At 43.4% G+C, this 72,089-nt stretch overlaps 3 long non-coding RNA genes across 5 annotated transcripts; all 3 read right to left on the bottom strand.

Annotated features, from left to right (window-relative positions):
• Positions 1-3,870: 3,870 nt before the first annotated feature.
• On the bottom strand, positions 3,871-4,864 carry LOC121078067. Its single transcript, XR_005824450.1, has 2 exons — positions 4,653-4,864; positions 3,871-4,064 (listed from the first exon to the last, which is right to left on the bottom strand). It is a non-coding gene; the product is annotated as an uncharacterized LOC121078067 (long non-coding RNA).
• A 14,873-nt stretch (positions 4,865-19,737) lies between these two features.
• Positions 19,738-21,596, bottom strand: LOC121077931. The gene is made up of 3 exons (XR_005824373.1): positions 21,398-21,596; positions 20,172-20,261; positions 19,738-20,082 (listed from the first exon to the last, which is right to left on the bottom strand). It is a non-coding gene; the product is annotated as an uncharacterized LOC121077931 (long non-coding RNA).
• Positions 21,597-28,296: 6,700 nt separating this feature from the next.
• Positions 28,297-57,702, bottom strand: LOC121077929. 3 transcript variants are annotated; one of them, XR_005824372.1, is made up of 8 exons: positions 51,717-51,903; positions 47,284-50,111; positions 46,438-46,636; positions 43,048-44,277; positions 41,458-41,596; positions 39,798-39,980; positions 36,490-37,051; positions 28,297-32,068 (listed from the first exon to the last, which is right to left on the bottom strand). It is a non-coding gene; the product is annotated as an uncharacterized LOC121077929 (long non-coding RNA). The 3 variants fall into 3 exon arrangements; XR_005824371.1 differs by lacking the exon at positions 51,717-51,903 and adding an exon at positions 57,548-57,702 and having other exon boundaries at positions 41,458-44,277; XR_005824370.1 differs by having other exon boundaries at positions 41,458-44,277.
• Positions 57,703-72,089: the final 14,387 nt, after the last annotated feature.

Raw genomic sequence — 72,089 nt, 5'->3', positions numbered from 1 at the left:
TTGATCTTAACTTGAAAAATGCTAACAGATATTTTTGGAACCAAATTGACAGTTGCAATAAGACCTATCTTTTTCTTTAGATGAGAAAAGCGTTTATCACTTTTTCCCCTTTTGTGAGAATGGCAGCATTTGTGTACTAACATCTTTCTGGTACTTTGTCATGCACTCACCAGTGAGACTATCTGGGAGTATTCAGGAGGCAGCAAACAAACACAAAGGGAAGCATATGGTGCTCTGTTCAGAGAAGCGATGCCAGTCTCATCACTGCCGAGATCTCAGAAAATGCATCTCAGATGCAAATTGGTTTCACAAAACCAGGGGAAAAGAGAGTCATATTTCTAAGAAAATAAAGTGAAAAAATATATTAACTGCGAAGAAACCAAGCATCACCAGCAGGATTGGTCATCAGCTGTTTTTCTTCTTCCTGACAAATATCCCTTATTTTTTTCCACCCCAAATTCTGAAAACCAAGAAGGCACTCAAAGGGACCAATTTAAAATTGGAAATCCCATAAGGTGGAAATTTAGTAGATTTCAGAGCAGTTATTGGGAGGTCTGCTAGGAAGTAAACACTGGTTTTGGCTCCCCTCAACCAACTGCTTCTTCCCCTCCAGGGGCCAGCAAGCAGTGAATGAGGCATTTGGACTTCGGAGAAGCTTTTTGCGGTCCTTATGGCAGTTTTGCTTGGCAGTTGTACGCAGAAGCCTGGCAGCATCCTTGGTGAGGTGCAGGGCAGCCACTGGCCGGTGCAGAGACCCAGCGGGCGCAGGCTCCAAGGGCTCTGCACCAGCCTGACCCACCGCACCCAGCCCCGCTCGCAGCCCCCTGCCCGGGGCAGCACCAGCAGCGACCACAGCAGCACAGCTAACACCCGCTTCAGCCCAAAGGCACAGCACCAAATGAATGCCATTCCAACAGTACCCAGAAGTACAGCAAGCATTTTAGATTTGGGTAAATGAACAAATTGACGTTCACTGAACTGCTAGCGGTTATCCATAAGAATGGTGTTTGAGCGGCACTTCTTCAGCTATTTAGCCGCTCTGTATGTGCCAAAAAAAGTTATTGAGTAACCAACTTCTGTGCTGTGATGCATTTTGATGCAGATGCTTTACAGGCTCCTGGCAGCCGCAACAGTTTTCTGCTTTTCTTGCCATTGCCATTTTTCTTAAACTCCGACAGTCATTTGGTTTCATTGCTGTTTGTCTCTAGCACCGTCTCCTGCAATGCTGGAGTTTATGAGCCGTAGTTAATGACAAGCATGTCTTTTGGCTAAGCCTGCTTAGTGTACCCATGAAACCAATCGCCATTTTTCCACAGAGCAGAAATTAGTCTGTCCTAAGCCTTGCCCCCAGTCAAGTATCAGCACATAGCAGAAACACTGGCATCTCCATTTGCTTTGCTCTTGCTTCCCCAACATAAGAGGTCAGTAGATTTCTCCTGTGGCCACATTGCTGACTTTTTATTTTTTAATCTAGTTAAAAATAACCAGAACTTTTATTAGCTTTTGGGGTGGATTCATGTAGACACCGGTCTTTATTTTTCCCCCTCAAATGTGGGTTAATTAGATCCCAAATGGAGGAAAGAAAGAACAGGGTGATGGGGCAATAACTCAGTGCAGAAGAAAAGTCAGTTTCAGGATGGTTCTTAACTTTGTGAATGAGCAAAGTGACCTAGACCCTCCATGAGAGCTGGGTATCAAATTCATAATCCAGGACACCTCTTACTTGTCCAGTCCACTGTCATAAAGATGTCCTGAAATGTAAACAAAGTAGGAATGGTAGAATAAGGATTTGCTTATTCTCCCCAGCCATGCAGGGCATCTTTCCCAACCTAAAACTGCACACGGTCATCTTCTCTAAAGCAGAAAGTTGTATAGGATAAACAGAATTACCTCCTGCAGGACCTTCTTCATCACATGGTTTTGTGTTTCGTTTTTTTCTCCTCCTGACCTTGTGTTCTGAGCTTATAGTAATGAATACAAGCAATAACATTTAAATTAATAAGTTAATTTATTTTCTGAGCAGCTGAAGGAAAGGAGGACCACGGGCCAAGCTGCTCACTTGCTCATCCAGAAGGTGTTCAGATGCCTCATGAAGTAGTGCATCATAGCTACCTGAAGAAAATAGGATAAACAAGCAATTGGCTGGAGCACTGGTATTAAAATGGAAGTAAAGATGATGCAATAAGTGCTTAGCCACAAAATTCAGTTTCTACTGCAATGTTTCTAATTGTGATAATGACCTTGGGTACACTATTTTGTAATAGGAGCTGACCAACTGGAAGAATGACCCTTTTTCCATTTGTAATTGCTGTAAAATGCATTCCAGGTTAAACACTATTGCTTCAACAACATATGCAGAGCTACTCAAAGCTGTGTTTGCTCTGTACAAACAGAGCTCAATCCTAATTAATCTATGTACATTCCTAATTTTCTCACTGACAAAGAAATGGAAGGGTAGTGCTCAACATAGCTCAGAAGCACAGGGTGTTTGCCAGTTGGTGCTACTTCCCAGCAATGCTCAAAGTTGCTCAAACAGAACAGCAACACTTGCTGCAGAAGAAAGATTAGCAATATCACAATAGGAAGCAAATCAGGATGAAAACAGAGGAAGACATCAAATGTGAAAACAACATCCATGTCATTATTCTGCAGCATAAAGCATCCCTAGGCAGTACAGTGTACATTCACCATTTGAGTAAATGGATTATCTGAACACATTCCAACACTGCACAGCCTGTGCTCCATTATTCCCATATGGTAAATGGTTAACGACACTCTGGTATCTGGTAAGTCATTTACACAGCCTAACCAGTGCTTTTGATCACTTTATAAATTACTTTCACTTTAATAGAATTCATTATGATGCCTTAACTGTCCTGGAGTTCCACATGGCAACTCACTGCTCTGTCACCCAGTTGTGCTGTTTGAGGATAATTAATGTCCTTGGACAAAGGCAAAATAGAATATAAATGCATAATACTTGTTCTGGTTTTTGGAAGGTGTGAAAAAAGCTCCCAATTTATCTTGTATTTTGCAGCTTTATGCCACCAAAAAAAAGCCATTTTCTTCCCTGTGTTGTTTACTTACTGTGTTACTGACCAAGCCCCCCCCCAAATTTTATTTCAGCATGAATATTAATTCAAGTATCATTTATATTGCGAACAAAATGAGAAAAATATCTCAAGGCTGTTACAACTCCTCGTCTTTCTGGCAGAACCTTCTAGCTCTTAGAATAATCACACTCATTATTCATAAATTAACTGGGGCTTTACAAAATAAACACAAAAGCACAGTCCTTGTATAGAAGGATTTCCAATGGACAGGTTGCTCTATCTTTTCTTCCAGCTGGATGAGTGCCTACAAGACAAAGTGATCAACCGGTGATAAGACAGCACTATCTCTTTTCACTTTCCATATCTTTTCTCAGTTCTTTCTATTGCATTTAGTTTTCTCCATGTCTGGAATCACAGCACATATACTACCATTGCCTACAAGCTAAATCAGTGCCCCAAAATCATCAAGCTTAGTGCAGAAGAAATCAAGTCACATATTCCTTTGTTTGGCTCATCATCAACATCATTAGCAGCTCACACAAATCAGAGTAGCTGAGGTTGGCAACATCTCTGGAGACCATCTAGTCCAACCCTCTGCTCAAGCAGCACGAGCTGCAGCGGGCTGCTCAGGTCCCAGTCCAATTGAATTTTGGAGCATCTCTCTCCAAGGATGGAAACTCCACAGCTTCTCCAGGCAACTCATTCCAGTGTTTGATCCCACTCACAGAAGTATTTTTTTTCCTTATGGTCTGACAGAATAATTGACCTGATTACAACACTCATCCTAAGGCAGCCCAGGATGCTGTTGACTTTTTTCCCCCCAGCAGGAGCACATCGCTGGCTCACGTTCAACTTGGTATCCACCAGGAAGCCCACGTTTTTTCTGCAAAGCTACTTTCCAGACAGTCTCAGTGTGATCTGCAAACTCACTGAGGGTGCACCATTGTCACATCATCCAGCCCAATAATAAAGATGCTAATCCATATTGGCTCAAAGTCAATTTCACAGTCTCTGATGATTACAGAAAAGAAAGCACCGGGCAGTGTGAGCAGGTTAACGATTGGACAGAACAGAACATTAAGTTTAATGAATTCTGAACATTTAACTTGAATGGACAAGACGGTAGCTCTTTTCTGCTGCAAGACTCACACATTCTGCCTGAATATCACTTCAGAGAAATTTTCCATTAACTTAGACAACAATTTTGCAACCTCCAAGATATCAGCAGTTTACCCCTTACCATATATCCTCTGAACCTTGTTCACACATATTTCATGCTAATGGCTGTATCTGACTTGTTCATTCCAACCCCACAAAGTACTTTGTGCTTACATAGCAGGTTTGGAATTCCACACCCAACCTTCCAGAGGCTGACTCTTGAACATCAGTGCTATGAAGAACACAGATAGTTCTTCATATGGATTCACCTTGGCTATCTGCATAAACTTCCCTTATAGGTTGCTGAAAAGCTTCTCATCAGATCTCTGATTTTCTTTGAATGTTTTGGACGTGCGAGCATCACCTAGCATATAGACAAGCTTTCTTCTGCTGTTGCAGCCATACTATCTCATGAAAATACCACCCACATTGCAATCCTACCTGCTCGTCTTCATTTTAGCTTCTTGCTCAGAACTTTCTACAGAGTTGCTCAGACATCTGACATATCCTGGGGAACAAATTCTGTGTGCCATGTCGCTTCAAGCCATTTAAAGTGTAGGTCTTTGCTTAACAGGTTCATTTTGGATGGAAGGGATTAGAGAGTGATCACACTCAGCTCTGCTTGCAGATTGACATGATGATCAGCAGCTGGGAACAGGCAGAGCCCTCACCCCCAGCACAGCTGTAGCCAGACAGGATGGGTGTCCATAGCAGAAATTGCGGTGTTCTCTCTTTGCTGTTTTTATGGCATGTTTCATAACAGATGGATTAGAGACAGCCTTATTTGTGTATAGTTTCTAGCATTTGTATACAAATACAGTTCCTTGTACAAAGAAAACTACTCCCAAAACACTTGTATGAAAAACAAATGTAAAAAAAATGGTACAACTAGCAGAGGACACAAACATGACTGCACTGGCAACCGGATGGGATGCAAAGTACTGCTCTGTGCTGTTTTTGCAGTGCACAGCTGGTTCTGCTTGCTTAGACTGTAAAGAGCCCAGAAAGGTGCAAAACCCTGGTCAGGCTGTGCAGGACCATGGCTGGAGTGTTTCCTCGGCTGCAGGATGCTGAACGCAGCCTGGGGAGGCTGTGTCCTTGTTAGACAATAAAGCTGTGTTGGCCAAACTGTCCATGTGCAATTGCTTGTGTGATCAAAAAGAGGCATAACTCAAGTGAGACTCAAACTTCATGAGCTATTATTAGCACTTTAATTGTCTGTATATTGCAGATTGCAAAAGCCAAATCTTTATAAAGCCAGTATGCCATTAGATACTGTTCGTATTTTCCATCATTATTGGCCATCTAAAAACCACAATGTCAAGATGAGCACTATGATTTCTTCTTCCAGTATCATCAAGAGAGCAGATGAGGTTTGGTTCTTGGCATTAGGTCCCTTTCTTGCCAGGGCACTAAGATTTTGGAAAGCCTAACTTAGCAAGTGGCTACAATTAATGAATCAACCTCAGCAGTAAAGAAATCCCTGCACATCTTGTATGGTAAGATACAGCTGCAAAGGGGCATCGTTTCATTCTGCTGCTTACAGAGTTGTTTGTAACCTTTTTCAGTAAAGCTTAAGAAACAAGTAGGCTAGTACGGGTCATCATTAAGATTTGTCATTAATCATATTTTGGAGGGCCCAGACTCCAGAAGCTGCAGTGTAGGTACTGCACTATAGCTCTGAATTGCTCTTAAGCTTCTCAGAATAAAACAAAGCACTATCTTCTCTCTAGAGTCTGAAGAAATATTGCAGGTGTACAGGAGAGAGAGAAAACTAAAGCCACCTATTCTGTGTCTGTCATCTGCATTAGCGAAGCAGATTTTTTCCTCTGATGCTGGGGACAAAAGCTGATGGTTGATGCAAAGCTCCATGTGCTTGCCCCCAGGTCACTCGCAGACCAGGGAGAGCATGTGGATTCCGAGGGGTGTTGGGACAACAAGGAATGAATTCCTCTGCTCTGTCTCCTTTGCGAGGCTGGTGGCAGCAGGTACTTGTGAGGGAGCCTGAAAGCTGGGTAGCAGCACCGAACACCCATGCTCAGGCTGGGAACCACAAACTCCCTGCTTCCCTAGCTGGGTGTTGAGCCTCAGAATCTGCTGCAAGCTGCTCTGAATTATTTTTACCAGAGTTGTGCTAGTTGATTGCTAGTGTAAAGGACAGCTCTTTTGTTTTACTTTCTTTAATTGGCAACACGAGTGTGCCTAAGAATATCTTCATTGCTTGGAAACAGAGTGACTTTGTGCTTGTCTGTCGTATCCTCCCATCTTAGCTCTCCGTGAGGCATTCCTGGTCCTCGGACAGCGGCTGGAGGCTGGCTGTCTGCTCCTCCTCGGCACCATCAGGTGTGGGGCCATGGGGTCCCCCTCCAGTGCCCCCCAGGGCAGCATCCTCCTGCCTTGGGAGTGAAGCACGCGTTAGGCACTACGGGTAGAAGTGAGGTGAAATAATGTAGCAGAGCATTCAGCTTGCTGCTGTCTGGAACATCAGGTGTTTTTTACCCCTTTGAAACAGAAGAAGCTGCATCTCAAGCTCCAATTGCACCAAGCATCGGAAGAAGGAAGGAAGGGGCTGCAGAGTGGCTGTTGGCATCTGGCCAGTGTGGGCCCATTTTGCAGAGCCATCTTTCAGAATAACAGTTTTGATTTGGCACAGCAATGAAACACCTCTTTTGAAGCCCACAGCAGTCATCCTGACTCACCCATAGTCTTGGGTTGCACACTGACATTTTGTGACTCAAACTTTCCCTGTGAGAGGCAGGGGTTTTCACACACTACTCGAAGTGTTGTACAGCAGTTTCATCTGGCAATGTAGGGGAGAAGAGGCGGATTTCATACACAAGCTTGGAAAAAAAGAAGAAAGGAGGAGGTTGGAGTCAGCTAAAATGTTAACATGACAGTTCTCCTTCTGTTCCCTGTCTGGGGGAGGCCTGGCTGCGGCCTGCAGAGGACAACGCCACGCTCAGACTGGCTCCGCCGCCGCCGCCCCATCACCCAGCCAGAGGGAGCAGCGAGCGGGGGCAGCCGGGGCTCGGCACCTCGACACCCCCGGCCGGGGGCTCCGGGGGGCTCTGCGGGTGCCGGCACCCCTGCTCCCCCATGGCAGATCGCACGGAATCGCTGGCAAACCCATGCACAAGCTCTCTGGGTGGAACACCTGAACCCAGACAGAGCCAAAGCCTGCCATCAACGCTCGGTTCAGAAAGAAATATGTGGCTACTTTCCTATGGGCTGCTAAATCTGGATGTCTTACAAATGTTTTCTTGTCCTGAGGACAGTAATTTCCTCTATCCACTCTGTGTTGTGTGTGGCTCTAATGCCTGGACAAAAGGCTTCCTGGTTTGAAAACGGCATGAGCATTGCCAAGGAAATAGTAAGGCGTTCCAGATAATTATGCTTTAGTAGAGTTTAATCAAAGAAGCCATGGAATGTACTAGCACCAGAGGCATCCTTCAGATGTATTGATTTCCACTACGAAAGCCACATCTGTGTGCTGTAGCATGTTGAGAAACAGAAAGAGGGGATTGTGAATCCTGGCTGGAAGATGGTTGGAATAAGCTTTATAAATCAATGCACAAATATGCTGTTTTATTTCCCAGAAATAAGAACAGAATATCTTTTACTCTTCCACCTCCTAGGGTTGTTTGTTGTGTTGTGTTGTTGTTGTTGTTGTTTTTATTTTTCATTCTTTTTCCTTCAGAAATACCTTTTTTATTTGAAGCACACGTTTCTCTGGTTAGCAGCCAGACATTCTTTATCTGATCAGGAGGTTGAACCATTTTATTCTCTAAAGTTGAAGTACTTCAGCAATCTGTTAATATTTCTCACAGCAGTAGCTCAGAGGGTAACCAGGACTGCTGGTGTAAATTAGTATGTTCTAGATTTCACATTTAATACAAAGCTATAATTCAGGGGGATGACTGTGTAGACCCTACAGCAAATTCCTCTTTTTCTGTCAAACCTTATTTACTCTACAGAATGGAAAATCGTTTGCATTTACGGTGGGTTTGATGGTGTGTTTATATGCATTTAACATATCTGTAACATGATAATCCTAAAACTAGCCCTGTCTGTGGGTAAAAGGGTTGGTTAAAAACACCTCATCCCAAGCCTAATACATTTTACTAATGCCATGTGTGGCCTCTGTAAACAGCTGCTACAATAAATGATGTGCATGCACAGTTTGTTGTGTAAATTCATGGCTTCAGTTCAGCTATGGAGCTACACTTTATATAAAGCTATACTTTAAACAAACACACTGAGCTTCACCACACTCCCTTTGTCTTTCTGCTGCCTCCAAACATGCATTCAAAGCTGCAGTGGAGCAAAAGTTCCCCTCAGTGGAGATCCCCGATTTCCTGGGACATATTTTCACTTCATTAAAATTCTGCGGTTGGCAAGCAGAAACACACTGCCAGAGATGTTGCGGGAGAGCATCACTGGCTCCAGAAACCAGAAAACTTCCAGGAAGATGGACTATCTATATCACGATGATTGTAAGAAGAAGGAATCTTGTGTGCTGAGCATTTTCTGGGGTGCCTCTGGCAGGGCTCCAGCCGCGGAGGGGCAGCCTGGGGTTCGGTTGCCTCCTCCCGATCGCTGCCCCCCCACACACCCCCAGTGGCAGCGGCACACGCCAGGTGTCCCGCATGAATTGGTTTGCTTGGTTCCTCTTGTCAGTAGGCACACAGAGATTAATTAATCATCTTGGATGAAATTCATCTCAGCCAACATCATTTAAATGTAGATGCCTCACTGAAGCTAGTCATTTTGTTCCCTCTATAGGGCATTGCATACGTCATTTACTGAGGTGTGAGATCCGTGCAAGTACACTCATCGTGGCGTTATGGCAACTCCTCACGGCCAGGGGTTTGCCCTGCTGTCCTAGCGGCCGTCACAGCACCCCAAGAGCCAGGACTCGCCGGACCACGTTTGCCTGAAGCCGTTCCTCCATTCGATCCCTGGGACTCTCCAGTTTCCAGTGGGCTGGAAAATCCATTTCTCTTCTCACACTGCACCTACCTGCTCCCCTTGCTTGGGTGACAGGCTGAAATGCTCAGAGCCTGGGCAATTTGAAAATATTTTTTCTTATTTCCATGGCACTTAAAAACACTAACTTGCAATGGGAATACCATTCGTCACCTGTCTTTCCTACTGTATGAAGCTAAATGGAGCTTACAATATCATGGTATTAGAAAGCACTAGGAAAAATACAGATACATCACATTTAATTAACTTCTATTGGAGTTATTAATTAGCCCTGGAGCAGAGCACCTGCCAGACACCTTTGCCCTGGCTGAGGGACCAGAGCCCTGTTGTGTTTGGGCTGGATGGATACAAAAATATCTCTGCTCTGAGGAACTTAGAGCAGAGCCAGCAAAGAAATCTCCACATGACCTGTTTCTCCCTCAAAAGGCTGATTTACTATAATGGAAGCATTTACAAGAACATAGGTGTTTCAACTACATTTTCAACTGGATAAAATTTCTCAGCTGTTGGATGAAAGCACCGACTAAGCCCAGAGAGGCTCTGGGAGGGATGGCGTGGCGTTGCCTGCGCTGCGTCCTGCTGTGCCCCGAGCACAGGCACCACCGCCAAGGGGAGCGCCCTCCCCACCAGCCGTAAACCTGGGGCTGTGTCTGCTCCTTCACCTCTCCCGCATATTTGAAAAGTTGGGTCTTGCACTGCTGAGTAGGGAAAATATTAAAGCTAAAACTCTTCTGCAGGTGTCTAAGCAGTTTCCCATCTATCCAAGTTACCATCTGAACAGACAAATGCGCACTCGGATTTCCACAACCTTGCTTTTCAAAGCATCTCTTTTCGTGTAACTTAGCAGCTTCTGGATGTTGCATGCCCAGCTGTGTTTTCCACTGAATCAGTCTTAGAAACAGACTGATTGTCACCATAGCTGGCTAGCAAATAGGCTGAAAAATCCACTTTCCATAAGGCAAGACAGACCAAAGCCAATGTTTTAGTAAAAGAAACGATTGATATTTAGGTATTTGGCATATTCATTAAGTTACTTGAAAGGTCACCCTTTTAAACATTTGCAAACAAAATGCAGTAGGAAATTTTAGCTACACTCTATATAGCATACCAATGAGAAGAAATTTAAACAATAGTAGTCTTTCATTTAAAAAGAACAAACAGAAAGATTTGTACTTCTCTTAGCTCTAATCCTTACTTCTCCCTCCAGAGCTCTGGCACAATTAGTTATTTCATATTAATCACAGTTTTTGCTGTTCACTTTTTTTCTACGGCAGCTTTCCACAGTCCTGTGTCTGTGTCAGAGGAAATAAAATACAAGCAGCACTAGCTCCTATAGCTTAGCAAGGACAGCACATTGACTGCTGAGGAAGATCAAGAGTTACTTTTCATTTTTCCAGCCTGCACATAGGGAGATCTATTTCTGTAATTGCAGGTGTAAATCTGCCCAGAAGGCTGATCTCTATTTGGCCAAAATAGCTGGAGTCAGTGCAAATCTCCAGCTATTTTTCAACTGTGGATTTTTTGATGCTATAGCTTAGGGGGATGTTTTTCTTATTTTTACATTTGATGGCTTATCAAATGCTAAAGAAATGTGAGATGTATGCAATTGTTTTGTATGTACAATGGGAGAGGCTACAATGAAGTTATATAAAATTGTGAATGGCAGATTAAGGGTGAATAGGGAAAAACTAATCTTTCACATAGAACAAGAACAAGGAACACAAAATTAAATTATCTAGCAGCAGTTTTAAAACAAACAAAAAGAAGTGCACGTAATTGCATTTTGGAAATCATTGCCATGGAATGCATTGAAAAGCACGAAGTGTGAATGCGTTCAGAAAACAAGGGGCAAACTCCTGCCGAAAAGGCTGTCAATGGGTGCTAAATGGAACGGGTGCAGGTGGAAGCCGTGGAAGCTGGGTAAGAGCTGTTACCTTCTCGTTCTCTCCTTTTGCTGTTCCCTAATGACCACGTCAGGACTCAGAAACGGACCTTTGTCCGGACCCTATCCAGCCCTTCTAACACACCACAATCAACAGCCCCATGGCTCTACACCATTCCAGGTCGTTCAGTCTGAAGTTACAGACGAGTTCCTGGAGCCATTTATAATCTCATCTAACGTGCACTTTGGTCTCTGCTGCCTGATTAGAAGGAACAGAGATCAGTTTAAAGGCAAAAGGCAGGTCCAAGCAAACCAGACCACAGTGCACAAGTTAACGAGCAGATCGCGCTTGTGCTGTCCCTGGTGTAGGTAAAACCGCACGGCAGTGCGCTGTGCCTAGAACGCGGCCACGACGATCGGTCACCCAATGCACCCCCGTGCTGCAGGCAGTTATACTGTGTACTTACAAGGCTTCACATTGGCTTAATTCACTGTCAGCAGGAGTCTGTGTGCAACTTGCTTATATTACCGCTCCACTGTGTATTTACGAACACACACCCTACCGAGAGGGTCACCTTTCACTGTCACAGCAAACCATGTCTTTCCCTGGATACCTGCTCATGCTTTTAAATTTTCCCTTAACGTTTATTAACAATAAACAACCTCCTTTTGAGTTTAACTCCTCAGCATTAATATGATTCAATTTTACTTCATTTCAGTTGGAGCTCAAGTACTTTGTCAAATAGAAAAGTTTCAGATCATAAAGGTTTTGATAGCCAGAGCACATTTTTTTATTCCTGAGAAGTGATAGACCAACAGTGAATGTCAAAGGCAATAAAAGCTGTCCAATCTCATAGACTTTAACTTAGACATGTAACCCTACGGACAAGAGTGCGTGTTAGCTCACCGCAGCCTTACCCTCTTCAGTCTTGACGTAAAGACATTCACTTTCAGTCCACATTACCACCAATGGATAGGCACATCTTGAAATTTTTCATCAGAGAGCAAACTGGTGTCTGCAGAAGGCCAGACCTGGGAAATCCTTAGCTACAGCTTTCATTTCATTGTCTTGTCTTGTAAATTAGTTGCACAGTCTCCATTAATGAGATCGAGGCAAGCACACTTCAAGAAAAAGTTAATTTGGCAGTCAGCAGTTAGCTGTGAAATCCTCATGGCACCCTGTATTGGTCAAGGTGCTGCACAACAGTCCAAGAGAATGCCCTGAAGTTATTTTCCAGATATCATCTAGCACCTCGTGGGGCTCTTTAGCACTTTCTTGCTTACACTATGTTTGTGACCCATGTCTCTGCCTCCAAACCAGCCTCCCTGCTGCTCCTGCCAAGCCACAGCCCTGCTCAGTGCTTGGGAGATAACAGGAGAAACGTGTCTGGGCAGCAGCATGTTCCCCACAGTTTGCTGCTCAGCTGTTTCACGGCAGGCCAGATAAGACTTGGGATAGAGGTTGAAGGTATCATCCAGTGTCCTCCCCAGCTCTGCTAAGCCATTTCTCTATCAGAAGGTGATGACACGTCTTCTACACTTCTGAAAGGCACATGGAGATGGGCAGATAAGCAGTGCTACTCCATAAAAATGTCTTAATTATTATTCTTCTCCTGTCCTGAAAATGTCACACAAATGTCACTTTTCAATATAATAGTTACTTCCATCTAGGATTGGATCACCTCTGTTCTTCAAGGTGAATATAATAATGTTGCATCTCCTCGATGCTGAGATTGTACCACTGGCACTCAAAGTAAAAAGATGAGTAAAGAAATCAGGGTTGAGTCCTTTGTCTCTCCTAGATCATGTTTTTTGTTTCATACATTTTACTTCTCTTGAGATAAAGTGATGGGCATATCTCTTGAACGAGCTAGACTGTCTTACATCCCCATTTATGTCTTTCAGAAAGGCTGCTTGGTAAAGGCATCCCGTTCTCACTGGACACTGAACGTTATGCCACTTGAACTCTTATTGATTGTGGTATTTAGAGAATGCTGTACGCTGTCGTCTTCCAATTGATGGTTAATATATGAGATGAGACAATGTTCCCTGTCAAAGCATACTTGGTTATATTGACCTTGTCAGTAGTATTTAAAGCAGAACAACAGATCCAATTTCATTGAGGAGACTCTAAAAGGCATCGCTGTACTCCCCAAAAGCCATAATCTGTCCAGTACTGAACTTTTCCACTGAATTAGTTAAATGCAGTGATCAAAAGCCAATTTTAAACTCAGAAGTATGTTTGAGGCAAGTATTACATCTGTATTATTAAGACAAGTCTTTTCAAATGAGGACAACAAATAAAGACAACTGACCTGCAAAGATACGTTACTCTTTGAAGACCTACACTTGTCCCTGAGACATACCTGACTGAGGGCTTTCTGCTGCTCTAATGCCTGCTAATCCGAACAACCTGCAATGTGACCTGAGCCCCAGGATGCCTGAAGGTGTTTTTAAATGCCTAATTCCTGTTTACTTTCTCCAGTCCTATAAATACACGGGGGACTTGGTCACCTAACACTTCTGTGGCTATAGGTCTGGACTGACTGAAATTACTGGAGACACCGGGCTGTCCACGCCCAGGAGCAGGAAGCGGTTTCTCTGGTGATTAGAGATGATGCTCTACTCACTTTTACTTGTGTCCTGCTTGTATGACCAGTCAGCCAAGGAAGCCACATTGCACACCATATTAAGTTTTTAAGAAAGAAAAATACTATTTTACTTTTATTATTATTATTATTCAGTTGCTGTAAATATGTCTGCCTATAAATACATATTCAAAAAATATATATATACTCAAATAATGTACTGCAAATACCTACAACCAACTCCCTATGAATTTATACCAATGACAGTATTTTTTCCCCCATATCTTCACCTAAATATGTAATTTTAATGCTTACAGGTTGGATTTTTGAATAAGAATCATCTCCTTCTGGCAGATGCTTGCTTTCATAGCGAACTCGAGTGAAAAGCTGGTCTGTAAGAAAGTCATTTGGCTGAACAATTCTTTATCACATTTAAGGTTCAATGATGTGTTTTTATTAAGTAAAATAAAAATACAGCAAGTATTTTACGATGTGCCATCAATAACTTATGCCTGTTTGAGGGGGCAACAGGATGAAGATATCTGCTGTAATCTTTTTTCAACAAGATTAATCTTAACTCCACATTTTTGAGCGTTAGACACCAGAGCTTACAATATTGGCTGTGTTTTTATCTTACAATGTTTAAGACCACACCTCAGAAAGTGGGTACTTTATGTTTAACTTAAATTCTTCTTTTCTCCAGTAATTCTTAGAAATTGTATTTTGGTTCTTTCCAACAATAAGTTGTCATGAGGATTAAATAAGTCATCTTGATAAGAAGTCTTCATACTTGCTCTGAGCTTCGTGTACATGCCTATAGCTACCTCAGTACGAAGCAGAGATGAAGTGCTACAAGTTGGGGCACACAAACCAACCGTGGCTGTAAATTCTCATTACGATTCTAGTTCAAAGGCTCATTTCAAATTTATCTAATCGTGCCATGAAACAACACCAAAATGGCAGCACTGAGGTTACAGCTTTGTTTTAAGAAATAAGAGCAACCCGCCCCAACAAAGAAGAGGTACTTTGATGTATTTCTCCTCCCACCTGCAGTTCTCTCTTCATCCTTTTTACTCTCTGAAGTGTTAAACAGAGTTTTTTCTGTGGCTAAACGTCTTAACTTTTGTTCACCCTGCTCCTCTTGATTTCTAAGAGTTTAGGGTGCAGCTTGAATAAGAAGCAGTCTTCATCAGATATGAAAGAGCCATATGAAGCAAATACAGTAAAGTACACTTAGTCTTTTTATGCTCTTTAATTATCCAGAGCTGGATGTTAAATTTTGCTCATCTCCCCAGTGACTACCACAGCTTACTCAGCACTTTGCACGTACCCGGGTCAGGTGCATCGCCTCCCGGTGTGCCGGGAATTAACGGCAGGGTGGTGCCTGCCCACGCTGCCCAGGCCCCACCCAGGGGACAAGCATAAAATCATGTAGCTGTGCATCTCTCTAACACAGCCCTGCTTCACAGAATTAAAAAGTGTAACTATGAACGATATATGATGCAGAGTAAATTTCCACTTCGGCATCATGTGCCTAAGGATACGATTCCTGGTAACTCTTGCGTGTACGATGTCTGCCTGATTAAAGAGATTAGGAGTGTGTACAAGGGAGCATTACCTGTTCAGCCAGTTTAAAACATATTTTATCGCTTTGGGGGATAATCAGACCATAACAGGGCTGTCGTGTTTCTTCCACCTCCCAGCAGCGTTGATGGCAGATCCCTTGTCGAGAAACACGCTGCTCTGGGCAGCTGCGACCCACAGGTGACAGTGCCGCATTTCCTGAGAGCTGGTCCCAGCACTTCTAATACCATCAGGCAAGCAGGTATCAGAGGATATCAAACCTAACAAATTTAATAGGTTTGTGCCTTGAAGAATGCAGCAAATATATCACCACCCTTACCACTTCAGCAGTTTGAGCTCCTGAATAAACCACGAGCGATGTATGGTACAGGAAACACACCTTCTGTCAGGTGCAGAGTTGTGACCACCCCCTGTATGCCAATGCCCAGCTTTGAAGTATTTCTAAAGTTTCCAAAGGAGATGAAAATAGATCACTAACATGAGTTAAAAATATATATATATTTAAAAAGGCCTTGTTTTTTAACACCACATGTAAAAAAGAAAAACACTAAATAATCTGTTAGACGATCTCCAAGGGAATGTTTATGGAAGTATAATCAAAACATAAGCTACACTTTTATATGAAGAAACCTGAGTGTGTGAGACCACAGAGTGAAAAGCAATATGTAATCACCAGCTTAGAAGTGGGTATTTATCAGTATAAATGCTGAGCAGATTCTGATTACAAGAGGGCATTTTTCTACTGATTTGAGGTCTTGAATACTTTTTTTAAATACCTTTAGTAGAGCCTGGACAAATTCAGACAAATGAGTACCAGAAGGCATAAGGACATTTGCTGGGTATCCAACCAAAGTTAGTTAAAGGAATCCACATGGATTTATTTTCCACGTGGAAATACGTGAATGCCCGACAGTTCAGTCTACACCAAGGAGGCAGCAGTAACATATTAAGTTCCTGCTAATATCTTTGTTGTCTTTCTTGTTAGCCCTATGCAAAAAGATCTCCATGTTATGAAAGCTTATTCACTCACTGGGAAATGAGGCGACAGAAAAGCAGTGCTGCGTGGCCTTGAAGTACCCATGCTCCGGCTGCCAAACTCCTTTACCTGTCCTGCTGCTCCCAGGCTTGCCTCCGCTCCTAGAGCTCATCCTGCACCAACTGACTGGACTCAGTGTTTGAATGATTGTTTGCACTCCGCTTATTTAAGTTCTGTGAGAACTGTAAGTAATGCTAATCAAATAATTGCTGTGAAGAGTTAGAAATGTGCCTTGTATTAATATGCGCTGATTCTTCAAGTTTCTTACCAATAAATACCTGCAACAAACTAATCAGTTTAATACCTAAAGCAGCCAACATTTTACAGTTCAACAAGTTTAACCTTTCCTAATTCAATATCCTCATAATTACCTTTATTAAATAACTGTGCTTAATTGCTGTAACCGCAATAAAATAAAATGAAAAAATAAGGTAAGGAATATCCGAGCACAGAGTCCCATGGTATAGGAGTTACCCTGGGACATACAGACCAGATTTCCACCCCATTCATGCTGCATTGCCCAAGCGACAGACTCCTTGAGGAAACCACAAACCACCCCTGCTCAGCAAAGCTGGCTTAAAATTTTCAGTAGAAACATTCTTTTATATAATAACTGACTTTTTCAATAGCTTCAAAGATGTTTTGTTTGTGGCTGAAATATCAGAAGAAAAAAAAATCGAACAACTGCAGTTTTCCCTGTTTTGATCTTTCTTGACCATAACATGTTCAAAAAGGTCAAGTACTTACCAGTTTGGGGCAAATTAACCTGGTATGCTTCATACAGTTGGCAAAGAGAGGCAGTATCACAGAAGAGTAACTCACGACTGAGCGCAACATGTTTCTGCAAATACCACACATGTGACCCTCTATAGTTTTACATATATACCATAACAAGTTCTTCTCCTGGGAAATGTTCCCATGTTTATTTTACTCCTCCTAGTAACAAATTTAAATGTCTTTTTTTTTCCCCTGTATCTTATGTCTTTGCTTTTCTGTGTTTTGTAGAGCATCTTATCACTGCGCTGTGCTATCACTGCAGCACTAATCTGTAAGTATAATCCCTCCTGCTTCACATGGGGTGCCAGCCTCAAAAACCAACAGATCGCTCAGAAAGGAACAGACATCAGAACAAGAGCTTGGGAAAAACTGAATTCCCACATGGCAGAGTAAGAAATCTTCTGTTTTGGAAAGGAAAAACCTATGTGCTGCCAAGCCCGTGTTCTTGGCGTCAGACAGTCCCCTCTTCCTCAGTGGCAATTTTAGCTGTGAAACGCAGACCTGGAATCCCAGAGCGGGACGACGCAGAGAGAAGCTGGGCTTGGAGGAAGCTGATGAGAAACACGAACCACCCACATTTCGTTGTCACTGCTCCCTACCTGCATTCACATTACCTCTTCTGAAGAAGAAAGCTGTCTTTCCTGTAAATCTCCCAGACAGCCTCCAGGCTCCACTCGAGATGGGACAACCACCACCACCGCCACAGCTCATCCCCTTAGCAGCTGTCCCCGGGATTGTCTCGGACCCTTTCCTGGTGGCCCAGACCCCTGCCTGGCCATGTCTCCAGTGCTGGGGTGGCGGGGCTCATTCTGAAGCAATTTATTTCCATATATTTAGTGTCAGCTCTGAAAAAATACAGTTTAAATTATTGCAGGGTCTCTAAAGCATAAACCTGATAAGTCACATCCAAGACCTATTTAAATAAACTTTTCTACTTAAGCAAGAGACTGGATGGAAACATTCTCCTCCAGGCACCTTAGTACCTAGGAGAATGACACGTGTGCTTCCTCAAAACAGCATGATGGGGAGCTGGAGATGTGCAGCTGGGCTGTGACAACGCCATACTACACAGATCTAAACTCCCCTCTGACTCTGTGTCACCTCTTTGGAGGAGGCACCAGCTACCAGCTCCTGCAAAGGAATGGAGGACCTAGGATCAGGCTTCACTGGCAGCCAGCCAGTTGGCTGAGAAAAAAAAAATCTCATTAACTGAAAAAAAAACTCCCAAACTGTCATGTTTCAGGGTCACAAGTGCTTTCAATCACAATCACTTTCTGTCTCAGCAGGAAGAATGCGTTTCATTCAGAGAGGGACCTGTTCATCAGAGAGAACAACAGACAAATCAATAAATGTCTGGGTCTTTATTAACTCTGGGATCAAGCCCTTTGGCATTACCTGTGAAGCCACCAGCTACAGATCGCAGTGAGCGAAAGCATCCTACACATTAGTTAAACTGACTTTTAGCATTCATTTCTGCTTAACTCTGGAACACAAGAAAATTCAAATGCCAAATGTGGGCTGGACTTCCACCATCCAGCCCCCAGTGTCACACAACTCCTCCTCCTAGTCAGGATGGGTAGTGGGAGAAACAAAAAGAAGTGATGTACAGGAACATGATTTAGTAACCTCACAAATTATGTTATTGGTTATATATTGAACAGCATTTTAGGGTTGTTTTTCTAAGGAAATCATCAAAAGCTCATACTTTCAGTCCAAAATGATCACAAAAAGTTTCTGAATTCCAAAGGACATATGAGGAATGGGAAAACTAAAACCCACAGCTTTTGAACTAGTTCTACTTTTCACTTTCTTGAAGTGTGATAAGAAACAGCTCCTTGTTTCTGGTTCAGAGAAAAAATTGATTTTTAACTTTGGCAGCTTTCAGTGTGGCTGAGCTGCACAACACATGACACCACACTGTGTAGTTACCATATGAAAATGATGAATGAATATGAAGTGGAAGGAGCGGCAAAAGTAATTTTCCCATGACCTTGAAATGGAAAGAAAGGTAAACTGGGAAGGTGTGTGTGTGGCACCAAGCTCAGGCACAACCACAAACCTCTATTCAGGTCTGTCTGCAGACCAAAAAAATCGTATGATATATCTTTTATTAAGTGACAGATAGCTGTGCTCTAGACCTACAAAACACTCTTGTGTGTATAAGATTCATTTTCCTCAAGCTGAAATCCCCAAGACTTGTGTTGTTTTGCTCTCAGAAATGAAATTTCTGCTGGGAGCAGTTACAGAAAGCAGAGAACATGCTTACCATTAATGTAAGCAAACAGTATATATGGAAGTACAAAGCAGCAAATATTAAGAATAACTTATTGGTACCTCAAAAGACCATGGAAATTTTTAAACATACTTCTGGGGAGAAGGGGTGGTGGTCCCTCAACAGAAGTAATGCACTGGTTTAATAAATGAAATTTACTTTTGCAACAATCTCGATCCAGAGAGGCACACGGACCTTGACTACTTACACAGTGCCCTTCCATCCTTTTAACCTGCAAAATTGGATTCAAAATAAAGTTACAAATTCCCATCCATGCTCTCGTGGAGATACAGTATGTGCTACCACTTTCACAGTTGTTCTGCACCTCTGGACTTTCCAGTCCATAGGAAACTAGAAGGAAGCTGAAAAGAAAGCCTCCTTCAGCAGAGGTGTGGGAACACGTGTGATCAGAGGGAGAAGCCCTTTACAAGCTGCTAAAAGATTTGTTTATAAAATCAGGAGGGCATTCTGGTTATAAAACTGGGAGGCATTCACAGAAGGTGATGTGCCTAATCACGCTGCCATCTTTGTGCAGAGGAAAGCTACCGCACCACAGATTGCACTTCTCCACGGCAATGGCTTCTGCAAGGTAGCAATCAAAAGATGGAGAAAAGTGCAGCGTCACTCTGCCTTTTACAATCCCTCCATTATTTATTTACATCATGACTAATTTCTGTGCTAGAAACAAAGTGATGAACTGTACCAGGGCAGAACTTCCCTGTTGCTTGAAATTGCTTCTCAGTCACCTGAAAAGAGAAATTCAAGTGAGAATGGCTTGTATTGCTCAATCCATCTTCAGATGAGAAACCCACCACCTAATCATTATTTATCTTACCTAGGCAAATGGCAACATCTATCTGTTTTTCTCCTGATACTGCAACAAAGGGATGACTGGGCTCAGAGCCATTCATTGTAGAGAGGTTGCCTGTATTTAAGTAAAACAAGAAGACAAAGAAACAAGAAGAGAAAAAGTCAGTAGCAGGGCAGCACTGAGTTTACAACACACAAAGCTAAACTCACTCTCCTGATAGCCTTGATCAACCTTGTAAATTTGACCATTAAGAATACTATATTTGTAAAAAAAAAACCAAAACAAAACAAAAAAAAACAAACACTGATTTGGGACTCTAGCTATTCAGAACACAATATTTCCTGTTGTGAAATAACGTGGGGATTTCTTATTTATTTATAACATAACACTTACCACAAGCAGCTATTTTCTGAGGAGGAATCAAAACCAACCTCTTTCTTTTTAGATTTAGGGCAGACTCTAAATAGCCAAGGTGACTGAAGCCTTCATTACAGACAACGGTGCAGAGAGGATTGAATTTCCCAGTGGGAAGTGGGCAGACAGAAACTGAGCTCTGCAGCCCTCGGCTAGGCTGCAGTGCGCTGCAATGCCAGCACGGAGCACAGCCGGCACCGACCGAAGCCAAGCAGCGTGTCTGCCTGGCAGCAGCAGCAGGAGCTCCCTCCCTCCTCACCGGCCCCGTTCACCCGATTCACGCAGCACCTCACTTCACGGTCACCGGCATCACGTGCACCCTTCAAAGCCTCAAGCCAAAGCCTTCGGGAAGGCGAGGCACTGAACTAGCTCCCGATGCCCACCCGGCAGCCAGCTCCGGTCTCCAGCGAAGGCTGCCCAGTGCCCAGGAGATGCCACGGGAGCCCTGTGAGCTGGGAAGGCAGCGGTGCTTTCCAGAGAGCACAACACCTACCAAGAGGTTGTGTCGGCTCAGACACACCTTGAGCGACCTGCCAAAGCCAGGATCACAGTGACCTTGTTTTAGGGCGGAAGAGACACCCAGGTATGCATCAAGGTGCAAGCAACCACCAACCAACTGTTTGGTTAGTAAAAATCACCCTCCCTAAATTTACCAGCTTTTTCTCCTAGTGAAGTCCCCAGAACCCTTCTAAAGTGAAGTATGGTGATAAGTGCACCACAGAGGAGGAATCAAGGTTATAAATCAATTTGCTACATGAATTATCTTTGTTTCATTCACATTCGAGAGCAACGGAAAACTTACTGGGATTCATGAGCAAATTACAGATTTGACGTACTGTGAACAGCTTTGCCATTATAGCTGTGGTTGATTTTAATAGATGAAATTGTGTGAAAATTCTCCGTATTGTCTCAGAAATTAGGAAGTACAGCATTCAGTGCAGGGGAACAGCAGCAGTGCACAGCATCTTCATAGTAACATCATTCCTGGGCAGAAAAGTATCAAAATTCCCAAAAGACAGAATGTGAAAGTCAGCCCAAAAATATGAGGTAATATTTGAATGGGAGTGAAGGAAGAGCTTATCCAGTGCCTTTAAAACAGAACAGTTCATACAATTAAATAAAGAGCTCAAAGCAGCACTGCAGGGCTCTCAGCACTTTGGAGATGCAGTTAAGTACTGATCACTTCCCTTTGTAGCTGCTCATCTCAGAGTTGGTGGAAAGTATGACTTTCATTCCCAGCTATTTCTCTTTTTCAGAGCTCTTAAGCATGCTCTTTTATTAAAAGTTAAAAGCAGCGCATAAATTAGGTGCTTTCTTAAGAGAACAAGGCTGCTTTTAAAATGCTGGCATATGCTAAATTAGAAGGAAGTTAACTTCAGAAATCTTAGAGCAGTATGAAACAGTTGCCAGTAAGACAGAATGATTTATTCATGCTCTGCAACAAGCTTGCGCAACGGGGGAAGTTGTTCCTCTCCCTTCTCTCCACGCTGCGCGATCTGCCTTGACACTCAACCAGCCGAAAGTCCATTAAGAGGTGCTTCATTATTTATACTGTAAATTGATTTAAGATTAAATTAATTATACATGCCCAGCCAAAAACTATCGCAGCATCCCATAAGCACCTCTTCTGGGCAGTGTTCCTGGGCTGCTGCACCCAGAGACGAGCAGAGCCCCCGAGCGCTGAGCCCCAGCCCCAGCCCGGGGAGGACCCCGGCCGAGCCGCCGCAGCCCCGAGGAGCCGGCAGGGTAGCGGCACCGTGGGGCTGGGGGCTGCTGTCACCGGGCAGGAAGGCAGCGGGTGCAGCCCGGTCCCCCTGGGCAATAAAACCAGGCCGCAGGAGAGGGGCTGCAGCGCTGCAGGGGTGAGCAGAAGCACAGCAGACACAGGGACGCAAAATGGACAGTGCTTCAGCTAAGAGAGAACCTTCTGAGAATGAAAAAAAAAGAAAAAAACAGACATATATTTGTAAATAAGCACTTTTTGAAACACTGTATATCTTCATTGTAATGGCTTTTGGTGGTGGTGGTGGGTGTTGTTGTTGTTTGTTTTCTTTTGAATATAGAGAAGTAATTGCATTCAAAACTTTGTTCAATACTTGGCAGAATTTTGGACCATTAGCCACAAAACGTCATGTAACATCTGCAATTTTTGCTTTTATGTTCAACATGTTTTTCCAAGTGGTTGTAGTTTGTTTGCCTTTCTTTTTTTTTTTTACCGTGAAATCATTATTTGCCCCCAGCTGAGATTAATAATGGTATTTTATCACATCACATGTACTCATCAGCCTAGGGGAATACTCCCTGAGTTGTTGTTTTTTCACTTTTCTCTCATAAAATGCTTCATCAGTTCTCATAATGTAAAAAGTATATCAGACGCCAGAATAGCAGTTAACACATTATCACACTTTTCATTCTTTAGGATGAAATCTAAGTATTGATTCCAGTTATTTTTGTGACAAAAGATTTGCTTGAACTCCCACTCAAGTCAAACGAAGGACCCCCAAAGGACTTAGCTGGCCCAGGACTTAGCGAACAATTTCCTGCTAAATTCTTAATAGGACTAATTAACTTTTTAAGGTCAAGACTTTTTCAACGGCAAATTAGATTTTTCAAGTGAATACCATTTTTCCACAGCAAGAGCTTCAGCAGAAAAACGCTTTCTTTATTGTAGGCTAGCAGCCCGAGCCGGGGACTGCCCGGCCTGGACGCGCTGCTTGCGGCCACTGCCATCCCCCGCAGCTCACACTCCCAGCCTGGCCGCAAGGAACCCCGAAGCTGAGGGGTCCTGTCTGAACTGGAGGCTGAATGAGTAGCTCAGGCTGTAGAGGAGAAATTTTACCATATGGTCTTTTTGCACACTACGCAAATTTTCTGTGTCTGTGTCTCTTTGTGGGTCAGCACAAAGCTACGGCTGTAGTTAACTGCCGCAGACTGGATCACACGTGTAGCAACAAGCCAAGCACTGAGATGAGCTTCATTTTCTTGCAGGTAGGTTAAATTGAACTTGATGAGGGCACATTAAGCAAGTACCTGTGTGAGTAGCAGGGAGTTTTCAGATCAAGCCATGCATTTATAAGGCAGATGTTCATTAGATGCTACGCTTCTGCAAGGGGAACGCATGCAGTCCATCTGCTTGCATACCTTTCCCTTTCTTGCACAGAAATATATTCACCATTTGCAGTGAAATCTTCCACACTGATAAGGCTAGGTTTGTTAGGGCCTTGCAAAACTGGTAATCCTAAAATAGTTGAAAAGAGCCAAACAGAAAGAGTGAGGTAGTAACGGAGAGCCGGCCACACGGCCTCATCAGTGGCATGCCCTGCGTGGGCTTTAGGAAAGCCACCAGCAAGCTGAAAAATGAGTTTGTTAAGATCTGTGTACAATAAACGGTCCATATGATGTATGATTTATAAGATGTTACAGCAGTCTTGAAAAGCCTTTTAATTTCAGAGAACCTGCTGAAGCAGGGAAAGCTGTGCTATTTAAGGAATACAATGGGCCTATAGGCAGAAAAGCTCTCAGATAACAGTAAAGTGGCTGTCTGGCATATCTGCATTTTGTAACTGCAAGTATAAGCAGCTAAAAGGAATAGAGTGGTGCAGGCCAGTAAACAACACAAGGGATAATTTATATCCTGTATGGTAAAGGATAAGATGCACAAGAAAAAACAACCTAGGAAGAAAGTAAAATAAAAATATAGCAGAGAAGCATAAGAGGATCTGTGTAAAGCAACGATAGAGTTAACAGGCTCTGTACGAGCACTTGCACTGCACTAGCTCCACGATTTTGGAAGAGGTTTCTGAAAAGTAATGAATGCTCGGGAAAGCTGAATGTCCTACACATACCCTGGATCTATTTATATGTGAATTATAATTTCTTTAGTGATTATTTCTGACAACCTGGTTGTTGAACAAGTTACCGGCCACATTTCCATATAAATACGTTGCAGGAGTAATATTTTGCACAGTTGTGAGTGACCCTTAACTCTATATGATGTTCTCCCCGGGTGTGTTTGCATGCTTTATATTTCCAGTCTTGGTTAGGGTAAGTGTTGGATATAAGCCACTACATCCTCTCAGAGTTTCCTTGTGGTTACAAGAGCAGATTTCTTCAGCTTTACTTCCTGCAGATCATTAATCAAGAACTTCAATTTCAATAGACACTCCAGTAAAATAAATGGACAAATAAATTCCTTCTATCAATGGAAAGTAATTCATAACCACTTTTTGTTTGTATTCATAGTAATAGTAGAAGATGAAATTTGGCTTTCCCCAATTTGTTGTTTGCTTGTTTTTCTAACATTATGAGTCAGGTATATCAATTTCCACATTGGAAATACAATACAGAATAACAGAAACAAACAAAAAAAATCTGTTTTCAGAGTTTGGGGGGGGGTATTTTAGTGACTATAAAAAATCTCCATCTTTGAAAGGATAAAATCACATTTCATGTTATTCTTCAATTTGGAGAATCTTCAAGGGACCAGCTTAATTTCTTCCATATTTTTCATACTCCATCAAAAAATTCCAAAATATTCAACCTCTTTTGTGCCACTAATCTAAACCTCAGCAGTTTAATCAATTTTCCTCTGTATTTGTTTTCAGTTCTTTCAGTTGTCTTCCATGCCTACTAAATATTTAAATTTTCTAGAGCCAGGAATATCACTCACAGAATTTCTGTAGCACTCTAAACATTAGACCCATAATCTACACAGTCATGCAATGTAAATAGCTTATTTCTGAATATTTCTGTCATAAATTACAATGAAAAGAGTTTTACAATACTGGAAAGACAACTGCACTGATTAAACACAAACTTCTGGAGAAGGACAAACACTACTTCTATCTTAAGGGATGCATTTAGAAATTACAGCTCCCTTTGGCAGCTGCAAAGATACTGAAATCTATTATTCATCAATCAAGTTGTCATCACCTAGAAGATTAGACAGTGGCCCAAGAGACATAGCCAATATAAGTTTATAAATTTCTCAAGAATAAACAAATAACAAAAAGTCTAACTTACAGAGGATTTGGGCAGAGAAGAGGAGGGAAAGCACAGGAGGGGGTAAGTGACCTCATCACTGAAGAAATATGAGATATGGCATATCTCAGTGAGCAAGATTTTATATGCAATTCCATAAAACAATTTCATAAATAAAGCTTAAAAAGCATAGTCTAAATAAAACTAACATAAAGTAGCTACAAATATATTGAAAAGCACCAGTCAAAGGGTTGTTATTAGTGTCCCCTGTGAAGCTGAGAGGACAGATGAAGCGGAGGCTCCTGAACAGGCTCAGATGCTGGAGTAGAGAAGATACTAATATAATTTGTGGATGACAGCAAGCTGGGAGTGGTTGCAAGCACTTTGGAGGACAGGATCAGAATTCAAAACACTCTTGATGATTGTGGAAGTACTGTGAAATCAGTAAGATGAAAGCTAGTAAAGGCAGTTACAAAGAGTTAAGCTTAGAAAGGAAGGATCAAATGCACAGAAAATGGAGAGCATCTGGCAAAGTAGCAGGGCTGCAGGAAAGCTCTTTTGACACCTGAATACGAAATAGCAGATAGCTAACGTAGTCTTACCTGCACATGGGCTGCCCACTGAATAAAGACTAGGAGAGGGCTTTCAGACATCATCTGCTTCGTTAGGTTTGGAAATAAATCCCCAGCCGATTGTCATCCAGAAGTACCCTTGTGACCAGGAATTTTGCATCATCCCTGGCACTGACTGTGCCCAAAAGTGTCTCCCCCATCTTCAGAACTATTTGCCATTTACAAGAGAGGGGGGAACTGTGCGGAAATGGCAACCTGAGGTCACTTAACCCAAACCACTGTTTGTGAACTGGAGGTTCTCTTCCTCACGCACCCTCCCATCTTTCACCCTGGTGGTCCCTTGGGTGAGCCCGCAGTGGCTATTGATGTCTACCTGTATTTGAGCTATGCCAGGTGCTCTCACGCAGCAGTGGGACAGAAGAAAAACAGGAAAAAGACCATAACAGAAGGTGTATTTTTAGCTAATATGTAACAAAAGCATTTCAGTTCATTCACTCTGAGCGTCCTATTATCAAAATACCTATAGTCATCTCTCAGCCCTTAATACGGTTGAAATTATCTTACCTATCCTCTCCATCATTCTTGGTGACAAGTGAACAGTATAAATGCCTCACAGCTCGAGGATAAATATACTTCCCTTACAGATTAGGTTAGATGATATAGTGCAAACAAACATATCCATGAAAAGAAAATAGACATGCTAATCTATAAAGATTTAGATGAAGGAAGAAGCCATCAATCTGGCAGGAGTTATCAGTTTGTTTTTCTTCCTGTGTTACTACAGAGATTTCTTTTTAAGCTATCTACCCTGGCTACACAGGAGATTATGCAGGAATTTCAGCTGGCACACAGTTTTTCCTAAAAAAAAATGGGTATTTACCAAAAATGCATCCATTTCTCAGGTGTGGGAGAATGTCCTGAAAAAGAGACAATCTCTTCTTTGAAACTTCTCTCTTCCTGATTAGGAATGCTCTGACAATGTGTTTCACAATAAGAACAAAGGGAGAAGAGACAAAAATAGCGTTCCAACCATGCTACCAAAATAAATAAAAGTGTGGCTTGAGAAAAGCTGTGCCATATGTATTTACATACACTTGGGTCTGGATTTTCTTGTTGTTCATATGCTTCATTGCATTCTCTCTTTATTCTAGAAGACGTTTTTTGTTTCCCCAGCCCACTCCACACTTTGTAGTTGAGCTTGTACCAGCACCAGGTATTGCTCTTTGCAGGATGTGCTATCTAGTGTACACAGGGCAAAATGAGATCCCATTGAGAAAAAGAGAAACCCAAAGAGCTTCTCAGCTCTTCCCTGTCTCACCTCGGCTCTGAGGCCGCCAGCCACCGAGGAGTCTCAGCCCAGGTCACTGTCCCCGACCCCGGGGTCTGGCACCCCTCACACACATGGGACCCCAGAGGCACTGAGGGAAATGGCTTCCCCACCGCCTTACTGAACGCTGGATTGAGTTCACGATGGACAAATCAGAGGAAAACAGTACTTGTCTTAAACTGTCTTAAAAGATATAAAAAACTATTATCTGGGCGACCCCTACCACCTTCAAGACTAATCGAAATTTTAAACCCCTAACATTTCACCAGGCTGAAAATCAGGGAAAATTATTATGCTTGTGCAAACACAGTCAACATGGGTGGTGGTACTGCTGGCTATTTCAGTACTCAGCCTGAAGAACCCCAAAACACGGATTAAATCTCACTGTCCCCTGGGCACAGCGTGGCAGCAGCTGAATGCTGATCACGGCTTGGGAAAAGGTGCTAAAGGCAAGGTTTGACTAGCATGGAACTGCAGGGAAGTTTAAGGAGAGGAGATCCAATTTCCAAACTAGAATTTGGCAAGACAGTGGACTTCCATGGCTTCCAAAAAAGTGGAGTCATACTCCAGTCCACAAAAAATACAACAGGTTATTACAGCTTGTCCACACTTTGAATAACCCAAGTGTTGTATCAGCAAATCTCCGGCAGATAAATATTTTTGCTCCTCACTCATATTAACTCTATAAGTTCATGCAGCTCTGCCCGACCACACTGGAGTCATCCACCACTAACCAATGAACTAAGCAAATTCAAAACAAAAGGTCTTCACCACTGACGATGACTTATCTGGAAAGAAGCCAGCGTTAAACTCAGCTTGAGTTTACCATTTGGGTAACAGAAAAACACAGGAAACATTAACTGGGAATCTCACGTAGCCATTGGTTGAAAAAAAAAGATTCATTCTATTTATTGCATTATGCAGCTTTAAAACTGCCTTTCCCAGATATGTTAAGTAAGTGATAATTCACATCATGTTTTCTTTAATGAATGAGATAGAAATGCCTTCAATTTCCACATAAATTAGAAGCATTTATATTCTAAACAACTGAGTAGTTATTTGCTAAATTATAATGATGCAGCTCCAGTCCAACTGATGTCAATAGGATTACTCATGTGAGTGATTACTTGTCAATGTGATTAAGGGGTCACTCTCTAATGGCAAATGAGACACCGTTTGCAGAACATTGCTATAAAAGTCTCTGCTTTAAAAATTATGGCCAGTTTTTCACCGATGTTTTCCACATTCATGTAGGGAAATCTCCCACCACAGGACATTCCCCTTGCAGCACCAGAGAGCCCTTCAAAGCACACTCCCCAGGTCTCTCTCAGAGGCAGCTTGTGGATCCAGCCCCAAGCACCTCTGTGCCAAGATTCCTTACATGTCCCTTTGGGAAAGGAAGGAGTCTATGGGCCATAGTGTGTACAAAAACAACCACACCTCTATTCAAGTGGGAGTTAACAGGCTTTCTTAACTGGCTAAACATTTATATGGTTACTTGTTTTGTACCTGCACACCTAGACATACACAACAATAAATGCTGTCATAATGACTACATCTGTCCACAGACATGATCTCCTTCATCCTTCTCAGAAATGCTGCAGCTCTGCACAGAAAACCTCAGCAATAGGTTAAGAGAGAGAGATAATATATTATGTGAAACTTCTGACTGCAGGATTAATTACATAGATCTTATTTTGGCCAGGACGTGTGTAGTTCATAGGAAACCATATTGCATGGCCACATTTTATGTCTCCTCTACAGATGGAGCCTGTGACATTCCAGGCACCCTGGTGCCATCCAGGGGTATTTGTTCGGCATTGACTCACAGGAGAAAGTGCCATCTCCAGTCAAAAACAATTCCTCCCAGCATCACAAAATTCCTATGAAATCTCTCATCCAAGTACTGGCCAACCTCCAACCAGCTTAGCGTGCAAGATCAAAGACTGAAGTGCAATAGCCCTAGGCAACAGAAAGTACAAAAATGTATACACATCAATTCAGCGAATACTAATTCTACCAAAACAAAAAAGTTACAGAAATGGGAAAATAACACCTGCATCTCTATAAATATTCTAATGTAACCCCTAAATTGTATGGCTATGACAGAATAGACATGGGTGTTGATTTATAGGACGTGCCATACCATTCTTCACCTCCCTAAGTGTATGGACAGATATTTTTAACACGGAGTACTACCATGCCTGTGCTTTCCACAATTAGATGTATGGTTTTACCTCCCAGAAATTTCAGTATCCTTTCCTTTGTGATATCCTCATGAAGAGCTTCTGGAGACTTTACTGAGGAACACAAGCGGGCGGCCAAGAAACTCAGCATGTGATCCAGACCTCCTGGCAATGATTTATATGTAGAATATTAAGTTTCTATTAAAAAGAAAAAAAGGCTAGTGCATTCAGATACTGATAAGTTCTTTTAGCCCTCAAAGTAGTATATCTGCTCTTGCTTAGACCAGGCAATGACACTCCCTCTAATTCTCATGCTTCTAAAGGGTTTATACAAGTTAGTGAATGCAAAAGAGCCGATTTAAACATTTTCACATATTCTTTACACAATAGTAATCATAATGTTGAGCAATAAATACAAGAATCTCTTTTGAGAGAATGCCTCAATATTCTCCAGGAGCAGTAACATGAAAAAATAGCAGGGATAACACGGAGGGATAAGAGGAAGGCATTGGAAAAAAGATGCTTTCTATTGCAGAAGAGATGGCCATAGTTTCAAATACTAACAAGTTTTTAAGAGCTAATGACTAAAGCCTCAAGTCTAAGCCACTCATACAAACCAATACACAGGCAAGGCTTACAAGGACGACTCTCATAAAATTGGCAGAGTCATTTCATCCTTTGTAAACCACACCAAGAAATACATTCCTAGATAAGCTATTTCTCTGTCTCTGTGACAACCGAGATGGTACTGTGGGTCTGAGCAGAAGAGCTTCGCAGCAGAACCCTCCCACGCAGCGCCCGCAGCAGCCCACAAAGCCCCATGGTGACGTGGGGCTGCCTGGGAAGAAGTCCAATAGGGACACTGGGTGAAATGGTGGTTTTGTGCAACTCCTCCACCATGAAACCCTTGCTTATTAGGAGAGCTGTAACAAGCAATACTAATTCCTCTGCGCCATTTAAAGAACTAAAATTGTTCATTTTCTCCACTGAAAATGAGTTGACAACTGGGATCTACGTCTTTCCGTTATCCCACTCCACAGAAAACTTGGCCGAGAGCAACATGCATTGGACTACCACTTAGGAAACACACCAGGAAGCGCAGCCCCTGGCTTGCAGGCACAAAAAGGGCTGTCCACCTGGAGAAGACCAGGATTTGGTGCTTTGACTGGACAGTATTGACATTAGCAGAACATATTAAACTGACAGCTTAGTACAAGACATCAGGTTGCCTCACTCAGTTCTTTCACCTTCATTAAAAACAAACAGACAAACTAACAAAACCACCAACAACAAACCAACCCAACAAACAGAAAGCACCTTTTAACGTGAAGAAATGTAATAAGAGGCAGAAATCTTCTGGACAAATCTTCACACATTTAAGTATACATTTGACAAAATAGTAATCAAATTAGATCTGCCAATTTCCTCTGCACTTCTCTGCTGGTCTTTGGGGGACCAGCAATAAGCAGATGTCATGAAAGACAAGCACTCCTAGTACTAATGAACAACTTACATCCAGGACATAAAGGCAGATACTGCAAAGATACAGAAAAAGTTACTTGTGGAAGTTAGATAGCTGTTGCCCACACAGAAAGTAAAGGAGGCATAGATAAAACAACAAATACAAGAACTCATTATTCAAGCACAAGCAGGTCAGAGTCATACTTAGCAAAAGCTGTGACTTATAGTCTCTCAGGCTAAGGAAGCCATCTCAAGAAGAAAACTATAAAGGAGCAGTCCTCTGTAAGAAGAAAAAAAAACAATAATTGTTATACTACATATTTCAGCATGGTAAAGGTGTTTTGGTGTCACCTTGGACTTTAGAAATTATTTTCCGCATTGGACACTTAGAGATAGTCCCAGCCAGCTCCAGGATTCAATTTACAAATGTTATAAGGATGTTTGTGTATCATTAAGGACCACTTGACTGTAGATCTACCCTAACAGAGAATAAGCTGAGTGGAGCAGTAAGCAACCTGTTCAAAGGTTTATAGCCAGATGAATAAGCAAGGAGAATAGTGAAGTGACGATCAATTTCCCCACACTTTTAAAGAGCTGTGAATAGTATCCTGTTAGCAAGCAAGTGGACTCGTTCCTCCAGCAGGTACCTTTCATCCCGTGATTCAGCAGTCACCTCGATTATGCCCACAGTGGGGCTGGCTTTGATGGTCTCCAGCTCCCACCCATTGCAGGAGATGGATGTGTTTCACTGCTTTCAACTCCTGACCTGTGCTCAACTTCTGACAATGAGGCTCTCACTGCAGACTTTGCATCCCCGTGTAAAGCAGCTCCCACCTTTTGCCAAAGCAGTGCTCTCGGCTCACAACTGCAGGAAGTGTGTTTGAAGTCTACCGCAGCCTTTTTGTCAATATCACTCTCATCACCGCCAAGTCAAGTTAATAAGCTCAGTTCATCAGCCTTGTCCCTTTGACTACTTCTTTCCTGAAGGGAAATATAATGCATTTAACTTGTCAGGTGTTTAACAGGCTCTTTCATGTGCAACCTCAGCTCATCACTAATAAAATATATTTTACTGTTTTGTTCCCTGTGTGCTCCATGCTGTATTGAATTCAAGTTATAACATCTCATCATACTTCTTTCTTTAGCAGGAAATAGCCATGTGCAGCCTCCTTAAAGCCTTCCAGAGCTCCCGTTGCCCTGTGCCAGATGCTGTTACACAAGGACAGCAAGGAAGAGCAGTACCAAATGCACCAGGAGATGCTGCACAGACCTGTGTGACCAACTTCTATTCTAAGCAGCTCTCCAAATCCTCCTTCCTCGTGAGGAACCTTTCCGACTACCCACAGACCTCCTTCCTGCTCTGCTTGTGGCGTGGGGCCTGGCTGCCCGGTGCTGGAGCGCTGTGTGGAGCCCACGGCCCCGGGCAGGCCAGCAGCCAGCACCGCGGCGCCATCTGCGAGAAGAGCCCACGCACACTCCGGAGCTCCGGCCTCCCTGCGGCGCTGCTCCAGCCCAGCAAGCTCTCCTCCCTCTTCCCCCAAAAAGCAGCTCTAACAGTACAGATGTGGCAGTGCACTTTTCCTCCCACTGTCCTGTTCTAAGCAAAAATGAAAAGTGTCAGGATTGACCAACTTAGATGTTAAAAATCCTGTTCTCGTCCTCAAGGAGCATCAAGGCAGGCCAGGCCAGGCACCACAGCGGGCCACAGCTCAGGGCCCTTCGGCACTGAAGCACCAGCACCTCCAGGCACCTCCCAGGTCTCCTGCCTGGTCTCCAGCCGCCTCAGGAGGCACCAGACCCTGCACCTCCGTGCCTCTGGGGCAGGTTTTGCACTCAAGTCTGCGGAGACGGGCCTCTGATCCCACAGGATCCCTGTCCCACTTCCCCACAGGAGCTGCTTCCTGAAATGACGGCCGAGCCACCGGCTCTCAGTCGTTGCCTCAGACAAGCTTTTTTAGAAAGACACAAACTTCAGGAGGTTTGTCCTAAGCAGAATGAACATCGTTCATCACCTTTTGAGAATCACCAATCACTAAAAGTTAATGCCTCTCAAAGCTTCTCAATTGCAAATTCCTTTCTAATCCAAAGTTAAAAACAACCTCTGAAATGCAAATAACCCAGCAACCTACACAAGATGATTTATGCCATGCCATCTTTTTCATGCAAATAAATTAAAAGAAGAAAATGTAATTTAGGGTGAACTGCATTGTATAATAAAATAAAAGAGTGACATTATTCTGCAAAACTCAGTGCAATGTTTTTTTACTATTGCTACTGGAGGTTTAACCTTCCTGAACACGCAGGAAAGATTTTGATTTATTTATTTTGATTTTCATTTTTATACAAATCATTTTACAGCTTCAGTCACGTCAGGAAAAGACACATTTTAATTTTTTTATGTTGATGTCATTTCAAGGGAATGCTGGAAGTTTGACTCTCATTTAATGCTTGAAGCTGCACAAGAAAATTAAGAACCTTTTTTAATAGCAGATCAACGGGGACACAGATCACTGCACAAGTGCAGGGACCGCTGAACATACACCGCATAACACACACACACCAGGCAATCTGGGAGTGCCCCGTGGGAGCAGTGGGCTTAGACATTTCTGATAAACACGGCCCTCAGACCTGCAGCCTCAGAAGAGGAAAGGCTTTCCTGTCCAGAAAGAACAGGAACTGAGGGATGCTCAAAAAAGGTACGCACTGAAGAAGCCAACAGCAACAAAAACCAACATGATGTGACAGTCAGCATTTTGTAACTCTATTCCAGCAGTGGAGATCACAACGAGAAAGGTGACTTTTTTTCTGTAAGGATTGCCAAAGACTAAAATCTGCAGTAAAGAAGACTGGGAGCCCTGGGAAGGGCAGCGCCATTGCGGCACCCCTCGGTGGGAGCAGCATCCCCTCTGCTGAGGGAGCGGGAAAGCCTGGCCTCCTCAGATGGCTCCCTGTGACTGACGGAACTGTGCCTCCTCTCGTGTTACCTTATGGCTCATGTTAACATTTGGGTTCTTGTTCTGCTCTGTTAAACTTTATCAAATGGAGGGGAAGAATCTATTTTGATAAAATGAGTGGATATGATCATGCCAGATGGGGTAATTGTACTCTGTTCAAGAAAACTCTCCAGCAACAGCACGCCCTTACGGCCAAGCTGGCTGCTGTGTTATCCCGCTCACTTCAGACTGGAAGCTAAATGAGAGAGTACTTATAGATTTGTTTACTATCGCCGTGCAGCAAGTCAGGCAGGGTGCAAAAGTGCCCAGCTATAAATAACAGCAGCAAGGGGATGTCAGTTCCAGCACATGGAGGAACGCTAAAGCTTTCTCAAAGGGATGACTTGCACAGTACATAAATCTGAGCCAAGTGATACCACTCTGAGTCCCATTAATAGCAAAGAGCTTGTCCTAAGCTGTCAGGCTGTCACAAGACACTTCCAGCTCAAGGACACCCTGTTAAGGCACCTGGCCACGCCAAACCAAGTCGGGAAAGAAAAGGCTGCTGCAAGCTAGGGCATTACAGACAGCTTGTATTCAGTACCTGAAAGGATTTTGTGGTCTAACATCCACATAAATTGCTGCCAGCAGCTTATAAAATCCAGGGACTGATCTAAAAGGCTCTTCAAATTATGTTTTAAATCACAAATTTCATCCAAGTAAAGACATGGGCCTTAACTTTATTTTTATTAATATTAATAGCAGTAAGAAAAACCTGCACTATTAAAAAGCAACAACTACTTATAAATGAACAGATCATTTCTAAACCAGGGTCATTTCTCCTGGTAATGATAAGACCCTGTTAGGTAATCATAATCCTTACAGAAAAATGCTTCGCCTTCACTTCTGTCCTCTAAGATAGTAAATCTGAGACAATCTGCCTGGTTCTTAAAATATAATTCCTCTTTGCCAGGATTGATCTTCTAAAATGGACTGGAGGACATCTTCTCATTTCTTCTTTTTCTCTGCATTTTCATTGGCAAAGCCTCAAATCAGCTTAGGGTTGTTTTGTTCATCTCCCCTTATGCATGTTTTTGCAGGAAAGGGAAGTCTTCAAACAGAAAAATATCATAAGCATCAGCCAGGGACTGTAAAATCCCAAGCTCCAACTCGAATTCTGCCAAAGAGACAATGTGTGGCCTTGGGAAAAATCACCTCTCCTCCCTGCAGGCTCTCCATCTGCTTCTCGCTAATAAAATGGGATTATAAAACTGCCCCATCCCAAAGGGCAGGTAAAACTTTGAAGGTGAAAATTGTGTTACAAGCATGATACATTATTATAACACAGCAAAAAGCCTTTCAGGCCTCTTTTCTCTTCTATTCAGTGAAAAGCAGCCACATTTCAAAATGAAAGCTATGGACCGGCTTTTCCATTTGCACAGATTTCTTTCAGCAGGCGGCAGATTAAAGCTGAAAGAATAATCCATAGCAATTAATTTATTCAATGAATTTAGCCTCATTTTCTGTTCACAAAATGCCTGCAAGCCATCTACCATTTTTTTGTGGTTTACTCATTATTCACAATTATTGCAATGTAACTCTTGGTCTGTAAATTACTCCTGAATAATTAGCTGAGCGTATTTTATAAGCTATTTGGGTTAGTTTCAGTTTAATACACAGAGCACATCATCTCTCCATCCTCTACTCCCCGTTGAGAATAAGAAGTGCATTCAGTGAGTGCACCCAAAAACACCCCAGTAGCTCTTAGACCTGCTTGCTTCTGCAACAGAAAATGGAGCCCCACTGTGTGGTTCCCAGTACACTGCTGTTTCCATTCCTCGGTGGGTCAGTCTTCCACTTTAGAAACATGCTTCCAGAGAAAAGGCATGTTTTGAGAAGCCAACCATGTTTTCTGTCTGTAGATATTTTCCTATACTGGTTTGTACAAATATTTTCACAAACATTTCTACTACCATAGAGAACTACTGCAACATCTCCAAAAAGAAAAAGAAGAAAAGAAGAAAAAAGGGAGGAATTCTTCAAAGTATTTTACTTAAAAGAACATCCATAGGGGTATTTTAACAAAATATGTATAAGATTACTGGTGGGTAAACAGGATGCTGGCTGAGTCCATGCAAGTTACCATCAGATAGGCTTCATATAGGTTCATAGACATTTTAACATTTTAATGTTCTATTGGCTTAGCAAATAAATAAATTACAAAGTGAAGGAAAAGCTTCTGGAAAATACATTAAGGCAATTTGCAAATAATTGCAGTGAGCTGGGCTATTATGACTTTGACTTCTGAAGTATAAAATCTCCCAGAGATAATGATGATAATCATATTGAAAATAGTTGCCACCCTTTAATCTTCTAAGACAAAACAGAGATCATTGGGAATTTGGGACCCTGTCACTCTAATTGAACATCTGACAGGAAAGTAATTAGAGTGGAAAGCAGAAAGGTCACCTGGTTGCCCGAGCAGAATTCATCAGCTTCCGTTTGCCATCGCATGGGGCAGCTAGTTCATCTGTCACACAGGTTTCTCATTTAAATAGCTTCTTTGCCAATAAAAAGGCTGTCAGACAGACTGTTTCCAGAATGGCTTTGGATCTGAGTAACTCACTCTGGGCATGTAAAGATTCACCATCGATTACACAGGCCGCTCAGGAAAAATGGCACCAAAACATTGGGACAGAAGTCATTTGCTGACAGCTCTGTTAAGATGCAGGATCACTTACTGGAGTTTCATCTTTCTAAAGACAAGAGAATCACATCAAAAATCAGCTGTGCAAAGGAAGCTCCACCATTTCCACTATAAATATTTTTCTGCTGACCCCATCCGGCCTACCACCCCTTTTTCAAAGTGCCAGCTGCTCTTACTGCCCGTTTATTTCCCTCGGTCCAGCCCACAAGGATGCTCCAGTGCTGGGTCAGTGCAGGGGTGTCTCCTCCTTGGCTGCCTGGGCACCTCTGGGCACATCTGGAGAATCAGCATTGCTTGGTGCGTGGTCTCTGCACCACTGATGGCCTGTAGACAGGAGGAAAGTCCATGTGAAAGTGGCAACAAGGCTCCTCAATGGACTGAAAAGTGCTTTAAGGAAAGAGAAAAATGCAATCTGCTGCTGTTTTGTCACAGGAGGCTTTCAGAGGAGGTTTAATAGAGTAGATCTCCTGGAATGCAATGGAAACATCCCATTGATCCCGTTGGCTTAAAAAAAAAAAAAAAAAAAAAAAAAAAAAAAAAAAAAAAAAAAACCACTAAATCCACTGTAACTTTTCAGTGCTTGTGTTTTGATGAAATGGTCAGAAAAGATACCTGTCAGTGTAAGACATGACATAGGCATGCAAAGAAATCAAAAGATCATCTGTTTGGTTAATTCAGCACCATTATCAGACAGTTAAGCAGAAAAGTAAATACCAGCTGACAGTCACAGCAAATCTCATAGACTTTAATTAGTGTGACGTATGGAGGCAATTTCATCCATGATGCCTATCTTTGGGAAATAATTTGATTTTTGTGTGTTTTGGTTTTTTTTAGTTGAAATGTCTGTATCTTATTATGTGTTGTCAACACAACCATATTTCAACCTAGCTAGTTAATAAGAATACTTCCTCTGGTTTTCATATATTCTTTTATATATATATACATACATACATATATATATATATATATACACACACATCCCAAAATATATATATTTATATATATATACATCCCCAAATAAAACCTAGAGAAGCTCCTAAAGGGTGCTACGTGATTTTCTTGTCTAATATATGAATCTAATTCCCCTACAGAGCAACAAAACATTGTCTGCCTCAGGATAGTTAATCTGAAGGTGGCAATTTGGCAAAGCCGGCTCTCATTTTAGTTTAAATCTTTAGGAAAATGAGGGTCAGGTCCCAGGTCCCACCTTGAGCTCCATGCTGGTGATGCTGGGTACCAGCATGTTAGCACTCTGTCCCCCCTGGGGACATGGGGGCACAGTGCTGTCCAAAGTAAGCGAATTGCTTTGTGTGAGAAGGGGCTGGAGGAGTTGTGCCAGGACACTTGCCCCAGCTCTGCTCCTGCGGTGCCAACCCCACCATCGCTTCCCAGAACAGTCTTCAGAAACTTGTTCTCAGCCACCTTGCAGATATTTAGTTGATGCTGTTTAACTCGGGGTCATCACTCAAGGATAACAATAAGAAGGCCTCCCTGCATTTTCAGAGTTCTGGGTGAGATATAAAAACAAATTACCTAGAAAAAGAAGTGCTTTGGGAAAGTGCATTAAGGTAATTGAAAAAAACCTGCTTGGTGTTCAACCAGTATAACACTTGGGTTTTGAAATATAAATGATTCCTAATACGAACGTTAAGCCCATATCAAAAATACATGTATATATATGTCTCCTTTAGATCATCTCAGAAAAAGAGCAAAAGAAAACAAATGAAAGCCCAAGCCACATAGTCACACAGTTTGGGGTGATGTGATGCAGTATGGATTATAACTTCTCAGCTGTTTTCCGTAACCTACTTAATGCTATAGGTCTCAACTAGAAAAATGACAAGATTTTCTATCTTTACTAATGACGTAATATTTTTCAACTTGCAACCAGTGTGTAGAACTTCACATTTCTTAGTACAGGCAATATGGCACCTCTGATTATGACATGAAATACATAAACATTAAGACAAAGGCAACAATAAGCTCTTCATCAGTGCAGATACTTCTTTGGGTGTTTCCTAGAGCCTTCCAGACAGCCTGGCCTGTGAGTGCCGAGCTGATCTCCATGAACCAGGCAGTCTTTTCTCATGTTAATTCCTTTTAGTTCTACCTTAGTTAATCTGGCATCTTTTCAAATCAATCTTGCTCATCTAGTCTACAGCCTGGGAACGTGCCATAGTCTATAACTCAGATCCAAGGACAAACAAGGTCTTTAACCTCGTCCATTTTCCACCCAGCATCTACCACTTTTATATACAACGAAATTCCCACTTTGCACCCTAGGAATAGATTTTTATCCATGTATCAAAACCAGTGAGAAAACAGGTTCCCTCACAACAGCTTCAGAGAGGAAGGTAGATGCAGGCAGCAGTGGGGTTTTCCCCACAAGCAGTTGTTCTTTTGATAGAAGACCAATGAAATTCAACCCTGTCTCCATTTGCTAGAGTTCTTCCGCAGTGCATCTAACTACACCTTTTCTCTTGTTGCAGGTAGGAAATGTCACTGTGCACCTCAGCCAAGCGTTGCATCAGCAAGCTGGCTGCGTTCCTGTGAGAAGAGTAGCAACTAAAAACCTAAGAACCTGAGAACTGAAGACATTCCTACATTCCTGTCATTTCCACATAGTTAGGTTGGCTTTTTTTTTCTTTACATAAATGTGATCAAATGGTATTACTGGCATTTGAAAATTTACTTTTTCTTAGCATCACCACATTACTCTTAGCAATTCTGCTTGTGCCATGCTGAATGGTTCTTCCAATCCTTTATATTTGTAACCTTCAAACACTCATAAAAAGTTATACTTCCCCTTAAGTCATCATTTAGACAGCCTATACATATTTAATTCTTTAATCTTTGCTCATAAATCCCATCCTAGCTTTAATCATTTTAGCTGCTCTTTGAATCATCTCCTTCTTCCCAGAACTGGCAGGAGGAGCAGAGCCCCAGTAGAGGATGACAAGAAATGTATATTGAGAGACAACTGCAATTGCTCTGCAACTTAATACCTGTAATCCATAATTATGTTGTACTTTCATTCAACTATCACTCCTAGAACTAGAATTTAACCTACCATTAAAATCTCTCTTGAAGGCTGTGTTTCCCATGTGATGCTCCTCCATTACATGGATTTGATATATGTCCTCAACACTTCAGCTTCAGGAAACAGCAGTGATGCACCTCTCTCTCTCTCTCTTTGCATCTTACAGGACAAGTAACTGATCCGCGTTTGTCTGTAGGTATTCCAAAGGCTTTCCTGTGAGAGTCAGGTCAAGATGATACATTTTAATTTGGTACTACTTCCCCCCCACACACAAACACACACAGAAAAAGTGGTCTGACAAACCTCATCTGCTTCAGTTCATTGACAGTAAAGTCACTGTACAAGTTGTTTGTTTTTTTTTTCCCCGTCCTAACATCTACCAGCTTACGATTGCAATGGCCCAGCCAAAGTTTTAAAACACTGGTGTAGAAAGCACTAACAAGTCTTATGCTGCTCTAGAGGAAGGAAAGGATGTAGGTTTTGATAGACAAAGAGATGGATAGATACAGCCATAAACATATTTAATTATACTATGACACATTTCTGAATTTTTCATTCTGTTCTCCCTTTTTGGAATAACAATTACAAATTTGAAAACTTGAGTTAATTACAATACAGGACCAAATCTATTTATTTAGACTATTCAAATGGATGACTTATTCTTCAGCAGATGTGTTCTTAACTATGCAGTACAGCTCAAGTGAGGCTATTAAAATCCTATACCACTATGAAAAATTAGCCAGAATAGAGCAAATAGCCGCTCAGTGTTATTACTTAATTCATATGATTGATAAAGCTCACTGTTATGTGTGATCAAATACAGTATCTAATAGAAGTATGGTGTGGGAAAAGAAAGGAAAAGGAAAGAGAGAAGAGAAGAGAAGAGAAGAGAAGAGAAGAGAAGAGAAGAGAAGAGAAGAGAAGAGAAGAGAAGAGAAGAGAAGAGAAGAGAAGAGAAGAGAAGAGAAGAGAAGAGAAGAGAAGAGAAAAGAGAAGAGAAGAGAAGAGAAGAGAAGAGAAGAGAGAGAAGAGAAGAGAAGAGAAGAGAAGAGAAGAGAAGAGAAGAGAAGAGAAGAGAAGAGAAGAGAAGAGAAGAGAAGAGGAGAGGAGAGGAGAGGAGAGGAGAGGAGAGGAGAGGAGAGGAGAGGAGAGGAGAGGAGAGGAGAGGAGAGGAGAGGAGAGGAGAGGAGAGGAGAGAAAGGATAAGACAAAAGACAAAGAAAATAGAATTACATTATGCTGGGTCATCAGAAAAGCCACTAAACTTTGCATACAAAACTAAAATAGAGCTGATAAACGTTCCTCTCAAAGTCAGCTTACCTGACAAGACCTAAGGCAAAAAAATAAATAAATAAAACTTGAAAATGAAATGCAAAAGCTGATAAGCTTCAAGAAAAAATAAGTCAAGAAATAATTTGTCTAAAAGAACACATGATCAGAAGAAACAGGTTTTTATTTATTTATTACATTTCTGTTTTTAAAACCAGGAAATTAGGAAGGATAGTCTTTGTCAATCAAGACCTTGAAGAATCACAGTCAGTGAGTCAGACTTGCCACATGTAGTCCAGTACTTATTAATACTTATGTTAATACATTAACGTAAATGTAGCAACAGTAGCAGAGTCACTTTTGATTTCACAGCACATTCAAAAGTCAACAGATTAATAACACTTTCAAGAAGGGTACCAACCAGAGTGAGGTGTGAGGTGGTCGCATCGTGGAGGCACTGCTCAAGGGGAATTGCTGGGGGGTGCAGATGGTTTTCAGAAAGGTGTGGAGAACTTGCCACAAGGTAACGATCAAGTCAAAACTATGATGAACGAGACTTCCTGCAATGTACATTGATCTGTAAGCTATCATTAAACCTGTAAACAACTCACTGTCACAAGTTATATTACTACTAAGATGCTCTTCTTTTTTATCTTGTGTTTGCCAGAATAATTTTACCTATGGCAATAAGCTGCAACAGGCAGTTGTTCCTCACGTGCAAGGTCATTGTTCAAATTAGAGGAATAATGCCTGCCACAGCACTTTCAGCGGAGATCCTGGAGGACCAAAAGGCTCCATCTAAATAATTCAATACAGTTAAAAATCACCAGCACCTATCAAGAGAATTTTAAAAGCATTCCCACTCAATGTCCTGCTGCAGACATTTTTCTGGTTTCTAAGCCTTCACAGGATTAATTATTGCATACAACTACTGAAGACAAAACCCCATCTATCACTGCACTGGCGTGCCTACATGAACAGAGTCCTTCCTGCCAACCCAGGTGCACGTCTTACCTTGCTCAACAGAAGTGGGTTCATCTCACCACTTGTGAGTACTCCTCAGAGCCTCGAGTTCAGCACACCTGCCCATTCTCTGCCTTGAAAGGAGCTGGAGAAGCCCTAAGGGGTAACACAGGATCAAGTTGAAGTCGCCTACGACGTGTCCAGCCCAGGCAGGCTGGGATTGAGCCATCCCCCAGTCACATCAGGGGTTAACGGACCCGTCCTGGGCTCAACTGCCATGAGCAAGAGAACAAGAGTTTGTCCTGTGCCTCTCACACAGATTTAATTTTCCCTTTTGCCTCGTGTTTAAAAAAATAGCAGATGTGATTAAGCAAAATTAAAGAGAATTCACCTAATGTATTTTCCTGTATCCCATTAATCTTTTTTACCAACACTACTGGAAAATGATTTTTTTTAAATAAGGTGATGGTAAGATCTTATGAAGTGATAACTCTTACATGAATTGCTATTGTCTGTAGCAGAGAACTTTGACAAAAGCAAAATACACAGGGTGAATAACATTGATTTTACAAACGTGCAATTCATCAAATGACACAAATCAGCCCAATGACATGAAAATAAATCTGGAGACTTCATAATGTCACTTTACACTCCTGATAGGATTTGGCAGATACTGTGAGAAGAGCATTGCTTTGAGCTGCTTTAAGCCGCACAGAATGCTATTATAGCATAAAACTATTCTATTGCTTTAATACGAGTTATTTTCTCATCTCTTTGGGGTTTTCTTTCCTTCTAATTTTACAACTGTTAAACTACTGACGTGCTTTCTACCATTCCAGTCAAAATGGCATCCCATTCTCAAATCAAAGCACATCTTTTTTATACACTGAGAGAGTATATGGAAGATTTCCCTGTTCATTCACATCCAGTGAAAGGCGGGAAGGAAAATACAGTGAAGCAAACTTTCAGTATTTGGCTGTCTTTGATCAGGAGATTCTGAGCACGGAACTTATCTTCTGCTTCATCTTCAACCCTTTCTCAATCTTACCTTCCATTGCACCTCCTGCATGGGATCACCTCTCAGCTCAAGCTCATAGGAGTGAGATGGGGTTTTAGTACCACCAATCCACGTATCTTCCGAGTACTCACACTCCTGCTGAAACCGCCAGCTCTTCAGAACCTTCCAGCATTTTGCCATAGCACCTGATACACTTAGGACCTTATCAGACGAGCACAGAAAAGGGCCCACGTATTCTTGTGTTCTCCTGCTGTGGCTTTTGCTGACTTCAGAGGAAGAGGGCATGAGCTGCAGCAGTATGCAGCACAGACTGTCCAGAGACTTCTGTCTTCAGGGCTTTACTCATGATTTAACAAAGCACAATTGAAAAGGCTTTTGAATAAATACAAAATGATCATTTACATTGTAAATAATGCATTGGTTTCTGATGCAAAAATGTTCTGACAGAGGACATTGATGCAACCAAACACCATGTTAAGTGATTCTACAAATAGTAAAATTTCAGGAATGCTCTCGGGGTTCTGTATTTTTCTGTTGGTTTTGTTTTTAGTTTTGGTTTTGGTTGATTGGTTGGTTTGCTTGTATGTTTGTTCTCTTCTCCTTTTGTATTATCTATTGATTGCTATTTTGCTAGTCAGCAGCAGCTTCTCCGTATTCCTTGGTGCTTTAATGCCCACAGGATACATTTCTGTACTTCTCCAAGTGTACTGATGACATCTAATTTTCTACCCTGAATACTCCAACTGCTATTAGACAGGTATACAAGTAACTGTAGAATTGTGGCATTTAATTTCTTCTCTTTTCTCTCCTACCCTTTATATATTTATCACATCACAAGATACAATCCAGGTATTGAGCCTTTTCACAATACACAGAAGCCATGCACTTCCAAAGGGCAAGGACCAGTTGTGCCGCAGAGGAAGTGGTTTTACACTAAAACAAAGACTCAGTGAGCATCCCACAATGCAGCAACATCTGAGCTCAGTGTGAAGCAGCAAAATACAAGTCATTAGGTAAAAATGATCCCAAATATCAGTTATCATGCTGGACTAAACTCATCCACTTCTTTTTCTGCACTTTTGGAGCAGCACAGTGAACAAAAACCTGATCTTGGCACCAGGCAGATGTGGATATGCACAGCTCCGCCAAGGTCCCTCTGCCTTCTGCTGGCACACACAAAGCATACCTTGCCCTGTTTCTGAGACATTGAAACACTTCATACTTCATGTACGTATGATGTTCTCTGAGACAAGACTGCACCTTGGTTTCAACAGAAAAAAGAATTATTAAAAATATTCCAGCTTAGATCATGAAAAAAAATAATCCAGGTTTTACTTTTGCACTTTTATTCAGTTTTGTTGTGCAGAAAGACCTCAAAGTTTTTAAAAGCTTGACCTGTTTTTCATCATTAGTATCAAACTTGATTCACAGCAAATGAAGTCAAATGAAAGAAATTTACACTAATTTCTGATTTGCTTAACAGTGCGTTTAGCTCGCCCCAAATGCCATCAGCCTAATTTTCCTAATGATACTTTTTCTGCAGATTGCTTTAAAATAATGAGGAGCTGAAATAAAATTCTTCCCATGAAGAGAAAAATTAGTATAAGTATAGATTTAATTGTGCATGCTAATTGTTTTAGCAATGCACTTAATGTCAAAGCTACTGTTAGTTGATAAAATAAAATTAGTTGATAAAATCTAAAAATTTGGAAAAGGGTGAAAAAGGGAGTCAGTGAAAAAAAAACTTGCAAAACTTCTCAAGAATTATCATCAAGCACATTCTCTCTGCTCTAAACTAAGCGAAACTAAACTAGGTCTGGATTTTTCTGTTTACATTGTTTTTCTTCTTACGTTGCTCTGGGAGAATATGTAACTTCATATGATATAAATTCTAAATAGTAACCTTTGAGATAATTGAACAAATTTTCCAATAAACAGCAAAAAACTTCATTAGGTAAACACCAAATCGTGTTGTTTGGGCCTCAGTTTCTCAAGAAGCCAGCACAAGAGCCCACGGCCTTTCTCTAACCCCCACACCCCAGCATCGGTAGGGTAAACACACCTGGGAAGGATGACACCGACAGTGCTGTGCCTCTGGCATTCAGCACTGCTGACACAGGACCAGGCGTTCAGCTTCCCAGGTGCGATTTCCTCCTCTAGCATCAATGGCAGAAATGTTCAAAAACGGATGCTAACACGTCCCTAATAACATGCCTCCTTCTGCAGAGACGGCATCTGCCATGCCAAAACCTTCCCAGCATTGTCCACAAGCGCCTCGGGCTGCCTGCTTTTCTATGAGCTGTTCCATGCAGCCAGCCAAACGCAGCTGTTCCAGCTGTGGAAAATGTTCTTTGTAGGGCAGGTTCCTTGGTCCACGTCTTTGGTGGCCCTCTGCTATGCTCATTCCTTGGCTTGAGCCTGCTGCCCTACTTAATGCTTCAACGCCCGCTACTAACGCACCGGATGATAAGAGTTGCTTGGGACTAGACAGATAACTTGCCTTTCAGCTACACATTTATCCCACCTGCTACGCGAAGCGGAAGAGATGCTTTTGGCATGTTTCAAGGCAAATAACTAACCAGCACGGATCCTGTTTGTATCTTCTAAGTTTAATACAACTTGATGTTAGGCTGAACTGGGTTAATAGAAAACTAAAAATAGATGCTCCTGTTATCAGAACTGTTCACTAATTCTGACACAAGCTAATATTTGTTTTTATTAGTAACTCACAGGAGTTATTTATCTAAATGAAGTTGCAACACAAAATTAGTATTGTGCAGCTGGGCCCATTGCTTTCACTGTTTTGAATGTACAGCTTTCAAAGCCAACTAAAGAAATACCAAATGCACGCTGAACTTCCCTGCTATCCGTTGCCAAATCTGTGTCAAGCACTGTCAGAGCAGCAGGGCCTGCCATCTTCCTCCAGGCAGAGGAAGGACAAGCAGCACCCTGGCCCTCTTTAACCTTTTGTGCCTAGATACACCACATCACGCACCTCCCTACTAAGGAAATCCACCAGAGAAGACAGGACATCTTCCCAAAGCTGTTGTCCAGCAGCTGCATTTTGATCTTCAGTTCAAGAAAACAGTAACTAGAGAGAGATGCGAAAACCCCAGGCAGAGGAAGGGCCGTTCGCATGCCAGCAGCAGCAATGCCATGCCTGCCCATGTTAGACGTTGGATACAAGATTCTGGCCGTGTGGCTCTGTACCTAGGATGATCTGTCCATGGCTGGTTTTGGCACCCCCAGCAAGCCTCTGGAATGGGGCAGAGCAATGTTCGAGCCTCTGTTTTCAGCCATTCCCATCTGGGAACACTGAGCTGAAGGGGTTTCTCTATCATTTCTTGGGAGGGAGGTTTAGAGAGATTTCACCCAAAATACAGGGGTGGGGAACACTGAAAAATTAATAATGTTTCATACCTTGGTGTATTTTGTAAATTGTTTTGTAGCTCCCAAGACATTCTTGTCAGTGATGTTATGCCAAAAATGTAGTTCATCTTCATAGATTCCCAGAGTTCAGCTCACCCCAGCTCTTGCTCTTGTTGCTCACAGTGAAGTCACTCCAGTGCTTTCTGCATCACACACAGGTGATTGCTCGGCAGAAACAGATGTGCAGTTGCTGGAGAGAGCAAAACACAAACGGAGGTTGCAGGGGAGAATATATTTATTCAGCCATAAATGTCTGCTGTGGCACTCTGGGGAAAGTAAGGACAACTGAAAACCACTTTACTTCTGTGGAAAAAATGGGAGGCAACTGAAGAAGCGTAGCGTTACAGGACATTATTATTTTAATGTCCCTTATTTTAATAAGTATTATCTTTCCCCCCTGTTTTCTTTGCCCAAGTTCTCTTTCTCAGACTTCACCAAGCCTGTCATTTGGGGTTTCTGTGTGATCAATCACAAACTGGAGTCTGTCATTCTGTGATAGCATCTCTGGGGCAGGCGGCTGCCGCCGGATCCATCACCCTGGGGGTGACACTGCCTCCCGTGAGGAATGAGCCGCTTGCACGGGGCTCGCGGTGCTGCTGGCAGTGCTGCAGGAGGGGCTGGATGTATGCAGGATGCCAAATTCAGGCTGAAACGCGTGGGTGTGCACACTCCCACCTGCCTTCCAGGAGGACTTTGAGCTACGTGCCCCTGGGGTCTGTTTGTGCCAGGACAATACAGCCACCTCCCAAGGAGAGCTGGAGCTCCTCCACAGAGCTTTCATTAAGTATTCAGGAAGGGAAAAAAAGAATCTAACTTAACAAAGTGCACTCTTCTCACCTCTAGGGCTGACAGGCCTCTCACACATAGCACCAGACCACAGAGACCAGCTGAACCGCGCAGCATCAGTGCTGGCCCCGGGGTCCCGCCAGCCGACGGCCCCGGTTTGTGCTGCATGGACGGCGGCTGGCCACAGAGCTCGGGGTTGCCTCTGGAGCTGGAGTTTAGCTCAGGCACGGACGTAATTGCATAAAGGCATTACTATTTGGGAACGCATAAATACAATACCTTCTTTTAGTCAAGAATTCAAACATCGCTCGCATTTTACATACACGCTGAAGTCCCAGAGACGGAAGAACTTTGTGCTACCTTTAGCCGCTACCCAAGCTTGATGCACGTGCCCCAGCCCTGCTGTGTTTTTCAGGGTCACAGTGCCTGCCTGAGATGCACACAGCCAAACGTGCAAGGGATGCTGGTCCTAAACGTTAGATGTCTGGGACATGCATCTCCAGGGTATTCATAATCTGCTCAGGAAGTACTCACAGGAAAGGCTGCAGCTTTATTTTAAAGGATAGGAAAAAAAAAAAAAAGTGTTTTATCTGCATCAGGTACTGGCACAGGGGCTTTTCCTTGTCTCTGTCCCAAAGCAATATAGTAACTCAAGTGTCATTTAGTTAAATTAATCCAACTGAAATATTCACCTTGCAGCAATTAAGTAAAAGAACCCATAAAACACCTCCTCCAAACAAGGTAATTTGCTGTTTCAAGTCTCAATCATGTTGGCATGAGAATACAGAGACTAACAGGTACACTAGAGACATGTGAAGTGATTTTAATTGCCTGAAACTCCAGTACTGTCAAACTGCAGGGCAGGCAGGAAAAGCCTTTATAGTTATCTCACTGCTGGAGATGAGTAGGGTGTCTGAGCTTGAAATGCCTCTACATGATAAAGGGCTTAAAATAGTAATCAACTTTCATTATTTCATTATTTAAATAGATATGTGGTGTTTTTTGTTGTTTTGCTGTGGTTTTTTTTGTTTGTTTGTTTCTGTTTTTTTTTTTTTTTTACTCCTGTGGCTTTCTGCATGTGCTCTGAGTTGGTACCTAGGTCACACAGATAGGAGAAGCTGTGGGAGGGAAATAACTTTTGTGTTCTGGGGATAATTCACGCAGCCAGCTTCCCTGCTGCGAGGCAGCGCGGGGCTGGGGCACGATCAGCGCCGAGGCAGATCCGCAGCCTGGGTCTTGGGCAGCAGCACCCCCAGAAGGGCCAACACACTCCCCCTGTGCCCCAGGTATCACCGCCTCGTCCTGCCCTGCTGGCCAGGGTCTCCAGCGAGGGGGCCAGGCCCCGTCCCGCCGGGAGAGCCACGCTGCTGGGGCTGCAGCACCACTGCTGCACTCGCCCCTGGCTTCCCATGTGCCCAGATAAATGGCACAAATTGTGTGTTGCTCTGCTACCCAGTGGAGAAGAGGGTAACTGAGTGCTTAATCCAAGTTGCTTTCCTAAGTGCTGAATATTTGCACACTAAATGGCCTCCAGGGCAGTGAAAGGAGGGCAAGCAAAATGGCGCCTGGCGGGTGCCACAGGCCCTGGGGCCCGGCGGGGCCTGCTGCCAGCATCAGGCCACAGACACCTCGGGAACATTTCGTTTTCTGAAAACAAGATTTAAAATGCATTCCCCAGGAATGATTCTGAATATATACGCTTTAGTTTATGGGGATAACCATGATATGCATACAATTGCTTTTAGAAAATGTGTTTGTGTTCATATGCTATGTAACAGAGCTGTCCTTGTGCAGGCAATCTGTACGTGACAAATGTCTCACAGGCAGGGACTGCTCGCTGTCAAAGGTGCTACTGCATCTATGCATATGGATCCACAACCAGCCCTCGTTCTGCCAAACCAGACAAATCCTACAGCAGGTAAGGGACAAGAGACAGATCTTGGCTCTTCACAACTTAGTTTCTACTCCTGACTAAATAAGGATGGATTTGATTAGATTTGGACCATGTACACAAATCTGCATCAGGAAACTCCCATGCTTCGGTGGCATTCACCTCTGGGTTTTGTTTACATACAAAATAAGAGGCAAAGTTGAGATTTAAAGTTCTCCAGAAGCAAGGCTGCACAGGGCTGGTGCCCGTAACTTTAACAGCAACAAGAAACTAAGAGTAAAAACACTGTGCTTCCACTCCTTGCAGGATCCAACAATAACAGTCCAAGTAACATGATTTGTGTTAGCAGTTGTTTTAGTCACTACAGTGATGAAATAGGGCAGTTTTATAAGCTATGCCAACAAGGAGCTAAAATATACCCAATCAATAGTACACACATACAAACGGCACAGTCTATATTCTTCTACACTTTTTCTAAACTTCTTCACCGCAGGCGGCAGGCTGCAGGCGATGCCACGGGGCCAGAGGGCCCCAGGGGAGCCGCGCTGCTGCTGGCTCGGCTGGCCCAGGGCATGAGAAGGGTCGCCCTTTCCCACACTGCCCACACTGCCCACCACTGGCACCGAGGGGCTGAGTTCCTCTGAGCCTGAATACGTTGCACCTTTAGAAAGCAACAAAATGAAGATGTTAATTACGAAAAGAGAGACTGCCAGGGCTATTAGAGACGTGTTGAGCAAATTAGAAACTGTTATTCATATGGAGGGTAGCTTAGCATATGCTTGGAGTTTTTTCATCTATTCACACCCAAGACTATAATATATTGGACTGTGTCTTGTCCCCATGCTACCTGCCTCTGGCAGGCATTTCACAATGAATCCCCATGCTTCCAATTTATTTCCGTCTTCCAAAGGCACCTTTCTAGCATAATGACGCACTGAAACGCTGCCAAAGATTCCCTCTGCTGTATGGTGACAACTGGGCTGCAGTTCTGAAAGAGAAAGTTCCACAGATGGATCCTTCAGATCAAGTTAGCATCTTCTCACTGCTAGCTGGCTATGCCATATTGTAGCTTAATTAATAACAGCCTTCTCTGGAATTTATTCATTAAAACCACAACAAAAATTGCATAATGTATTGTGGCAAATCCTCAGCAATTCATGCTAACCTTGCATGGTGGCAGTCACATTTCTGCTACAGTGATGGAGATTATGCAAATGGTTGGATTGTTAGTTTAGAGATGAAAACACAACCAAGAGATATTTATCTTAATAATTCTTGTAGAGCTGATTAAGTGGCTCATGTACGTGTCCGTGTAAGAGAAAGCATGCTCATGCTCCTCTACTCTTTTCAGACTGCAAAGCATTTTGAGCTCTTCCTGCTCTTCAGGAGTTTGTATACATTTGCAAGGATTTTATTTCCAGTCCTTCTTTTCCTAAAACAAGCATGTAGTAGCTGTCACAAATCCATATGCGCACATAACCACACAGTTTTTATGTGCAACCAAACAACTGAGCATGTATGCATTGTGTATGTGTAAGTTCTTGTATGATGACAACATGCAAATACTCACATTAGATAAATTAACGCCTGTTTATTTGTAGGTGTGATGTTCCAAGCAATTCCTAGTAAAACTGCAAAAAATATGATTCTAGTCTTCATGATGCCTAAAGTGGGTTAAGTATGATGATATTCAGATATACTGAATATTGAATGTAGATATCTTATTAGGTCCAAAAAATATGCTCTGTGATGTGTTGGAGAAAGAGATACTATGAGAGAGTAATTAGGGACCAATTCAGGGAACAGAAGTTTATAGGTTTAGAGAACTTGGGACTCCATGAGATCCCTTAGACCCAAGAGTCCATCTGGCACCTGCCTGTCAAAACACAAATAAATATTACAGAACACAACCCTGAGAAGAGCGCTCCTGGAATGAAGCTGTTAAAGTCAGGAGATCAACTCTGAAGAACAAAATGCCTGCAAGGTTGGCAACGTGTCAACCTTCTTATTTGACATTACCTTAACTATACAGCCGCAATCCCATGCATGTATGTTGAATACTAATACGGTGCAATCATTATACCAAGGCACAAAAATTTGCTTCCTCAAAACCCAAGTGAAGCTTGAAGCACATCAACCAGAAATGTCAAAGTCATGAATAAAACAAGGAAAAAAAGAAGGTTATCTGGAGGTAATTGTAGGCCTTTAGCGAAGGAGTCATGCTAGACTCAAAGCCATGTCACATCAGATAGGTATGTAAATAATATTGACAGATTAATGCTGAATCCCTAAAAGAAGTCAGACTCATTCATTCAGAAGCTTTCAGCATGCAGCTGTGGATAAACATTTGGTACAATGCCTTTGTACCAAAACAAAGCACGGACATATCGCAAAGAGTTGCAGGACTGACTTTGCAGGACTCTGCTGCCCTGTGTCATTTCAAAGCTCAGTACATACATTACCCCCAGCAAGGAGCTTCCCACTCACTGCAGGTGGCAGCAGGATGAGTCCCACAAGCACAGCCTTGGTCAGCGGGCGAGCAAGAAGTGCACGCTCCTTGCTAGGGGTAGCGAGAAGCAGCCTTAATCCTTACCTGGAGTGTATTTGGGGTGCTTAATACAAAGAAAATCGGGATTCTGAGTGGCTTCTCCACTCAGATAAATCGTAGGTCTCAAATAGCAGTGCGTGCAAGTGCAACTTGTTCCTGTGCAGGAGCTGCTGTTCCATCCTGGTGCACCAAGAGATCTCTGGGCAGATGGACAGACAAAATAATTGCCCTGACAGCTGACAATAAAATTAAGAAGGTGTCAGTCCCACAGAAAAATCGGGTAGTATGAAAAGCACATTTTAAGCTTACACTTACAAATCCACACACACACTCAAAATGCAATAAAGTTTGGGCTATGTTTGCTTTGCTTCCCTTTCGTGCTCTTCCCATTTTTCTGCTACTCTGCCTTCCCAGTTTGCAATGAGAAGCTGTACGGATCTGAGTTATACATACTAATGGCACAACCTTAGAGATGCACCAAAATCACAATTTTTTAATCAGGTGTCTCTCTTACTTGGCAGCCTATATATAAAAATAAAACATTTATTTTTCCAATCTTAACTGCACATGCTTGCTTTCTACTAACTATTTGACTGCATTAATTCAGCAGTAAGGTTCTCAAAGAAGAGCTCTGCCCTCAAGCTGTGGTGGTGGCTTTCCATCTATTGCAACAACATACATCAAAATTTTATAAAAGCCATAAAATATGCTGCAGTCTAGTTTTATCTTCTCTCTTTGAACATGCATATAATTTGAATCCATCTTATCCAAACACTCAATAACCAGTAACCGGAGAGGACAGGATAATTTAGTGGCATCGGTTGTCGGAGGAACAGGAAAAGTGGTAGGGGGAGAGGACAGATGCTGCTGCTTTTGTGACTAAGGTGCTTGCTGGAAACACTGCTGCTGCTAGAGAAGCCTCACTTCTCCCTCTTTTATCACAGCACATCTCTAATCTTCTCCATTTCTGAGAGAAAGGAAAGCCCTCTGAACACCAGCTCCTGCTCTCCACCATGCTCTCGTCTGCAGCTCCCTGCCTTCAGTACCAGAGCTGCCGCCCCGTCTGCCTTCCCTCATTAAACGCTCTCTCCTCCCGAGTTCAAACCCCCCTCTTTCAGCACTTGTCTTGCTCAAGGACTTCGAGCAGCAATCCAGACACGCAGACTGTTGGGGATCAGAAGCCGACTCTGCTGGAGGCGTGCGCTCCACCATTGCTCGTGCCTGGAGCCCACGGGATTTTAGGAAGGAACAGGACCGGCTGCAGCCAGCTGCCAGCCGGGCGTTCGAGGACAGTTTGTGACGGATGGAGCCCTCCCAGCAGGTCCCTACTTGTGCCGCTCTGCCCACAGGGCTGCCAGCACAAGCCCACAGCGATGGGAACACGGGGCAGCGCGGGCAGAGCAGCGCACAGCTCCGGCACCCTGCTGCCTGTAGGGCAGGAGCATTCGGCAGCCCCGGCATCGCGCCCCGAGCCCCCGGCTGCATGCAGAAGGGCAGCCCCGGCTCAGCTCCTGCCCGACAAGGAGGGGTATCCAGGAGTTAGCCAATATTTTGGTCCTGTCACCCTCCCTGGAATCAGGCAGGGGAAACGGAGGAAAGCATATGGTGAGAAGGAGACCGGCTAGCAGGCCAGAACGCGCAGCAGATCCAGGCACTCCATGGGCTCGTGTTTTTCAGAATTACTTTCACCGACTTTAATTAAGCTCTCCCCAGACTCACCAGCTTGGAGAGATTAAAGCAAAAGAGAGCACGCCAAAGAGCTTGCATACGACATAGCTTTCCCTCTAAGCTTTTACAGTTCTGTAATTGAATTCACACACAACTGCATCATAATTGTGCAATGTGCAAAGCCACACTGACCTACTTTCCAACCATTTACATGGACCCCATGGAAGCTTTAAGCCACTTGATAAACTGAAAGTCTTTTTTGTCTGTGTTAAACAAATGTAATCATTATTGGTGGAATCAGAAATCCCTCTTTTCCTGAGAAGAGCCCATCTATTGAGAAATTTTGCATAAGGTGTACTTACAAAAAATTATCTTGTACTTCCATAGGATCTTAATCATTTGCTATTACTATGTCATAATTTTGAAAGTCTGATACACAGGCTTTGAATAATTTAATGTGATAATGAAGTGCCCTGGTGTCCATGGATAAGGATGTTAACATGCGCCTAAAAGAAGGATACAGACCCTCTGAGTAGGCAGGGCAGGACGCAACAAGCAGAGCTTTTAACAAAACATTAAAGCAGTTTTCCAGACAACAATGAGAGTACAATGAAACTTAAACTACCTGCAAAATTGTCTTAGTTTTGAGTCAATTGCCTGCAAAATATTCAACACAACACATCCGCTCAGTTTTAAGAGGTGAGGTTTGTGGTAACATTTAAAAAGTGATGGACTCCTGGATTTCCAGTCTTCTGTCTTAAATAAATTGATACTTTGATAAATCATAATTCGCTTACCAAATAAATAAAATATTGAGACACGAAATAATTTTGAAGAACCCAAGAAGCAAACTGTCTGTTAACAACTCACAAGGAGCAGAAGCACAATGAACTTAGCTCCTAGAAGGCTAAACTCACAAACTAATTTTTATATGCAGATCCTGTTCTGGAGGCTTCTGTGAGACGTGCACACGTGTCCTCCCAGGACACGAGCAGGGCCAAGCGAACCAGCAGGAGTCCTGCCACCCGCTCCTCGGTGGGTTTCATTTTTTGCTCCACTTCACAAGCAATAGCTGTTGGATGATAAGGATTTGCAAAACAAACTGAAAGCTGCACAGCGCTTGTGTTTGGAAGTTTTAAGCATGAAAATCCATTTCAGGGCCTATCTCCTCACTTGCTGAGATAAACCCGTCCTGAGCGTGCTGCATAAATCTCCTACCGGAAACAGAAACAACTCCCAAACTTGTTATTTTCTTGGCACAATTAGTGCTCAGCGCACAGGGCCCCGGCAGCCCTTCCCTGCCAGCCCTCACAACCCGCACGTGCACAAGTTCTCCCTGCACGGCAGGAGGATGACAGGGGCTTGCCGGGACCCCCGGCACTGGGGCTGGCCCCTTCCTCCCACTCGTCCTCTTGGTGCACAGGGCAGAGCCGGGCTGCACCGGGCCCTCTCGCCCCGCAATACAAAGTTGGCCTCAGCTTCAGCCCAAATGGAACCGCTCTGCCACAAGTCGCAATATTTAGGCAAAGATGCACCCCCTTTCGGGGGCGTTCCTCTGGGCAGAGGGGCTCCCCATGGGAAGTGAGACCCAGCAGAGAGACTTCCATCAAAGAGCAGATTTCCCCTGATCAGTGTTGGTGGGAAATTCACAAGCAGCAGCGCTTCTCAGTATTTTTCCTTGGGAACATACGCTATGTCACAGATACATATGTTTTAAAAATAATTACGAATAATATTTTTCACTATTTTCCCAACACTCCCCACGGAGGAGCAGAGGTACCGCGCTCCCCCACTAGTAAGGCAAAATGCTCTGGGCACCCCAAACCTCCCGGCTGCACCTCCCGGCCCTGGCTGCGGCGGATGCAGCCCTGGGCAGCAAGCACCAAAGCGTCAGCATGCACACCTAAGCGTCTTGTGGAAGCAAACGTTTTCCCATGCACGAGCGGAGAGCTCGCCCTGTTTTACAAGCCTGCAAGCAGGGTTACAGCTGCTTGGGGAAGGCTCCCCTGGCACCAGTGATGCCATTTGGGGCGGGATGGGGCTGCTCCCTCAGCAGATGGGAGGGCACCCACCCTCGGTAACCCGCAGGTTAACCACACAGCCCCACCGAGCACGCCGTGCCATGCCAATACTGCGCTCTTCAAGGCTGAAGCAAGCTTCAAGAGTATTTGTAAGATTCCTCTGTCATCGACAGGGCTCGCTCTGTAAGCACACCCTGGGGGAATAGTGCTGCTCCTGTCTGGATGAGACATCGCGCTCATTTAGGCACTAAGCTCATTACCTAGCACGGCACCAAATTGCTTTATTCCAATATAGCTATCTGCAGGCATAGTTAGATTTTATACTATTAATAAATAAACAAGATGGGACAAGTGCAACGGAGGAGACATGGAGGGTCACCACGCAGCAGAGACCCCTCTTGCTCTGCGAGTTTTGAGAGCTGAAACCAGCTGGGGACAGGTGAGTATCTGGGGGGACATCAATGAGGAGAATCAGAGCCTTGGTCTCCTCTTGCATCCGCTCACGGCCACCCAGGAGAGGATGTGGCGGAGTCCAGAGCTCCCCTTCGCAGGGGCACAGCGCGCCCCGGCCCCCCCGGCCCCCCCGGCCCACGTGCGCCCACTGCGGCTGGCTGCAGCCAGGCCCCGCGCTGAAGGCACAGCGTGCAGGCACGGAGGAGAATAAAGCTGTTTGCCCTCAAGTTCATCACAGAATTTTATTTTCAGAACAATAAAGCCCCAAAGGAGGCAGAAGCAGTTCTGTTAACGTAAAGTTAGCCCTTTTACTCACAGTGTTTACAATTTTTAAAAAAATGTGTTGCTCTGCCTTTGCCCTGCCAATCTTCAGTGCTATCTCTATATTTCTAATAGGTCTAAAGTAATTAAATTAATTTCCAAGAATAATAACCTCCCAGGGACATACAGCTAGATAATCCTTAACTCCTCATGAAGTTAGTTTCCTATAGGGTTGGGGAGCAATTACAACTCATTAGTCATCCATCTTAGGAGGAGACGACAGGGCTTTCTATTGATTGTTTTTCCAACAGTACCGTGAGAGAAACCAGGAACATGTGGGTGTCTGTGTTAACAAAACCTTTACCGGGAGACAGCATCAACTGAAATGCGTATACAGCTCTTTAATCTTAATTTACAGGAGGCTCCCGAGCCAGAGGAGGCAGCAGTGCCATGGCAGAGCTGCTGTGATCCGTCGTGCGGCCAGGCTGGGATGCTGCCCCTGTGCCAGCACCAACGCAGGTCCTCCCCACCTGAGCAGAGACCTCTGAGATTCCTGGGGAAGTGCAACAAAAGCTTAAGGAGAGCTGGCTGCAGCCACAGCTGGCCGTGCCCCAAGACAATCGCACGGTTCTCCAGACAATGGCACAGCTGCTCTTAACATAGCATAAGCTTAGGTCAAACTTTGTTCCTTATGCTAGGTGGTGAATGCAAAATTGTACATAAAATCGTTCATTAGACTACCAAAAATAAAAAGTTCCCTGCCTCACCTCCAGCTCGGGTGGGAAAAGAAAACATCAAGGCTGTTTAACTGGATGCAAAGTCAGGTTTCCTGCTGAGAAGTACGTCTGGAAAAACTCTAGCTTAGAGTGGAGACCTGGGAACAGCAGCTCAGGCTGCCTGGAGTTCAGCAACTTTTGGGGGCATGGAAAAGACACCAAAGAGCATTTGGAATAAAGCAGCCATTTGGCTTAACTTAGATAATTTATTTTCCCTCTCTGATGTCCAGCTATCTTAAAAATTTACATCGGCAGACTAGATTGGAGCCTTCCACATTCTATTTTTGAACTATACATTGTAAGTATTACAGTGCTGTAAATTTGACATTTCAAATGCCAACAAATAGCTAGAAAATTGGCCCCTTGTGAATAATAGCCTAGCAGCATTTACATGTAATTATTTTGTCCAGGAATTTAATTTGCTAGACATAAAAGTTATGCTGAATGAAAGAGTGCTGGATAATGATCTTTAAGCTCAGGAAACAGACAGCCATTACTATAGGCACTGAAAGACGTGCCACTCTTCAAGTCATAAAGCAAATTCCCTGTGGCTAGGAGCATTTCTGTAACAAATTTAGATAATGCTTTATGATGAATGGCACTACTTAATTTGCAGAGGCCGTATGTATGTAAACCATCCGCAACCACGCTGCCAGGTCTGTGCAGTCACCCCAGGTACCCCGGTGCTAGCACCAACCTGTGTCCCCAGGAGCTGGAGGTGCCACCACGAACGCAGAGCAGTACGAGCAGCCCCAGCCCGGGGGGAGCAGGAGGAGGAGGAGTTGGAGGATGCTGTGCCGAGGGGCTGGCAGTGCCCTGCAGAGCTGAGAATCCACACTAAAACCACAAAGACCTACAACAGTGGCAACAAAAGGAACATTTTAGTCCGTTATTATCGCAGTTCATCTACGTACATAGTTAAGCAACCACCAAGGGTTTTCTGGCAATTGCATTTGTGGTTACCTTAAATACAACTACTGTTAAGAAAGAAAAGATTGGAGGGAAAGAGAGAAGTAAAACAATACCAAACAAAAGCAAGGGGAATCAAGTGCAAGGAAAACAACACTAAATGCATATCTGGGAAGAATACAGAATATTTGTTGTACGAGCGCAGCCGATACAGAATATAGAACATCTGTTAAATCTGTACTGATACATAGGATATATGTTAAAATACAGAACAAAAAGGATTTGCAACAAATTTGAAACACAGAGCTGAGCTCAGCTCAAAATCCAGCAAACTCTTATTTTTTTCCTCCAAAAAGCTTTCCAGATATGAAAATTCTGGGATTTTTTTTAAATCACTACTAAAGATACGAAGTCAGCTTTCACCTCTCCTGTGACACTCTGGCACCTCCTGCGGTCACCGAGCAAGCCCCGCTGTCCCGCCAGGCTCCCCATCGATGCCAGCACCGCGGTGCAGCCTGGAGAATCCCACAGGCACGTCCCAAACCTGTGCCAACGGCTGAGCCCTGCCGCAGACAGCCATGCCCTGGGCCCCTCTGCAGCCAGACCTTATTTCCTAGCTCATCACTTCCATTTTAAAGCATGTAAATACACCATTTGGCTCAGCATATATGCACTTTTAAGGACCTATGGTGGCACATCGAGGACCGTGTACCACAAGTTAACTGCTAAATTAAGACTCTTAAGAGCTAATAACAAAGCTACAGGAAATCGCTAAATCCCGTGAAATCAGCCAACAGAGCTATGCATAACTCTCAAGCCAAATGTCCAGGGAATATAAAATAATCTGAAACAGGTAACTTGCAGTAAGGGGCGCTGGGTTTGTGAGTCACACCCAAAGTAGCATTCAGATACAGTTTTAATTTTTTGCATTTATTTGCTTTCTTTTGTTTAAAGAAGACAAACATTTAAACACATTGCAGAAATGCTGGGTACGTATGTAAGTACATGCATGCAAACCTGTGCCGGGTCAGAGGTGGGCACATCGCTATGGGAACAGCCAGCAAAAATTGGGTACAGCATCTTGCCGCTCTTTTGAAACTAAAAGCATGAATGCAAAACCAGATTTGAGTGACAATTTCCAAAATTTTAAGGCTAAATAGATTATTTATATCTCATACCTGCACTTAAGGCTGTGATGTACAAAAGTTGTCTAAATCCTGGGCCGTGCCATATCCTGCTGACTGTACGCAGCGTCCAGTGGCTCAGCAGGGCTCGTTAGACTCCAGGCCGCCCTTCCGGAGTGATACCCAGCTGTGTTCAGTAAGAGCAACATGTTCTGAGTACCCATGCTACCCAGAATTACATGCTTTAGATGACAGCAAGTGCTGACTAAATTTAAAGCAGATGGCACATGAGAAATTTCATATCATTTTCATTTTGATTTACTCCAGATCATGTCCTTACATAACTTTGAAATTTAGTGGCTTAACCTAAGGAGAATGTTCCTAATCCTTTCCCTGCCTTCTCACTCTTTTTTTAAGATTTTTTTAAGATTTAAAGTTAAATGTTGATCGTGTCACTGTTGAAATAAATTAACTCTTCTAGTCATCAGGGAAAAGCAACCAATGGAGCATAATGTGAGCTGTCAGATAATCATATTTCAGTTCAAACCCAGTTCTGAAGCAGCAAACTACCTCCAGGAGCAAGGCAAGGCAAGAGCCACGCTATCTGCTTTTCTGGTTGAATGCGTGTTCATTACCATGGAGCCAAGGAAAAGCCTGGAGCAGCTGGGGACTGGCAGAGAGAGTTATTTTAGCTGAGCAATACGAACCAAGTCGTTAGCCGTATCTGAAATGCCTTTCATCTCCTAGGAAACCCGGGATTTGGACTAACAGTGTACCCTCAGTAGTTTTCTTCTGAGTTTGGATTGGTCATGGGGTTTTGCTTGCTGTGTCTTGACTTTCACAGGCTATTTCCACTTTAAATTGTCTACCTCCCTGCTCCAATTACTTCCTTAATCATCCAGGCAAGGGAGCTTGCTATTCCCCTCAATGTTTATACAATGTTCATTCATTAGATGCCCCACAATTTAATGCCAGTGACAAATGTGAATCATTTCATTCTATATACATAGTTTTGCCCTGGACTGATGCTTTCCACACAATCTCCCGAATCTGGGAGATTTTTCTGCTGTTGTAGGGATGTCACGCAGGGCTGGGTCCAGGCAGGGCCGGGCTGTAAGACAACGCTTCTGCTGGAGGAGTCCCGGCAGGGCTGCGCACGAGGCGTCCTCCACACGAACGGCTGACGGAGAGGAGCAGAACTCACACAGCTGGCAGGAGGAGAACCGAGGGCAGAACAACAGAGGAGGATGTGAATGTTAGTGTGAAGTTGGCAAGGCAAGCAAGGACGTGGGAAACAGTCTTGGGAAGCAGCTAGAGCAATGATGCTGCAGAGGCAAACAACAGCTGTTTGTGCTCGCTGTGGTCCAGAAATCATATCAGACTAATTAGCTGGCAACAGAGCAAATGAAATAACACAATGTTATTTCATAGAAAAGTCTATTGTGAGTCAGAGTATGAAACTGATGTAGCATGATGACCCCGTGCAGCTTCTGGTTCTGAGTTTACCCAGACACGGCCAGCTGAACGCGCGGGCAGACTGCTCTGCGCCCACTTGCAAACCACGGCCACAGCGGCATTGAGCTCTGACCGGTTTTCCTTTATCAGGCAAAACTTTATAAAAGAACTTGTAAACAATCTCAGGCTCAGGGCAAAGCAATAAAAAGGATGTTTCTTGGGACACTGTTCAAAATCGTACGTGTAAACCAATGAATCTCTGTGCAATTTCCTTGGAAGCCTCATTGCTGGCCTCCAAACACCGTCCCACCCCTGCAAGACCACCAGAGAGAGACTTCATGAAGAGGGAATAAAGCCTTTGGCAATATGATTTTAGTAGGTAAAAACCCCATAATCATCACTGAATCTCCTTAATCTATTCACTACCTATCCTTTCACCTCTCCAGCTCCTTGCTTTAAATAATACAAATGGAAAAGCTTGACATCATTAGATTCAGGATTTCACCATTAAAATAGGAGGTTGATACCACTAAGGTCTCTAAGGGGTCAGTAGAGAGGGACCAGATGCCTAATTTAAGTAATCTAAATCACCCCAAGTTACAGTACTCGACAGGACAGCCAAGACAATTAGCATCCTAATCTGGTCACATCACCCAGCTTAGGTAACCGTCTACTTTAACTTCATCAGCCTTCTACAACACAATCCTCCAAGGTGTGGAACCTCTGCTTTGATTATCCAGTCTCTTCTCGGGGAATTTTTCTTCCCTTTGAGAGTTAAAAACTCAGCCAAGAACAAGAATATCCGGATAAATACACAAGAGCATGTCTACATTTCTACTGGTTATCAGACCCTGAAATAAGAATCATAATAAATATCTTCTCGGATTTTGAACAGGGACACATTTCTATCCAGAACAAATTTTATTTAATAGAGATTGTTCTAGTTAAACGAAGCTTAGCAACGTACTTCCTCTAAAGATCCACAAAACACAGTAGAAAGACAGGAACAAAGACAAATCATGGGATCATGCGTGATGTGTAGAAATAAGACACTGACAAGCATTCAGCTAGTAAGATTGTATCGAGTCTTGTGGGATTCTTAAACCTCCTGGCTTGATCAAAAGTACTAAATCCTGATGAATCCTGTTATAAGGTACCAGAAATGAAAGCTTAATACTGGGCTTAATTTTGACATCCTTATCTTGGAAGCATTCCTAAGCACATTGCATAGCCAGAGCCAACAGCGTCAGAAAAGCTGTGAATCTCCATTAGATTTTCATCAACATATCTAGACAGAGAAGTCTCTCAAATCATTAGAGGAGATGAAAAAAAAATTCTTTAAGGGTATTTTTAAATACTTCTCTGCAGTAGGATAATTGATTCATCGTTCTCTCTGCAGATACATGATGGGTTGTTATCTCTTTGATGATTTTTAACCAAGAAGCAGCCTCTTTAAATAGTTTTTCATCCCATACTGTAGATCGTTAATTCCACGTTACCTTGCTTATCTGCAACTGATAAAATAAGTAACAAGGCCCAGTTTCATCTCAGTAGCTGTGGGAAGGACAACTCCCACTGTAGTTAGTCGTGTGTTAGAATGTGAAGGTCTGTTTCTATGAATATGCACACATATCCTTTAAAAAAAACTTTCAGCAAATGTTCATCCTTAGAGAACCGCCCTGCTGACAAGCTTCTGGAAATCTCACATGTAATGGAAAAAAAAAACATTTCACAATAAAGTGAATATTTCCAGATTTCCCCCCCCATAAAACTCACATTTCTCATTGAATAGCACATGCGGGAGGCGGCGGCAGGGACGGCGGCACGACCGGCTCAGGGCGACTCCGCCAGGCCTCTGGGACGTGCCGCTCGTGTCCTCTGTATTAATTTGGTCTTCTCCCATACCGACCCGCCAGCCGCCCAGCCTGTGCAAGCGCACAGTCCCACCTGTTCTCAGCATGCTCATGGACGAGTTTGGAGCACCGCACAGATGAGGGGCTCTCCTATTTCATTTCCTAGAAGGAAGTTAGGCGGCATCTGGGTGTTTTGGAAAGCCCGCCTGTTTCTCGAAGCAATGGCAGACTCCTACTGAAAATGACAGAACATTAAAGTCAGCGTTGGACAGTTCTGCAAGTCGAGCCCCAGCCTAACTTTTCTGCAGGTGATGGGAATTATGAAAATAAAAGCCTTTAACATAGCCCAAAACATTTTCAAATCAACGTGTTCTATAACCATTTAAGTGTAGTTTTGCTCATTTGCACCAGGACGTAGCCAATTATCTTAGAATATTAAAGCTTCAAATTAAACCTATTAATTGAGGATATTAACTCAGTTCTGCAACCCAGACTAGCAAAGTAACATTCCCTATGGCATCCAGAAATTGTCTCCTAAAAATATAAAAGAGATTATAAACCAAATAGCTGTTACCTCCCTACTTCACCTGCTGTTAATTATTCCCCAGCCACATCAGCCGTAAGAGCCTCACACAGACACCGCCTGTCAGCCCCCAGCTCCGAGGCCGTCGGGGGCATTGACAGCAGTCCTTGTGCTGCGCTCCCCACAGCTCTCCTGTCAGGAGGCACCTGTGCTCCTTTAAATTTAACGAGATCAAACGTCAATGACTGCAGGGAAAGGAGACGCTGCTGTCCCGTCGTGTGCGCGCTGGAGGACCGCTTGGCGTGGCCCTGATCTCCCAGGCAGACGCCTTCGTCCTCAGCACTGCTCTCATCAGGCCCCACGTGGGGCCTGCCGCTGAGAGCAACGAGCCCCGCGGTGCTCACAGCCCTGCTTTGAGTTCTGCTCTCGTTGTACACTCATTGTACAAAACGTCACTCTTAGCAACGCTTCGAGCACGTTACTTACATACCATAGGCGACGTGTACGTGTATTACACCAATAGGACTGAGAGCAGCCTTGTTTAAATGTTATATAAGCATTAAAATAAACATTATGTACTGTGTATGCACATTTTATATATTATTTATATTAAGTATTAATCAAGGAACAAAAATACTTCAAAAATAATAAAAAAAATATTTCAAAAATAAAAAAATAGATAGCAGCAAGCCTCCTAGGTGCATCTGCACCAGCAGGCCATAATGCTTCTCTGCCAAGGTACCTAACGCCTGCTCACCCAAGCTGGAGCTACTTCTATGCAAGGCACGGAAATCTGTATGTGAGTATGACTTCGTTTTCCTGTATTTGGTTTGGCTTTAAGTAACAGCATGGTTATTCGCAAAATGAGTTCAAGCTTAAAAAAAAAAAAATGTATATATGAAAGATCTTACCTTTCCTTGAGACACTCTAGCAGCCATGCTTCGGGGCTAGTAATCGAAATATTATTCTCCATGAAACTAGTTATGGGCTATTAGTTACTGGTTAATGGGCTAAATTAGTCTCCATGAAAAATTACCCCCGTCTGACTTTATCATAAGCCTTCGGCCACATAAGCCTGCTTAGAGAAGATAGAGATCCATTAATTAATACTCATTACAGTGGCCTCAGGCAACGTTAATTCTGTCTTAGCTCAGCCACTTGGTTTTACAACGCAATTTTGTTCTTGGAACATGCGTGCACCAGGCACCGGGACCACCAGGGACAGCGCAGCGCCCAGCAGAAACGCCCTCAGAGCTGAAAACTGCAACTGCCACCTGCTGGAGCTTCTGGGGGGGCGGACCCTGAGATGGGGCAACAGAAAGCATCGTTAGGAGTTCATGGGTATTCTCAGGAAAAGGATGAATATTAACACTAACCATTGAGATAAACAGCTATGCCACATTTAAAAGGATGCTCTGTTTACTCTACAGATTTTTAATTATAAAATCAATGAAGTGTTAATGATTGCAAGCATTACTTCAGCTCACTGGGAGTTCCAAACAACTTTTTTTAGTCTATGGCATAAATTCATAAGTTGCTCAGTTTGACCAATTTGTCAAGACAATTTCCATTAGTAGACATGAATATTTAATGAAAGGGAAAACTTGCATGAGCAACTTCACTTAAGCGACTAATGACTTACTGGAAAACAAGGAAGATACATTAATATGCCACTTGATTAAGTATTTGAAGAGTGCAACAACCTGAATATCTCAGCAAAACCCTCCTTTATTCCGCCTGTCTTTATCTATGTATCCACCATCACCATGGCATATAGGTGGCAGCAAATCAGCTCGGAAATAAACACTTTGCAACTTTAAACAAATTACTGCTTCTTGTTTACTTGTGGCCTTCATGAGAAGATCTAAAAGCATTTTCAATTCTTTTATTCCTAATTTAGCTAGTATTTTTTGTTTGTATGTTTAAAGGTAAATACAAAAGCCTTATGACTATAAAGCACTTGCTGTTAACATACATGGAAATTCTGCAAGGTATTGAAGATAAAAACCTGAGTCTCTTAATGCCACAGCAAATCCAGATTTCCTTCAGCCCACAGCTTCTCTGCCCGAGCTTCCCAGTGATGGAGATCTACTGTTACACAAAGCAAGCTGGCATCAAAACCTCCGGCCCTGCATGAGCTGCTGACTCTCTCTCCCTCTTCAGAAAGGTCCGTGGGGTTTGGTTTCAGGAGCTTTTTCATCTCAGACTGCAGAGCGGGCTGCGTGTGCCCTGAGAACGCCAAGCCAATGCATATGCATTGCATCTGTAAAAAGTCTGATGAATTCAGATGAAAGTCTGATAATTCTAGTGAACACAATTACATCCACTTGAGAAGGAAGTCTGCTTTCTGCAGCAGGAGCTCCCTACCCAACTGACCTCTCTTTGCCACAAATCTCTTTTGACAGGCGCTCACAATTACTAAAGTGAAAAGCTGTTTCCTTTCGTCACTATCCCCATAAAACACACTGACTCTCTTAATTACATGCTTAGTTGTTTTCCAAAGGCTCTACTCATGCATGTAGGCAATAATTCAAGCTCTGAGGCAAGACACCATGTCACAGAGCAAGAGCAGCACAGGCAGATGAAAACAAGTGGCCACAGAGCACGGCGGGAGCAGGGGCCCCGGCAGGGTCTGGCCCAGGCTCCTGGGGCATCCCTGCACCCCGCGGACATCTTCTGCACAGGGGGTGCTGGCCCCCTGGGCTCCGGAGCCACAGACCCACATTTCAGAGGCTCCCAGCCAGCATGGTCACACGCAGCTTGTGTTTCCAAACTGGTGCAAGCCCGTGGGTAGCCAACCAGACTAAGGACCTGGGAACAAATCCCTGCCAAATTCAGCTGTGGTTCGCAGTGTAGAGCATCTCCTCTCTGCAGCTGCAAGTCCTCAAGGTGTGAGCCCCTGCTGAAGCTCCCAGATGGTCAGAGGCACTCGGTGCTCAGCACAACTTTGTGCTGGTGCGCACCAAGTTAGAGCGAAACAGCCAACATCAAGTTTTGCTGAATTATGCTTCTCCCTACAAGAGAGAAAATTCCAAGTGCAGCTGCATCTTCCAGTTCACTGCCCAGCAGTGGTTCAATCCCCACTGAGCGCCTGGGTTTGGTGAGAAGCTCAGCTTTTGTTTAAAGGCACCAGTTCACCTTTAAAGAGTTTGTTCAGAACTAAGCTGATCTCCCACTTGCCTTCTGTGGGGGAGGAGATGTCTATGAGGCCTTCCCAGGTGCGCACACACACACAGTAACATAAAGTTAATCAGAAATTGTTAGAATTAACAAAGCAGAGAGAATGTCAGAAAAAAAAAATATTACATTGGCTCGACTGTCTCTTCTAAATGCAGAAGCAGAAAAACAAACTCACTCTGTTACTCTACTTTACTTCGCTAAAATAAGGAAAAGCAGCCAGGATGTGAACACCTGCGTAACATCTTCATTCACCATGCAAAGAGGTCCTCCCCAGCAGCAGCTCCAGGCTTGTCTGCTGGAAAGTCAGAATTAATTCAGCAGCTTTCACTTCCCCACCTGCCAAATCGCTGCATCCTCTGCTCCGTGAGAGGTGGTGAACCTTGTGCAACTTCAGCCATGCCCACCTTCCCCACCACTACGTGGGAACACACGAGGATAACTGGTTTACTGGAAAAATGAGAGTGATCTGAATGTTACTGTCAGGAAAGGCACCAATCGAGTCATTTTATATCAGAAGGATGAGAATTGCTATTAGCTAGTGCTCACTGAAGATGAAGTATTATTTGTTTGTTTAGGGAAATGCCTGACTGAACTGAAAATCTTAATAGATAATTTCTGTTGAACATTTTTGTGCAGTAGTTCAAGAACATCAAAAGCATGCTAGCCAACCCAATTTTATGTGAATTTGATATAGACTTACTCACGGCGGAGTTTGTTTGAAGTCTGCAACAAGACACCTTTATACTCTCTCACCCCAAAGCATCCTTCTTCCATATTTCATAGCAGATTAGAAATAAAATAAAATAAAATAAAAATGAGCAAGCACAAAGTCAGATAAGAAAACCAAATAAGAAAAACTAGAAGGAGTTATTAATAAATATTCCTCTGAAAAGCATAAAGTGGGAAAAAAAAATCTTATTTTCCATATACTGCCTATGGTCTCCAAGGTTTATGAATGCCTCATGACACCAGCTAACTTCTAATCGGCCTGACAATTTGGTTATGTATTCCAGCACAAGTCAGAAGAAGCCACACTGCAGTCAACAGCATAGGAATCAGAGGCAAATCTACTCTGCCCCTGTCTATTCCTCAGGTATTTTCCTCCCCGTGACACCCAGTATTTACACACACAGATGCTCCTGCAACAGCATCACACCTTCCTGCCCCAGTGTTACCCAGAGAGGTGATGGGTCCTCACCCAAATCTCCCAACTCGTCACTATGTCTTCAGATCTACTATTAATAAAGTTATCAACACTGTGATAACATTTTGGGGCTTTGCCAAGTCTGTTTCCTGTCTGCAAGCATCAAAATATGATGTCTCATCATACAATAACTAATCTTACATCTCTCAGAGCCAAGCAACCCAACGCTCCCTTGGGAATTTGGTCCCGGCTGCACTGAGTGCCGAGCCCCTTTGTTACACCTCATGCTACAAAGCAGGCAGCTGATTTTGAACACCTAGACCTGACAGGCATTGCTAGTATTCTGTCTGGAAACTGCTGACTCCAGTATCAATCTTTTTTACAGCAAAATACGAAGGGAACATCTTTTTCTGCCTACACTGCTGGCAGCATTACTTTCAGTTACTCTATTCCATTTTAGTAGCAGTATCTATGCCGATCAGACTACCCCGATCCAGTACTATCAAAGACATTTACAAACTCTGGTGATAATACTTCATTATTATAGTCATCAAGAACAGAAAATATGTGCAGTGTTTTCAATTTCTACAGTACAGACAGTGCTATACTGACTTATAGCTGGGACAGTCTCTGATGCAAGAGCATGGCGCAAACCAACGAGCAAAGCACAGGCTGAACTGTGAAATACCGGTGCTGCGAACTCTGATGGCCCTTCTGAACAATTTCTGAGAGATGGCAGTACTGGTTGCAGAGTTTCCTTAGCATTTGAAGAGGGCTTTGACGCAAAAGCTTTCACACCACGTTGTTCTCTGGGGTTCTCAGCCAAGTGTTCAGTGAACACTTTTCTTTTTCTTGTTTTAAATAGCTTGTTTAAAAACATTTTCACTTCCACTCAGGTTTGATTAGCTTTCCCTGCAGTGCCTCGGTCCTGCAAATTTGATGTGCACCAGCAGTAACGTGATGAGTCCTCAGTTTTCCTAACAGGGAGAGGCAGCTCCCCATCAGCTACCAACTGCCTCATCCTGCAGGAAACCCTTCCAAAATAAAACTCCCCAGTCATGCACAGAAGATGAAGTGAGCAACTGTTTTTTCCATGTTATTTCACTAAGACCCATGACCGTATTACCTAGCAATCCAGTGGCCTTCCATAATATTTTCTTCCTTATCACTCAACACCCAGCATGGAAAGGGTTTACTTTACCCTTTACATTAATGGGATCAGCTTAAACCTTTCACCCTCCTGAAGGCACAGCTAATAGAAGGGAGAAAGCACATAGATGCCCACATATTTACAGAGAAAAAAAAACACGAGACTTTTCCTTCTGCTACCAATGCACCTTCAGAGTCTTGACACCATTCTCCTCTCTAAATTAATTTAAGGATAATTTGGGAAGGATTGGGGAACAAAACAGAAGCAGTTTCCCTGGAGTACACAATCATATCATCTGGTTGGTGATCACAGGTCAACAACATCTTTAATCTTTTGAGAGAAATCTGGGCCAGTTTAGGATTGCCTCAAGGTGAGTGAGCCTGCCTGGGTGCCTGGCAGCCAGGCATTCTCCAGGGAAGGGAGGGCTCCCCATCAGACCTGGGCCCTCCAGAGAGGGATTTCAGTCATTACCATAATCCTCCACCTAGAAGTAAAATAAGAATAATATTAAATACTCAGAAAGGGCAGACTCCCTGAATTTCAGTAGGGGTTTGGTGTTTTCTTATTGGTTTGTTTTTGTTTTTTCTTCTCTCTGCTAACTGAGAAATCAACGTTCAGAAGTCTGTTGGGCAAGTCACCAGAACATGGCGGCCCTCCTCAGACAGCACTTCACGTTTCTCAGCAGCAGGAGGACAGACTCCTGGCAGACCGGCTGGCAGTCCTCCTGCCCACCTTTAATAACCCTCCTACAAACACACGTCCTGAATGCAGATCTGAATACAGACCTGAACACAGAGCTCCGTGATGCGCGGGCACCGCAGCCCTTGTGAGAGGCAGCGAAGGGGAAGGGCAGAGCCGTGGAGGGAGCGGGACCCTGCCAGGCCAACAGCAGGGTGTTGGACGCCGCCCGTTGGGTTGCAGCAGCCAGCACTGCACCTATAAATATTTAGGATACAAAAACAACATGTTGGCATGAGCGCAGAGTCCTTATTTTTAAGGCTTTGATCACCAGGAGTTTAAATGGCATTGTGTGGAAATAAATATTACTTAACTGAACTTCAAATAAATTCATCCCTTTCGTTATTGACCCTTGCTACCAGGAACTAGGGATCTATTTTTGATCTTCAGCCTAGAGAGAAATCAGCTAATCCAATGTTCAAAGGGAAGGGAGGGTAAAAATCATTTCAGTTTCTTTGCCCTTGGGCAGAAGCTTCAGTGAGAGGAAGCAGAAGAGCTGGGGGGAGGCAGGGTCCTGCCCAGCATCGCCCCACCGAGGGCTGCTCTGGGAGCTCCAGCTCTCCAGCTGGGGCCAGACCCAAATTCCCAAGGTTTGCCCCCACCCCCCCAGTGGGTCCCCTCACCCACACTCCTCACCCCCCCTCTGGTGCTCCCCACAGAGCCGCCCGAGCCCTGGCCCTGCAGCCCAGCATCCCACCGCTGGTGGCAGCTTTCCACTCGCGCACGGCTTCACCAAAGGGCTGCAAAGCATCAGTCAGCCCGAATAAACGTTAACTTTGCTCCTCTGGGTTATTTCAGAAACAAGCCTATTTTATGAGTGCTAGAAATAAGGAGAAATTTCATGGCTCTCCTAAGACCACTTTCTGGCACATCTGAGGGCCTGGTGCAGAGCCACCAGCCCTCGCCAGCAGCACGGCTTGCTTCCAGCTAGCCCACAGACGTTTACAACTTGGGTCAAACTGGAAGGACACAGCTTCTCAGAAACGTAAAACAAAGTCTTGATTAATAAACCCAGTTGCAGAATATTTTTTAATCATCTCTTGCTTCCTTCATAGCAAGATGGTAATGAGAGAGATGGAAGAAAGGAAGAAGTAGGAAAAATTGCATCCTCAGAACTGCACTCGGTGGACCAAGACTGCACCCCAGTTCTGACTTCATAGCACAGCACCTTTGCTGTTACACACCACACTCTATTCACAACATCAGGTCACAGATTTCTTAACAGCAAGTTCTTCTGGTGAAAAAAGGCAGATGACGACACAGAAACACATTTCAGCCACGAATGGTGCTTTTACCCAGCACAAATGGGAATGAAAGCAGGGCTTTGGTTAGCAGCTGTCTGAGGGGTAGGAGGGTAAGACAGAAATAACAGCAAACCATCTCGTGTCAGACATGAAAACCATATTTACAGTTTTTGAGAACACAGAGTGAGGGAGGGAGCATGTGCGACTCCTAGCCCACTGCTGGAATCAGCCCTTCTGCAGGTAAGTGATGGAGCCTACTGGGGCTGCTGCTTTGTTCTTTTTTAAATGTATATGTGTATATATATATATATATAAAGAAAATGCTCCTTCTCTCCAGAATCATGCAAGGAAATAATTTAGGCTGGAGAACTGATAAATACTCCTGGATTTCTGCAAGGCACCAACAGCCTCAGTGTTTTTGTAAGTCAGCACGCACGGATGGACAGCAGGGAATCAACGCGCCTACAGCACACCGTGAGCAGTCACCTCGTGCCATGCCTCCTACAGCAGCCATTTGTGCAGCTGCAGCATTAGAAACGCGTTTCCTGGACCTACGTACACTGGATGCCCTGGAGACAGCTGAATTAGTGGAAATGCAGGCTGCTGTTGTCATACCATAAGTAGTTGGGGATGGAGTTGCCTGACTGCATTTCCCCAGCGAGCTCTTTACATCTATCTAAGCTGATTGATTTTCAGTCAGTTTTCCGTGGGATGAGTTCAGATTCCCCAGCCTCAGGTATGCGGTAAGAGCATGTAAGTTAATTCACTAAACCACACGGTAATCCATCCACAGTCCCTTCAGAAGATGCAATGTATGAAATGAAGATTAAGTGCCCAGAGTTGTTGGGTTTTTTATTATTCTTAAAAAGTTACTTATCTAACTCTACCATCATGTTTTCTTCCAAATCTACTCCCCATAAAACCAACAAAAATAGCCAAGTCCTTGCAACTTTTCAGAGTTCCCTCCAGTTCTCTGAGTCACAGTCAAAATTTCTATTTGAGGCAGTTATTTTGGACATAATTTTATTACCGGGGAATGATACAATTAAAAAATAATTTATTTTCTGGTCAGAGAGCTTATTGCTGTTGTTTCTTTTATATTTCATTCTGAACTTCATTTTTTTTCCAGTACATTCTTTTTTCAGAGCTATCATTTGCAGAGATGATATAAGCAGGGTGCTTCAACAATGGCTTTCCAGCACAGGGAATTTATTTGGGAGGGTATAAAACCCTAAGAACTGATAAAATATTCTAGACTGCCCAAGGCGAAGCACGTGCAAGATAAGAATGGTCTCCCAAATGGATTATAAACACACACTGTACGTCATGTTTCTCCAAATTCCCTTCCCCCACTCCACCCACTTTTTAACACGAAATAAGATAAAATACAAAAATAGCTTTGAGCATACTCGGAATGTTAATCTGGTAACAGAAGATCCGCAGAGTGCCGCTCTCCTTACAGTCTGGCCAGCTGCAGCACGGATTAGAGAAAGCTCCCTCCTCCCTGGCCGGCGGGCAGCTCTCGCGGCGCCTTTGTTCGGCTGAGATGCGCCTCTCCCGCGGACTGCTGCAGCAGGTGTGAAGCAAGTTTATGGCAGGAGCAGCGAGGAGCAGGGGGAGATGCGAACGAGCCTTGGGGGATGCAAAGCAGGACTGTAATAATAATATCACCAGAAAACAGATGCTGGAAAATCTCATGCCATTTCCTCACAGCCACGACCAGACCCAAATCCAAATCAGTACGGGAAGGAGGCCGATTCGCACTGAAGGCCAGGCGTGATAAAATACTGGAATTCATTGCACATATATACCCCCACACACACACTTCAATTTAACAGGTACGAGTAAAGCTTCCATTTCCATTAATTTGCACGATAAACATCTTCACTAATTATAAACTGTGCTTACACTAATCACCT

Source organism: Cygnus olor, chromosome 14 (assembly GCF_009769625.2).
Source record: "Cygnus olor isolate bCygOlo1 chromosome 14, bCygOlo1.pri.v2, whole genome shotgun sequence".
NCBI classification, from domain to species: domain Eukaryota; kingdom Metazoa; phylum Chordata; class Aves; order Anseriformes; family Anatidae; genus Cygnus; species Cygnus olor.
This window is presented reverse-complemented; position numbering and strand designations above follow the sequence as displayed.